The sequence below is a fragment of the Asterias amurensis genome, chromosome 15, assembly GCF_032118995.1.
Source record: "Asterias amurensis chromosome 15, ASM3211899v1".
NCBI classification, from domain to species: domain Eukaryota; kingdom Metazoa; phylum Echinodermata; class Asteroidea; order Forcipulatida; family Asteriidae; genus Asterias; species Asterias amurensis.
In genome coordinates, this window is record NC_092662.1 from 11,766,343 (window position 1) to 11,827,264 (window position 60,922).

General features: G+C 39.2%; 3 protein-coding genes across 4 annotated transcripts; 2 read left to right on the forward strand and 1 right to left on the reverse strand.

The window, feature by feature from the left end:
- Positions 1–12,533: 12,533 nt before the first annotated feature.
- LOC139947892 (uncharacterized) lies at positions 12,534–13,682 on the reverse strand. The gene has a single exon (XM_071945734.1). The coding sequence runs from the start codon at positions 13,680–13,682 to the stop codon at positions 12,534–12,536; it is 1,149 nt and encodes a 382-aa protein (XP_071801835.1).
- Positions 13,683–27,517: 13,835 nt separating this feature from the next.
- LOC139947944 (sulfhydryl oxidase 1-like) lies at positions 27,518–58,376 on the forward strand. 2 transcript variants are annotated; one of them, XM_071945820.1, is made up of 12 exons: positions 27,518–28,143; positions 30,529–30,629; positions 30,959–31,004; positions 33,037–33,139; positions 34,999–35,098; positions 35,654–35,805; positions 36,894–36,964; positions 45,499–45,640; positions 47,802–47,931; positions 52,944–53,078; positions 54,419–54,557; positions 55,229–58,376. In XM_071945820.1, exons 1-12 carry the CDS (start codon positions 27,870–27,872, stop codon positions 55,744–55,746), a joined length of 1,911 nt encoding a protein of 636 aa, XP_071801921.1. In that variant the 5' UTR covers positions 27,518–27,869; the 3' UTR covers positions 55,747–58,376. The 2 variants fall into 2 exon arrangements, with proteins under 2 accessions (XP_071801921.1, XP_071801923.1); XM_071945822.1 differs by having other exon boundaries at positions 54,422–54,557.
- LOC139947947 (uncharacterized) lies at positions 42,609–43,788 on the forward strand. Its single transcript, XM_071945826.1, has 3 exons — positions 42,609–42,713; positions 43,043–43,130; positions 43,534–43,788. The coding sequence occupies exons 1-3, from the start codon at positions 42,637–42,639 to the stop codon at positions 43,756–43,758; spliced, it is 390 nt and encodes a 129-aa protein (XP_071801927.1). The 5' UTR covers positions 42,609–42,636; the 3' UTR covers positions 43,759–43,788.
- Positions 58,377–60,922: the final 2,546 nt, after the last annotated feature.

The following is a 60,922-nucleotide window of genomic DNA, read 5'->3' on the forward strand; positions in this document are numbered from 1 at the left end:
CTCTTTATACGAAGCAGTGGCAATGGGCCGAATTCATAAAAAGTAGCAGTTGCTTTTTCTAGGCTTTTGCTTACATCTTTATACATAAAAATAAGCAGTTGCTAGCAAGCAAAAGCCTGAGTTTGAAGAAAAAGTAAAAGCTTGTTTTTGCAAGCAAATTCCACCTTATTAGCAATTGCCTAAATAAGCATACATAACAAAAACCTTTTGCTTAATGTGTTACTCAGCAATTGCTTGCAGTGTTACAGGATCCTTACAGGGTAGCTTGACCTCTTGCTTGTTCGTGATTTTACAATTTACGGCGAAGATTTAAAAGAAGATTTCGTCGGCCTAAGGTGTACAAACCAAGAATTAATTGAGAAGAAATATTCAACCCACCCTATCGTAATTTTTGTTTCGACAAACAAAATGTTCGATCTCTTTTCTTATCAGTGCCTGTTGCCACATTCTTACTATGATAAACTATATTATATATTATATTTTTGCTCTATAAAATGCACAGATGTGACGTTGTAAAAACATTATGCATGTAGTGATAAAATAATCATCACACGTTTGAGATTTGTTTTTCTCATTTGTAGTGATATATAAACTTTTAAGTATTAAAATACTTTGACAACTTATTTGGCTGATTTCTTTGCATTTTTGGGTGGGTCAACTACCCCCCCCCCCCCCCCCCCCACACACCCACACACACACCGCCACACACACGAAATTATAAGGGTTGTGTTTGTAGTTGTGTTTTATTTTCGAGGAATACAGATTTTTCTGCATTATGTTGGATGGGACTTTAATATCCAGTAAGATAGAATGAAAAAACCAACAACACTTGATCAATTTATTTCTAGCGAATACAGCCCAGTACTGCTACTTTCACATTGGCAACCTTCTTCAACATTTTGTTTGTCATCCCTATTTTTCCCGGTTTTTGTAGCTGTTGTTGCTTTGGCACCCTGAAGTGCCTTCTATTTTCTTGCTACTCGGTAGTTGATATTTTGTCTTATAGCACAGGATGATTTTGGATGATTTTGACTAAGCTGCACTCTCCCTCTGTTGACAACCTTTTGATCACAACCCTAATACAGCCTTTACAAAACTGTTAAGCTCCTAATTAAAGCCATTGGACACTGTCGGTAAACAGTATTGCCCACACTTCGTGTATCACAACTTATATAATTAAAAAAATAACAAACCTGTGAAAGTTAAGGCTCAATCGGTCATTGGTTTCAATTTCAAAGTGGGAGGAAAAAGATCTTGTTTGTCTTTCCTTTGAAGAAGACAACTTTCGATTTACGCGGAAACTGTAAAGATATGTTTACATCAAAGAAGGTTTATAAATTTAACAATTTATCATGGTCGGTTTGATACACTCGAAACTTTATACATCTGCTCGTAAAAACCTGCACTGATGAACAATTACTTTCATTTCACCTTTTGATTTTCTCAATCTTTCTGTAAACAAATATTTCTGTACAATTGCTTGCCAATACATCTCTGTGATAAACCATGCATAGTTACTCTAAGCATGGAGGAAGGAATAGAAGGAGCTCGAACGAAGGGACTTCAAAAGTCGAACCTGCGGTACCGCGGTCGTTTAACAACACCTCGTAATCACCGACATACCTTATACAGACAATGGGCGACCTGGCGTATGTGAGTTTGCGCGTGCGCACTTGGTTCTTCACTCAACCATGGTGTCGTATGTCGTATGGATATAATACAGAAAAACAACTTTTTTGAGACCTGATAAAATTTGTGTACACTTGTGCTCACCAATCGAAAAACACAATTGAATACCAACCACCCTCGTGTGCTAATACCCACATTTTGAACCACCGCTAGTGACCGGAAATTCACAAAGAATGAAAAAATATGCCATGATGTTTCAGTGAAACACCACGACGGTAAATGAAAACGTGTATATTCACAATTCTGGTCTCCAATGATTCAACTTTACACGAAGGCAACGGTGCAGAGTGGCGGTACCGCACGTTCTGTACAAGGAGATCTAATCCTGCTCGTTAATCGGCCGTCCAGCTGGAGGTGTCCTATCTTTTTCCACTGGTCAGACAGGGGCATTGTCAGGGCCGGGTATTCTTTTGTTACTCTGCGGTTTTGCGGGTCGTTCGAGCTCCTTCTATTCCTTCCTCCATGCTCTAAGGTAAAAGAAAAGCAAACTGTCAGTTTTGTAAGCAGCTGAGCTAGGTGGCAAGGGGCACCCGCTCGGGTCGCGGCTTGAATAAGAAAAATAAAAGGGTAGCGACGAGTTAGGAAAACGTTTCCGCCAGGCATGATGTTGTAGGGCAAAATGTCATGGCTCTGCTTATGGTAGGCAAAGCATTTGGCGCTTGCGGAAGCAGCGCACGTACGTCAAGCGTATTCATGCCATGATATATATCAATTCGGTCAGCCTTTTCTGAAAAGTCTCAACCAAAATAATGTCCCAGTAAATTGAAACGAAGAGCATATCTGTCGTTATGTATAAAAACAATCGGTGCAACTCAATTTTTAAAAAGAGAAATTTGTACGTAAAAAATGGCTTCCAAAACGGAGAAAACAAGTCAGGATACAGCGATTTCCACCGTTAATCCAAATCTCACATTACGAAAAAACCACCAAAACTCACCACTAGACAACATGGTTTTCCTGCACGCTGAATGGCTAAAGATGACATCATCGATTGATATCGGCATTGTAATTTCGCGTGTATGGTACCCTGACCAGCGAGGAAGCGTTCGCCATAACAACCAAAGGGCCTGTCTAGCATGAGCTGATAATGGGCAGTGCATATTGTTTTTTTCTGTGAACTTGTTTTTGCTTAACTTTGAAACAGAAAAGGGGCAAGAAGTGTGTAATTTATTTGGAAATGGCAACTTCAGTGGTTCGAAAAGATTGCAATCTTGGGTTGAGTTACTATCCCATGAAGTGAAGGACGCTGTAGTTGGTTTTTATTTATTTTGAAGTCTAGAAAAAATAGTATGTGACTAGAAAAAAATGCTTAGCGGAACTGGAACAGGGGTTGCAAACAAAGATAAGTGTGTAACAGTAAATCAGAGAAACTTTTCAAAACACAGCCAACAATTCTAAGTCTGACTTAGAATTGTTGCTATGTCTGTGTTTTCCATGGCTTATCTGATATTTTACTGAGTTTATTTGATCAAAACAATCTTTGATTTCAGCATGTCTAGCATGAGATGATGACTCCTGGGTGCATATTGCATTTTTTCTTTTTATGTGAACTTGTTTTTGCTTGAATTCGAAACAAAAAAAGGGAACAAATAATGTGTATTATATAATCTATCAAATATCTATCTAGTGCTTCAAATTTTCTATTAGTTTTACTAAAAGATGTATTTATATTTGTTTATTTTAACGTATCTAAGTGTTTATTATAGTGATTATTTTAAATTTATACTCTATTCGAGGATTGGATAAGCAGGCTTTTGAGTCATAGTGTAGTAGTACGCTTTTGTTTATCCTGGCCGTCTTAGAATGGATTGTTGTCCCTTCCTCTTCCTTACTCCACATCCCGTACCTGTCCTGTACCCTTTTGTCTAATCCCGCTCCTCTAGTAACCCTGTATTTAAGTTACCTTTTTTGAAGTCTTATTATCCTTTGTTCTACTTGTATGTATCTGTTTTTGACACTGGCCGAATAAATAATAATAATAATAATATTAACAGAAATTTGTACGTGAAAAATTACGCTCCCAAAACGGAGAAAACAAGTCACAAAAACACGGCAAATTTTCCTGTTACGAACGTCGGCAACAGTCCCCAATTAGTATGTATGGGTAGATTATTTCATATTCTACCTGGAAATGTTTAAACCGAGACCGGATCGTTCGTAGTCCAGTCAGGATACAGCAACTTCCACCGGTGGTCAAAAAAAAAACACATTACGAAAAAAAGCAACTAGACAAGATGGTTTTCCTGCACGGTGATTGGCTGACGATGACATCATCAAATGAATTGAGGTTCTACAGCATCCGTGGGAAACCACCTACCATGTACCGTGTAGATGGTGGCCGAGATGGAGTGGTGAGTGTTTACAATGTTCTTTCCTCTTTCTGTTGATGTATTTTGGTTAACGTTGAAGCTCCGTTTTTAGCCTTTTAATTGTGGAAAACTGAATGATTTTAGAGGAACCGATTTCGCTTCATACACTTTTATATGTGTTAGTTCAGTTCTATTTACATTTGAAACTTTTATAAAAAGTTTTATTATAACAATTTTTCATTATTAAAAAACGTGTTTCATATATTTACTTATATTTACGATTTCATTTCATATACTTGTATATATATATGTGTATAATATATATATTGCCTGCAGGTTTTTAAATTTTTATTCTAAGCAATAAAGGGTATGCCTATGTTTGTTTTTAGCACTGTGCTTTTACAATGCACATTTTATGGGAATGTTCTTTGTTATGATATGTACTATAACGTAACGCATAAACGGTGCAAAAAACCCAAACCAAAGCAGTTCATGTGCTCAGTTAAATCACGGTTAAATGTAAATCGTAAGCCAGGAGACCGTGAATATTTTTTTCGCCAACAATCGATTATTTTGCACCAAGCAGGGCCTAGCAAAGGCTGGCAAACAATCTGAACCTGTTGAAACAGCCGCGGAGGACGACAAAGCATGGCTTAAATTAAAATGAGGAATTATCGGAGTGGGCTTTGGAGATCTCGACGACAAAGAAGAAGTTGCCTAAACACAGGACAAACAGATCGTCCACGTGTCAACAGATAAAAAACAATACGAATTTGAAGGAAACATTAATGAAACAATTTTCTTAGACAACCCAGCCCTCTGGTTTCTGACATTTTTAAATATAAATGATGAAAGAAGGGGAATATTAAAATAAGCAATATCTTAAAGCATGGAGGTAGGATTAGTAGAAACAAAGCTTAGCACTCAGCTGCCCCAATGTAATTTGCTTGTTTTTGTTACGGATATGTAGACACACAGGCGCATACTAGAGCAGCCAAGATACATTGACTTAAAATGTCTTTAGAGTCTTTTGAGATGACCCTTGGGTATTGAACTTCCATTCCAGTCCACAATGTTTTTTTTGTTCATCAAGACACTGGACACTATTGGTAATTGTCAAAGACCAATTTATGCAGAAAATAACAAACCTGTGAAAAGTTGCGCTCAATTGGTCGTCGAAGTTGCGAGATAGCAATAAAGAAACAAAACACACGAAGTCGTGTGCTTTCAGATGCTTGATTTCGAGACCTCAAATTCTAAATCTGAGTTCGCGAAATCAATTCGTGAAAAATTACTTCTCGAAAATTACGTTACTTCAGAGGGAGCCGTTTCTCACAATGTTTTATACTATCAACAGCTCCCCATTACTCGTTACCAAGTAACGTTTAATTATTTTGAGTAATTACCAATAGTGTCCACTGCCTGTATCGTTGTTTTCTCTCTAATTTAACTCTCTTAAAGCCAGTGGACACTATTGGTAAATGTCAAAGACCAGTCTTCTCACTTGCTGTATCTCAACATATGCATAAAATAACAAACCTGTGAAAATTTGAGCTTGATCGGTCGTCGGAGTTGCGAGATAACTATGAAAGAAAAAACACCCTTGTCACACGAAGTTGTGTGCTTTCAGATGCTTGATTTCGAGACCTCAAATTCTAAACTTGAGGTCTCGAAACCAAATTCGTGAAAAAATACTTCTTTCTTGAAAACTACTCCACTTCAGAGGGAGTTGTTTCTCACTATGTTTTATACTATCAACCTCTCCCCATTACTCATTACCAAGTAAGGTTTTATGCTAATAATTATTTTTGAGTAACTACCAATAGTGTCCACTGCCTTTAAATTTAATTTTGACTTGCTTAAGACATCTTTGCTTTCTTCAATCTTGTCTTTTGTATATTGAAGTTTTTAAATGTGTACATGACATGAACAAAATGTTTTTCGGGCCTCTGGCCGAGAATATTTTTGTTGTATTGTGAATAAACCATCTAAAAATAAATCAAATCTATGCCAATGTTTTTTGTCAACGTGAATCGCCCCCTTCAGATAGTTGAATCTGGAGTGCCGATGAAGGCCAGCCAAATACCGCACCACCATTGCCGAAAACAAGTCATACGTTTTGCTAAAATCCCAGTTCCGATTTGAACATAATTTTGTTTTCTACAGTGGTGGTACCGTGATGTGGTAGGTAGTTGGTAGCCATGTCCACGTCCATACAAAATAAATAATGTTTCGCAATAAGTGCGGCCTCAAGAGTAAAACTGCAAAGTTTGTTTACTTTCACAGCAAATTTCCCTCGATGTGCACCTTTACCTCCGTCACCCATCCAATTTGATTGTATAGTGCATCAATGGACTTAAATGCGCCCAGAGTAACGGTATTTAATAATATCTGGCTACGACACTGCTGAGAAAAGTTCAATGTTTGGAGACCAGTCGGCAGGTTTGAATTCATATGGATCTTTGTTGTTTTAACAATTGTTGTTTAACGAATTAAAATTCGTTAGTATTTTTCTCACAGTATCAACGCAACCTCTCTATAAACAGCTTCAGCTGGTCATTATCAACCGTTTAACACCCCCACGCAACCTCTCTATAAACAGCTTCAGCTGGTCATTATCAACCGTTTAACACCCCCACGTGACGCGCTCCACCAATAGGAGTAGATGAACTGTCTGGGGTATTTATGAATGTATATTTTTTGTATGATAAGTTTTTAATTTTGTATCAAATTTTGTATTTATTTTTCTGCCCTATTTTTTATTAGCCGTAATTCAATACCACAATGATCATATTAATCAATATTCATAAATACCCAAAACGGTTTATCTACTCCTATTGGTGGAGAGCGCGTCACGTGGGGTGTTTAAACGGTTGATAATAGACTGCGCAAGACTCGCGATAAATTGAACTTCCTGGACCATTATGGTCCCAACCTTATGGAGTTTTACGTTGGGGAGAATTTGTTTCGTCAACTATTTTAGTTTAACGACAACGTACATTATGTCCATAAACATTACTATAAATAATAATGTTGATGAAAATGTAATACTAACTAACAAATAAAAGTAAAAAATAAATTAAACAAAATAGCGGAGAAAAACAGATATTTAAACTTGACCTCAGGTCAAGTTACTTGAAACAAATTAAGAATTTGTGCCCATATCCGATCACGAAACTTAAGCAGAAGCTTGTTTTTGGCGCGGGGTGGAAATCCTTTTCCTTTGTATCGATTTTGATGTAACAGGTGTGTGCGTATAATGTCAATTGTCCATAATTTATGGTCCTTTTGCTCGGTGCCTGTGCTTATAAGCAATTGCTAGTTTTTATGAATTCGGCCCATTATGAGTGATGGCTAAAGCTCTTTATACGAAGCAGTGGCAATGGGCCGAATTCATAAAAAGTAGCAGTTGCTTTTTCTAGGCTTTTGCTTACATCTTTATACATAAAAATAAGCAGTTGCTAGCAAGCAAAAGCCTGAGTTTGAAGAAAAAGTAAAAGCTTGTTTTTGCAAGCAAATTCCACCTTATTAGCAATTGCCTAAATAAGCATACATAACAAAAACCTTTTGCTTAATGTGTTACTCAGCAATTGCTTGCAGTGTTACAGGATCCTTACAGGGTAGCTTGACCTCTTGCTTGTTCGTGATTTTACAATTTACGGCGAAGATTTAAAAGAAGATTTCGTCGGCCTAAGGTGTACAAACCAAGAATTAATTGAGAAGAAATATTCAACCCACCCTATCGTAATTTTTGTTTCGACAAACAAAATGTTCGATCTCTTTTCTTATCAGTGCCTGTTGCCACATTCTTACTATGATAAACTATATTATATATTATATTTTTGCTCTATAAAATGCACAGATGTGACGTTGTAAAAACATTATGCATGTAGTGATAAAATAATCATCACACGTTTGAGATTTGTTTTTCTCATTTGTAGTGATATATAAACTTTTAAGTATTAAAATACTTTGACAACTTATTTGGCTGATTTCTTTGCATTTTTGGGTGGGTCAACTACCCCCCCCCCCCCCCCCACACACCCACACACACACCGCCACACACACGAAATTATAAGGGTTGTGTTTGTAGTTGTGTTTTATTTTCGAGGAATACAGATTTTTCTGCATTATGTTGGATGGGACTTTAATATCCAGTAAGATAGAATGAAAAAACCAACAACACTTGATCAATTTATTTCTAGCGAATACAGCCCAGTACTGCTACTTTCACATTGGCAACCTTCTTCAACATTTTGTTTGTCATCCCTATTTTTCCCGGTTTTTGTAGCTGTTGTTGCTTTGGCACCCTGAAGTGCCTTCTATTTTCTTGCTACTCGGTAGTTGATATTTTGTCTTATAGCACAGGATGATTTTGGATGATTTTGACTAAGCTGCACTCTCCCTCTGTTGACAACCTTTTGATCACAACCCTAATACAGCCTTTACAAAACTGTTAAGCTCCTAATTAAAGCCATTGGACACTGTCGGTAAACAGTATTGCCCACACTTCGTGTATCACAACTTATATAATTAAAAAAATAACAAACCTGTGAAAGTTAAGGCTCAATCGGTCATTGGTTTCAATTTCAAAGTGGGAGGAAAAAGATCTTGTTTGTCTTTCCTTTGAAGAAGACAACTTTCGATTTACGCGGAAACTGTAAAGATATGTTTACATCAAAGAAGGTTTATAAATTTAACAATTTATCATGGTCGGTTTGATACACTCGAAACTTTATACATCTGCTCGTAAAAACCTGCACTGATGAACAATTACTTTCATTTCACCTTTTGATTTTCTCAATCTTTCTGTAAACAAATATTTCTGTACAATTGCTTGCCAATACATCTCTGTGATAAACCATGCATAGTTACTCTAAGCATGGAGGAAGGAATAGAAGGAGCTCGAACGAAGGGACTTCAAAAGTCGAACCTGCGGTACCGCGGTCGTTTAACAACACCTCGTAATCACCGACATACCTTATACAGACAATGGGCGACCTGGCGTATGTGAGTTTGCGCGTGCGCACTTGGTTCTTCACTCAACCATGGTGTCGTATGTCGTATGGATATAATTTCTCAATTAAACGAAATGTAATAGAATGAAATTGAAGTTTAATTTTGATTCTACCGAGTAACCACTAGCACTGAAGGACTTACGTGAGATTGCACCTGCCACCGGTATTTCGTCGTCACACTTGAGAGAGTTCTTTGTTAAAAGGAAACCTCTCCCTATATGTGTGAGCCCCAAGGTTCACACCCCAGAGCATTTTTGTAGACAATACAAATGAGCTTTTTGCAGTTCATTGGGAGGGAGTGTCAAATATTAATATTTGTAATGACAATAGTCACCCTAAAGAGGGAGGGAGCGTAAGTCCTTCAGTGCTAGTGGTTACTCGGTAGAATCAAAATTAAACTTCAATTTCATTCTATTACATTTCGTTTAATTGAGAAATTCTACCTCATAACCACCTAGCACTTCGGCCTTACGTGAGATGTTTGGAGCCATCACAAAAAGGTCAAAGAACAAAAGGTAACAACGTAACGTACCGTCTCAATGACATATCATTTATTCAGTGAAACATTACAAGCTGATCGTCCGTTTCAAATAAAACATTACTTATTCTGTGAAAAAGCAGAATGACTGAGTATACTCTCAGCAAAACAATTATACTCCCCTGTATCCACTACAGGTTTATCATAAAACTTAGCAAACGTCGATGATCTCGACCATCCTGCAGCTTTCATGATTGTTGCAAGTGGTACACCTTTCCTTGAAGCTGCACTACATGCAGCTGCCCGTGTACTGTGGGCGGTAAATTTGTCCGTCCTTATACCTGCATCTGAAAGTCCTAGCTTTATCCATCTGCCTATCGTTTCTGATCCCACTGCTTTGTGGGGTGGTACATAACTTAGAAAAAGTTTCTTTTCTCCACCTCTGACAGATTTAGTTTTCTCAAGATAAACTTTTAAAACACTCATAGCACAAAGTAAATGATCATGAGGGTAAGCAATTAAATCAACTTCTGCATGAGGTTTACCAACTCTACTTGTTTTGGTAAGTGCCTCGATAGTAAATTTAACAGAATTTGCCCTAACTTGGGCTGAATTAATGTTCATAAAAGATAGTGTCTGACAACGTTGCCCCGATGTAAGGGCAGTAAGAACTACCAGTTTCATAGTAAGCGTTTTCAACGAGAGTCCCTCATTAGGACCGAGAGTTCTTAAATAGTCCAGCACCACAGTCACATCCCATGTATGTGAGTATCGAGCCTTTGGTGGTCTCAGATTGAACACCCCTTTCATCAGTCTCTTAACCAATGGATGAGAGCCCACTGTGACGCCCTCAAGCGTCGGGATCACTGCCGACAAGGCACTTCTGGTAATGTTTAGATGCTGTATTGGCTGCCTGACAAAAATTGTTTTGTCAAAAAATCCAACACTTTCACCAAAGTTGGTCGAATCGGATGAGTTTCCGTCCGAGTGCAGAACTGAATCCATCTGTCGAATGCCGACTTGTAGCACTTCTTTGTGCCAGACCGCCATGATGCGATGATAATTTGGGAAGCTGGTCCCGATACACCTTGCTGTCGGAGCGCCTCCCTGATAAGGAACATGCCATCAACCTCAGACGATCCCGTAGCGGATGGAGTCTATTTGAGAAGGGAAGCGAAAGCAAATCTTGTTGAAAAGGCAAGATAATGGGGTTTCTGACAAGTAGTTTAAGCATTGTCGGGAACCATGATTGCGTATGCCATAAAGGCGCGATCAGTATACCGATCGCCTCGTCATGCTCAATCTTAGTGAGTACTTTGTTTATTATGCTAAATGGCGGAAATGCATAAAAACAGTCATACGTTGACCAGTCTAAAGTGAATGCGTCTGTGTGAACAGAGGCTGGGTCAGCTCGCCATGAAACATACGGTAACAATTGGCGGTTCAACCTCGATGCGAAAAGATCCACATCAGGCTTAGGGAAAACTGTTATGATCTTTGAAAAAATTGTGGGGTTAAGTTTCCACTCGAGATCATCCCGAAATTGTCGGGATGCCGTGTCTGCCAGAATATTTTGCACACCAGGGAGGTGTGAACTGGACAGCCAAATTTTCCGTGCCATGCACCATAGCCAAATCTCCCTAGCTAATGAATGTAGCAGTTCGGATCCCGAGCCACCAAAGTGTTTTAGGAAAGCAACCACCGTGATGTTGTCAGATTTAAGGTGGATTGAAACACCGTTTTCTTCTGAGAAGAATGATTGCAAAGCTAATGAGCAAGCCTTTAACTCAAGCCAATTGATATGATGAGTGGCTTCACATTTTGACCATCTGCCGCCTGTTGTGCGACCGTTGAAATGTGCACCCCAGCCCAAGCTGGAAGCATCAGTTTCTATTACGTAATTAGGCTCATGTCTATGCATGGGAGCAAAAGTTATTGGCAGTTCATTTATCCACCAATTTAAATCACAAATACCTTCTTTGGTAATGCTCATTTTTGCTTCAAAATTGCCATTATGTTCTGATAATGCCAGGTTCTTTTGGTTTTCTATTGTTCTTCTAAACAATGGCCCATACGGTACCGCCAGTTCACATGAAACCAACAGACCGATTATCCTGGCAACGTCTCGAATTGTCGGAGACTGTTGGCGTAAAAGTTTACGGATTGAGTAAATAATGTTCTGTACCTTTGCAGGTGGGACAGAGATAGTCATTTGATCTGAGTCTAAATGAAATCCCCAAAAATCTATCTGTTTGGTTGGGGTAAGAATTGACTTATTGTAATTTATTGTAAACCCTACCCCATTGGTGAGAATGGTTCGGGCTCGAACATTGCAACAGCATTCCTGAAATGTTCTTCCAATAAGAAGGGAATCGTCAATATAGTCACACGATTCATGGCCCCTTAACCTCAGTGAGGCAACCAGTGGTTTCATTACTTTCGTAAACACACGTGGGGCACTAGCTAAACCAAATGGTAGACAGGTAAACTCGTATATCGCATTGCGCCAAGTGAAACGCAAAAACTTCCTTTGCTCAGTGGCTATAGGCACTGCAAAGTAAGCATCCTTAAGATCTATAGAGGCCATATAGCAATGTGGCCGTATCAGTTGAATTGCCGTGCGGATAGTTTCCATTTTAAAATGAAAATACTCCACAAATTTGTTAAGCCCCTTCAGATTTATTATAGGGCGAGACGAACCATCCTTTTTTGGCCGAATGAAAATATTCGAAATAAATTCACCTTCGACGTGGTTCGTTTTTACTATTGCTCTTTTATCGAGCAATTTGGCAATTTCAGAGGTTATAATTTCAGCCTCGTGTGGTTCACACTGCAAATCCCTTGGAATGCGTGTTTGGTATGGCCTTTTAGTGAATTCAATATGATAGTGCTGAACAGCGTCGAGCACCCATTGATCAGACGTAATCTCGCGCCATTGGGCTATATGATAATATTATGCGAGTTTACCTGCCATAAATAATTTCGCAACTTGATTTTGAGTATTATCACATTTGTGCTCACTCACCGTTTTACAAGGTTTTACTTGGTTGCGGTTTGTTGCCGTGTTTCTGCTGGCTTTCTCTGTTGCCAGCGTTTTGGGCGAAAGGAGTTTCCCCGACGCGTTTGCCTGCCACGATGGGAAAAAGTCTTGGCATTTCCCCTTTGCCTGCCGCGATCCGATTTCGGACCGGCAGAAAAATTACCATGTTGACCAAATTTTTGGCCAAGCTTATTAGTTTCCTGAATATCTTTGCACTTTTGAGACAAATTGTCCCCAAACAGGAGCCCGGTTACGGGCGCCTGCGCAGAGCAAAGAGTAGAAAACTGTTGGTTTAAGTCGGGCTTTATGAGTTCTCTTCGCCGGAAGTTCAACTCGGTGGTTGCATGGCCAATTATGGCCAATGCATCCAGTAGGTTTGTTACCAAAACCTTGTGATCCAGGCTTTTATTGGTGCTCATTAGAGCCTCAATGCAGGTTACAATAGGCACCATGCCTTTCAGTGCCGCCTGCTCAACCTTTTGTAACTTGATGTCCATTGATCTTGTCTTTGATTGCAAAGAATTCCAGATTTCTGGATTAACTCTGGTACAATCAAGTTCTGGAATGTTACATGGTCGCTTGAAACTATTAAGTTTTTCTGCAACCTTCCCTTCTGATGATTTGTGTCGGAGTAACTTGCTGATAACACCGGCCAACTTCTCGTCAACTTTGACACCTGTATCCTCTTCGGAGTAGAATTGCTCTACCACGCTGAGTACCCCGGCTGATGAATTATCACCAGCGTTGGGTTTTAGGAGGTTGTTGATGAGCTGGTCAGTCGCAAGAGAGTCATCACTCGATGTGCATGCCCCTTGGTCTTCCGCTGGCGTAACATGGTCGACCTTCTGTCGTTTCGCAGAGCTTGAACTCCCCAGCGAGGCCAACACTGTAGACTGTAGGATCTGCATTGCGTCTGCCATGGTTGTCATCTGCTCTTGTAGAGACCCAAACTCTTGCCGAGTGACCCCGGCGTTTGATGACTTGTTGGTCATTTTCTTTGGCTTCGGCTTTGCCTTTCCACCCGATGGATTACCACCGGAGGCAGAGATCGAAGTAGACGGGCCAGCAGTTGACACCGTGCCGCTTAACTCGAAGTCCGAAGGGTCGTCGAGTAGGCCTAGAATATCTGAAGATAGTTGTGTAGACATCGTCGAATTATACCGGTCACAAAAATGCACTGAGGTGTGAACCTTGGGGCTCACTTATATAGGGAGAGGTTTCCTTTTAACAAAGAACTCTCTCAAGTGTGACGACGAAATACCGGTGGCAGGTGCAATCTCACGTAAGTCCTTCAGTGCTAGGTGGTTATGAGGTAGAATACAGAAAAACAATTTTTTTGAGACCTGATAAAATTTGTGTACACTTGTGCTCACCAAATCGAAAAACACAATTGAATACCAACCACCCTCGTGTGCTAATACCCACATTTTGAACCACCGCTAGTGACCGGAAAGTCACAAAGAATGAAAAAATATGCCATGATGTTTCAGTGAAACACCACGAACGGTAAATGAAAACGTGTATATTCACAATTCTGGTCTCCAATGATTCAACTTTACACGAAGGCAACGGTAATTGTTTATTATAGTGATTATTTTAAATTTATACTCTATTCGAGGATTGGATAAGCAGGCTTTTGAGTCATAGTGTAGTAGTACGCTTTTGTTTATCCTGGCCGTCTTAGAATGGATTGTTGTCCCTTCCTCTTCCTTACTCCACATCCCGTACCTGTCCTGTACCCTTTTGTCTAATCCCGCTCCTCTAGTAACCCTGTATTTAAGTTACCTTTTTTGAAGTCTTATTATCCTTTGTTCTACTTGTATGTATCTGTTTTTGACACTGGCCGAATAAATAATAATAATAATATTAACAGAAATTTGTACGTGAAAAATTACGCTCCCAAAACGGAGAAAACAAGTCACAAAAACACGGCAAATTTTCCTGTTACGAACGTCGGCAACAGTCCCCAATTAGTATGTATGGGTAGATTATTTCATATTCTACCTGGAAATGTTTAAACCGAGACCGGATCGTTCGTAGTCCAGTCAGGATACAGCAACTTCCACCGGTGGTCAAAAAAAAAAAAACACATTACGAAAAAAAGCAACTAGACAAGATGGTTTTCCTGCACGGTGATTGGCTGACGATGACATCATCAATTGAATTGAGGTTCTACAGCATCCGTGGGAAACCACCTACCATGTACCGTGTAGATGGTGGCCGAGATGGAGTGGTGAGTGTTTACAATGTTCTTTCCTCTTTCTGTTGATGTATTTTGGTTAACGTTGAAGCTCCGTTTTTAGCCTTTTAATTGTGGAAAACTGAATGATTTTAGAGGAACCGATTTCGCTTCATATACTTTTATATGTGTTAGTTCAGTTCTATTTACATTTGAAACTTTTATAAAAAGTTTTATTATAACAATTTTTCATTATTAAAAAACGTGTTTCATATATTTACTTATATTTACGATTTCATTTCATATACTTGTATATATATATGTGTATAATATATATATTGCCTGCAGGTTTTTAAATTTTTATTCTAAGCAATAAAGGGTATGCCTATGTTTGTTTTTAGCACTGTGCTTTTACAATGCACATTTTATGGGAATGTTCTTTGTTATGATATGTACTATCAACTAGGCCACTATATATTTTTAATAACAAAAACGGGTCAGGACAAGTAACAAGTATGTTGTTTTATTACTGTTATTAAAATAAAACAAGCAGTAAAAATGTAACGATTCCGGGGTGGGGTATGGTTCTTATTAATTTAACCAAGCCGCCACTCTGGAATCTGAAGCCACAGGGGAAGGATGAAACATATGGCGGGATTGTCCTTAAACTCTACTGATGAGGCACATTGAAATAAATCAACTGTTTCAAACAGAGGGTTGACATTAACCGCAAGAAACTACACTGTGTGTATCTATACTATTAAAAGCGTAACCCGCGCCATCTTGGATTGAAAATTAGAAGGGCCAGTGGCATGGCATCCTTGTGGAATCCAACACGGTTGTGTCGTTACAGACGTCGGGTTGCAAGTCTACAAAACCCTGAACCTAACTCCCTCTTACGAGTTGTCTGATTGGCTGGAGTCACGAGCGATATTTCCTTACATGTGTGGTTGTCTGGTTTTGATATGGGCCACCTGTTGGTCGAAGGGGGAAGCCGTAGGCTGAACACAGAGTCACCTCTGTGGTTGTCTGGTTTTGATATGGGCCACCTGTTGGTCTAAGGGGGGAAGCTGTGTAGGCTGCACACAGAGCCACCTCTTTAGGTTTGAAGTGGGTGGCAACCTCGGACTCCCATTAACATTCCAGAGTGACTCATTGATGTTTCGCAGAGGGGTAAATGGCATTGTGTGAATACCATTTTGTACAGGGAGGTTTAATTTCGCGTGTTAAATAAAAAACATTAGGCTTTAATACATGCATCTGTTACATATGTGTTTTTTACAATTAAGTCACTCATGTAGGCCTACCCAACTTTCCAGCATTTTTTAAACGCATCAAACAGCAACCCAATGCTGTGAAACTTTATTTGTTCCATTTAACTCTGCACCATTAGTGGTACAGTCCATGTCATCCCCACACACAGAACGTATACACGCAAAAGTTGAAACATTTTCAAAAAGAAAGTAAATACATTACTGATTCTTTTCATATACATTGTATAGGTTTTGCCAGTTAAACCTACAAAAGAGTATATTAAATCACCGTTTAATAATAGTATGCTTTCATAGTTACGAACTTTGTGAAACATCAACGGCTGTTTTGAAGCTGTAAACGAACATTCCATTCAAAGTTCTGAAGCAACAAAATTGTTAGAACGCAGTTTGGTCAGGACTCGGGATGTAGATTTTGCCAAATCCGTTTTGTATTAAGCAATCGGCCGTCGGGTTTTGTTATCGAAAGAGCCCTCATGTGCAGCTGAATCGGGTACTTTTTACGAATTTCTCCATACAAAATTAACCAAACTGGCCTACAAACCCTTAAAACAACAAGGCAAATGTTTTCTGAAAGTGAATTAAGTGAGAGGATGTAGGGGCAGCTGGCATACAAACCCTCAAAATAACTAGGCAAATGTTTTCTGAAAGTGAATTAAGTGAGAGAATGTAGGAGTAGTTATTAAAGACCAATACAATTACCGTTTCTATTATTTTAGTTTGTATAGGGTTCCACAGATAATTATGACAACATATAACATTGGATGTTTTATCAGGGGACTTCGTCACGCGGGGCGCGCGCCCCGGCGGATGTTGACCAGAAAGTTTACATGAAAATTAATGATATGAGAATAAACTAAAAATTAATGAGGCCGACGCTCTAATACTCCCAAAAGCGGTGGTAAAAACAGTAGATTATCTGTTGCACAGCATGTTCCGAAAACTCGCTTTATTTGGTGCTCAGACAACTTTGTATGCGTCGTTGGACGTACGCTCAATAAATCACGATGAATGGGGCCTTAGATTCTAAAATCGTGTACACGTCATTGGAAACAAAGCAAAAATCATTCAACAGTCATAGCAACCAATCATTAAATATATTTATTTTCAATACAATTTTGCAGAAATTGACTTTGTCGTTAAAGTCCATACCAACTGGCGCGTTTTTTTTAATCTGCTGTTTACCAGAACTTCTTCCTTTCCAGTCAGATAAACTCCGCGGCTATTAGTGGCTGTGATTATCAGTTTGTTTTAAAAAAGGGTACCACTTTCATACAAGCCTTTTTAGTCGGATTTCTCCTTTGCTATTAGCAGCGGTGATAATTGTTGAGGGGGGAGACAAGACTTAGACCACTCAAATCCGTGGCTATCGGTGACTATGGAATTGCTGCTAAGGGAACCAAATACCACTGCTGATTCCACATTCAGCGTGTTATCATTGTCCGATTGGCCCATCTCCATATAAATTAACCAAACTGGACGTACAGACCCTCAAAATAACAAGGCAAACGTTTCACAAAGTTCGTAACTATAATGAAAGCAGTTTGGGCGGGACTCAGGATGTACATTTTGCCAAGTGTAACTGAATTACACCAAATGTGTTCAACACAATAACATAAGTGTGTCATTGGAGCCGTGTACGTGCTATATTTTTAGTCGACTAAGCATTATTACCCTTACAGTCATCTTAGCTGGGAAATACTCAGTGCAGTGGATAAAATTGACACAATGACAAAAGCCGATTGAATTAAAACTATGCGTAAAAGAGGCGAAACATAATCCACATTACGAATAATGCGTTGGCCCGCTCGATCAACACTAAAATATTACGAAATACCCTACATAGCATGCCAAGTACCATCATTGCCAAGTATACCCATCCCCAATATTAAAGCTCAGTTCCAGAAACAAACACCAATTCCTTGAGTTGGAGAACGCAAGAGAAGGTGAGGAGGGGAGGAGACGCGTCGCGACGCTTCACAACTAAGTTGTGCACGCTCAACACTTAATTTTTATCAAAATACAACATTAATGACAAATTTCCATACCGATGATAAATACAATTTCTAATCCAATCCTACGAAATGATTATTACCTGTAAGAATACCTCCCTTGCCCCCACATTACCTTTTACAACATTTTTGTATACTAGAATCCTCCTCATCTAGCAGAAGCGCGGCATCCCGCTAGTTTTATTCAATCATAGACCTTATCGCAAATACCGGGGCGCGCGCGTAAAGCTTGGAATTAGGTGCATTGTGGTCTAGCTGGTAGCAAAGTTTGATGCATATCTATCCCACAATGCACCTCATTCAACAGTCTGCGCTTGCGCATTGGTATTTGCGCTTGCGCATTGGTATTTGCGATAAGGTCTATGTTCAATCACACAATTTACATAGCGCCCTCTCTTGATTTAAACGGTATTAACTTAAGGTATTCCGCAATCAATCAGTCTGCTGGTGGTTCATTCGCACGCAGATGGTAGCGTGGCTGCTCGTGTTGTAGTAATTATCTAATGAGATTCGCCAATAAAGTGAGTAGCATCATTTGCGTGTGTGTGTTCTTGAATGGTCTTGAGTTCTTGAGGTCTTGAATGGTCTTGAGTTCTTGAGGTCTTGAGTGGCGATCTCTAGTATGGAAGCGACTGAGCCCCGACCATAGAAATAGGCCCCGACCGAGCTCTGGTTTTCGTCTCCTTTTAAAGAAGTACGCGCTGCACTAAGCCAGAGAACCGATTGGTTAAATATAAGCGTTAAGAAAACAAATGTTAACACCTTTGGTAGCGTGCGCGCTAGCAGTTTGTAAGCGTGCGCGTAATGCGCACGCGAACGCACAGTCCAATACGCACAACCAGATGTGTGAACACCGCGCGTACATACGCGGGTTCTGGCATGGGGGCCGCCATTGCCTATCTCCCGTGTACATTTTCTGTGCGTTGCCGTCAGCACGTGACTTTTTGCCGTCAGCACGTGACATTTAGCGCGTCAAAGGCCTATCTCCCGTGTTCATTTTCGCGCGTAACATTTCGAACGTGAAATTTTTACCTCGTCCATGGCGAACCAAAACTTGTTCTACACAAGCAATGGCGCGTATGCACGCGCGGCCGATCTAGTTATTTAATTATATATCTATGGTGAACACTTATTTAGCTAAGTAAAAATCCGGAATGGTAAATTAGCAAGACATTATTAATAAAAGAGATATAATTAAATTGTCTCAACAACTCTATTATTAAACCTAAAACGCAAGGCAGTTTCGCCACAATAATATTACACAGAATAACCTGAAATCACAGTTTGTTTTGATAAAATAAACTCAGTAAAATATCAGATAAACCAGTGACTTAAAATTGTTGCTTTGTCTGTGTTTTGTAAAGTTTCCCCGATTTACTAATATATACACTTTTCTTTGTTTGCAAACCATGTTATAGTTTCGCTAAGCATTTATTTTATTTATGATTAAAAAAATTTTAGGGATGGGGGGGGGGGGTCAAATCTATTATTTTCTATACTGTGAATCAAAAACTACAGTGCAGCGGTCTTTCACTCACATAGACAAATTTTGGCAAATTTTAATTCGCCCCAGATTACAATCCTTTTGAACCACTGAAATTGCCATTTTCAAAACAATTACTCATTATTTTTTCCTTTTTTTTGTTTCGAATTCAAGCAAAAACAAGTTCACATAAAAAGAAAAAATGCAATATGCACCAGGAGTCATCTCATGCTAGACATGCTAAAATCAAAGATTGTTTTGATTTAATAAACTCAGTAAAATATCAGATAAGCCATGGAAAACACAGACATAGCAACAATTCTAAGTCAGACTTAGAATTGTTGGCTGTGTTTTGAAAAGTTTCTCTGATTTACTGTTACACACTTATCTTTGTTTGCAACCCCTGTTTCAGTTCCGCTTAGCATTATTTTTTCAGACTTAATTCTAGGCAAATTTAATTCAACCCAAGACTGCAATCTTTTCGAACCACTGAAATTGCCATTTCCAAATAAATTACACACTTCTTGCCCCTTTTCTGTTTCAAAGTTAAGCAAAAACAAGTTCACAGAAAAAAACAATATGCACTGCCCACGTTCATCATCAGCTCATGCTAGACAGGCCCTTTGGTTGTTATGGCGAACGCTTCATCACTGGTCAGGGTACCATACACGCGAAATTACAATGCCGATATCAATCGATGATGTCTTCGTTCGCCAATCAGCGTGCAGGAAAACCATGTTGTTTAGTGGTGAGTTTTTTTTTTTTTTTTTTTTTTTTTCGTAATGTGAGATTTGGATTAACGGTGGAAATCGCTGTATCCTGACTGAACTAGGAACGATCCGGTCTCGGTTTAAACAGTTCCAGGTAGAATATGAAATCATCTATCTATACATACTAATTGGGGAATGTTGCCGACGTTCACAACAGAAACATTTGCCGTGTTTCTGTGACTTGTTTTCTCCGTTTTGGAAGCCATTTTTCACGTACAAATTTCTCTTTTTAAAAATTGAGTTGCACCGGTTGTTTTTATACATAACGACAGATATGCTCTTCGTTTCAATTTACTGGTACATTATTTTGGTTGAGACTTTTCAGAAAAGGCTGAAAATTCCAGAAGCCCTTTTGACTATATAAAATTCAAACCGAGGTCACGAAAAAACGCTGCATATCCCTGCAGATAAATAACAATGGGGATTAGTGTTCTGCAGGTAGACTGAGTGGGTTCAAACTCTCCAATCCAGTCTGAGCTATAAAAAGTACAGGAGCCTCTACAGTCATCATTACCAGCCGACCGTTGAAGTGTCATCGTCTGTCGAGTATTGCAATTACGGAATGGTCTAAACATAGAGCAACCTGCTTATTCATTCCTGGATCTGACCCTCCACTGCATGGACATTACTATGTCACCGGTATGAATAATACCCCCCTCTAAAAATAGATTGTAGACTTACGTCATTGGTTAAAAATATTCATATATGCAAATCACCCCAAAATCAAATCAGCTTTCACACCGTTGGCGGCGCACTATACTTCGCCGTCATTCATATTCTTGTAGAAGACGCGTAAACAGCTTTCCTTTCCTTCGTCTTCTACTTTACAGGTAAAGATTTTCTATTTTCATATATTATGCTTATAACTTTATTTTCATTTATTTATACAACATGTGACTAGAGCAAATGTATAATAGAGTTACCTTGTACATATTACTGTGATTTATCGTTAGTTTGTAGATAATTATTGTTTGCGAGATGTTTTCCTGTATATTGAGATATGCAGGAAAAGCAACCAAATTCAGTTTAATCTCGTACCCTCGTTGTAAATAATGTTTAAGTAAATATACAACACAGGCGTGATTATTTTAACGTCTGTCCATTTTGTTTATTCGGACTTACGATGTCTCTATCGTCGACTGAGTCACATAATTCAAGATGGCGGTCGCCGGCAAGCTTTTGGCGGGAACCGTGCGCCATCTTGTTTTATTTGTTTTCTGCCTTAAGCAATACCTTTACCTTTTAATTTAATTGATTTGTTTATTAAATCTAAATATATCCTAAATATGCATTAGCCTTTATTAATTAAAAAGTCATTCATATTCTTGTAGAAGACGCGTAAACAGCTTTCCTTTCCTTCGTCTTCTACTTTACAGAATAAACATCGTGATAATAAGAACAACAACACAGCCGTGTCCGCTATCCTTTATTTGGCCTATTAAATACCGTGGGCTACAACTATATATATCTATGGATATATCTCTTGACCCAGGTCCCATCCAACAACCTGAGCGACTATTAGAAAAACCTCAGAACTCATATTATTTTACATCAATGGGTTTACTCAACACCAGAAGTATTGGCCGAGCCAACTTTCAGTGACAAGAACTATATCCAAGTCATTGGACATAATGAACAGATCAAAAACGGAAAGTTTGTTAACAAAACTTCCCTCAATCAACGATCAAATTGTGCCTCAAAACTTTAACATCTTTCGTCGTGACAGAAACCGTAATGGCGGTGGAGTCTTTATAGCCGCCACACCTTCTCTTTCACCCAAAACTGTTGCAATATTCCAACATAAATCGTTGGAAATCATCTGGATTGAAATATCTACCAGCGGGGGAAAACTTTTATTCGGATGTAGTCTTGGTTCCAAGACCATTGGTGTTGCGCGGTCACACACAACCAACGTTCCGATCTTCGACGGCAAAAACTGTACACGCCGTAAATCAGAGAAACAGAGCGCCCGCTAGCGTTCGTTCATTACAAGCGTGTACAGTTTTTGCCGTGATAATCGGAACGTTGGTTGTGTGTGACCGCCATAGAGTTATATATAAGAACCTTATATATCTATACTATTAAAAGCGTAACCTGCGCCATCTTGGATTGAAAATTAGAAGGTCCAGTGGTATGGCATCCTTGTGGAATCCAACACGGTTGTTTGTGTGGAATTCAATACGTTTGTGTGGTTTCAGACGTCGGGTTGCAAGTCTGCAAAACCCGGATCCAAACTCGCACTTACAAGTCATGTGATTGGAGGAAGTTTGGGCGGCGACCGTGCGTCAACCACTGGTCGATGTTGTTACCAGACTTCCTAGAAATCTTTCTGACAGGCGACTCATTGGACAGTGTTTCGCAGATGGTGCTCCGGATTGGTTCATTCATTGCCCCTTGAACGCCCACCCGCCATTCGATCCGCCCTTTTTGGTCAGGTTACTTTCGTGTTGTATTAAGCATGGTTCTCCGGATTGGTTCATTCATTGCCGCGCAGGGTCGAAAGGGTCGAAGAGGCTGGGTGCCAGGACAAATCCGAAACCAATCTCGCGAATTTGACCGAATTTGCATTGAATGGATTAAGTACCGTAGATTGATGTTGCAGGTGACCATGTGTCAACCACTGGTCGACGTTGTTATCAGACTTCCTAGAAATCCTTCTGCGGGTGACTGTTTTGTTGAAAAGATTAAAGGAACACGTTGCCTTGGATCGGTCGAGTTGGTCTTTGAAAAACGTTTGTAACCGTTTTTTATAAAATGCATATGGGTAGAAAGATGTTGTAAAAGTAGAATACAATGATCCACACAAACATGCCTCGAAATTGCGTGGTTTTCCTTTTACCTCGTCGACTAACACGTCGGCCATTTATGGGGGTCAAAATTTTGACTCCCATAAATGGCCGACCATGTTAGTTCGCACAGTAGAAGGAAAACCACGCAATTTCGAGGCAAACTTGTGTGGATCATTGTATGCTACTTTTAAAACATCTTTCCAACCATATGCATTATATAAAAAACGGTTACAGGGCTTTTGTTTTGACCAACTCGTCCGATCCAAGGCAACGTGTTCCTTTAAATGGAGAATATTTATAAAAAAGCATTCACTTCCAAACGGCATGAGAATTATCATGATGAACAAGGATGAGATCAAACGGAAGCTTTATAATTTGGAAACATTGGGTAGGGCCGGCTATAGGTTGGAAGGTGTCTAAGGGAACTTTACAATTAATAACATTTTGGGGGTGGGGGGGGGGGGCCTTACACAAAGAGCCATTCTGGTCAGTGTATTGTGAGTGGTGTGTTGTCTGGTTTGAGACAGGCCACCTGTTGCTTGGTGAAGAAGGTCGCCGTGGGACCACTTTAGGTTGACAGTGGGTAGCGACCTTGGACCTTTTGCCAGTAAACTCAAATGGGAACATGAATACCGTTTTAGAATACGGTCTGTTCATGGAGGTATAATGTTGCAGTTTCAGAGTTTAACCATGGCGGTAGAATTGTGCAACCATTCCTTACTCTATGGTGAAACTTATACACACACGTCAAAGGCTGTTTTGAAGCTGTAAAAAAAAGAACTTTGCTTTGCATTTGGTCAAAGTTGTTAAGCAAAACGACATTAAGTTTCCTTTTGAATAAGTCCATTCACAAAATTGGTTAGAGCAGTGTGTCGGTCAGGTCTCAGAATGTACATTTTGCCAAATCCATTATGAAGATTAATTTAGCCATCGGCCCGTCGGGTTGGTTACTGATGGAGATAATATTAACAAAAGAGACCTCGTGCGGCTGAATGGGGTACATTTTTAGGAGTTTGTCTATTGACCCAAACTGGACGTAACAAACCCTAAACATGACTTGACATGCTTTCTGAAAGTGAAATGAGTTAGAGAAAATTAAGGAGTGGGGACGAGTTTATCGTTTTTATTTAGTTTGTACGATATAGGGTTCCAGAGATATGGGATGTATGGAGGTTTGTTCCTAGAGCAGCGTGAACATGAACGCGGTCAGAAATTGTGTCGTTTGTCGTTCAAATTTCGCGAGATGCAATAAGCCCAAAGTGACAATAAAACAAAACCAGACCTGCCAAGTCTCACGCATTAGGCGTGAGACTCACGCATTTGGGCTCTGTCTCACGCTCACACGCACATCAACCATTATTGGGGCAAGATCGGAAGAAAAAAAATTAACGACATTTTTTGTACAAAATTTGTACAAACAGAGCGCAAATTTGCAGATTGCGCACGCTTTTGCTCATCCAGTAGGTTCAGCTCAAATTCGGCAGAGCGCAAAACGCTTATTGCGCACAAGTTTGTTCCGATTCTTTTAGCAAATTCGTTGAAATGCGCTCCACTAGCGAAGACACAACAGGCAGAAGAAGTGAGCGATTGATTTTGGACATCATTTTTAGTCTATTTTTTTCAAGTTTGGAAGGATATAATCTGACACAATCGAACCTCCACATTAACCATCAACATCTCCTGTGTACCTCAAGTGAGTTTTAATTATTCTGAGGAGGCTTTTGATGCATTTTGAAACACTTTTTGTCCACAATTAAATTTCACATTGTTTTATTTATTTAAAAAAAAAAAAAAAAAAAAAAAAGGTTGGGCGGCGATTTAAAAAGGCCTTCTTAAACTGGCTTTTTTTTCCGGGGGGATGGGGGTTGAGCTTTGAAAAATCTCACACATAGCTAGCCTCTGGACTTGGCATCTCTGCCTGCAAAACACTTTTTTGACGTTCACGTTAAGTGCTCCCGTTATACATGCAGCCTATTGACCAGAAAGTTTACAAGACCAATTCAGATGAGAATAAACTAAAAAGAGGTCTACGCTCTTACCACCCCCGCGCCCCCCCCCCCGAAAAAAAGTAGATAAATTAGATTTGTGGCACACAGCATGTTCCAAAAACTCGCTTTACTTATAGTGCTGTAGCAACGCTATGTATCGTGGGACGTAAAAATGTCATTTTTTAAGATGTTTTTTAAAAAGGAAATGCAAGCATTATGAATGTATATTGAGTGTGTGGAGAAAGTTTTGGTAGTGTAGTACAAAAGAAACTTTAGTTATTGCTGGCTAACGGTCAGTTTCACCTATCAACGCTGATTTGAAAAACGTGTAACGTTAGGGAGGCCCAACATATTAGACCCCTATAAGGATCACGGGGGAGCCTTATAGTTTCTAGATGCATAAGGTACGTTGTCTAACCCAAAACGATCAGGTGGGTACAGCCACTGCAAGTAGTGGTGGACGTGCGAAATAGCTTCATTTTGGGGTAGAATTATGACCCCATGCATAAATATTGAGAGATGCGTATAACACCCTCACCCACATTTCGAAATATTTGTGTAAAGGATTTTTATATCCTAGCGGGGTGCCGCGCGAAGCGCGGCATCCCGCTAGTATAGAGTTAGTATAGAGTTATATATAAGAACCTTATATATAACTCTATGGTGACCGCGCAACACCAATGGTCTTGGAACCAAGACTAACCAGGCATGGTGAGATCCGGAAATCAGAGAAACAGCGCGCCCGCTAGCGTTCGTTCATTACAAGCGTGTACAGTTTTTGCCGTGATAATCGGAACGTTGGTTGTGTGTGACCGCGCAACACGGTCTTGGAACCAAGACTAATTTGGATGCTGCTCCAGACCACCTAGCGCATCTGCTCAATGGCATGACCTTTTTCAGGAGAGTCTCAGCTCTGTTTTGGTTATTAGCCAAAATTACCTGGCTATCTGCGGTGAATTTAACATTTCTTTTACTTCTGATGAACCTCTTCTGGGACAGTCAAAAGTCTTACAGGACAGCTCGACAGCATTGGACATGGATCAGCTCATTAAAGGAACACATTGCCTTGGATCGGTCGAGTTAGTCTTTGAAATGCGTTTGTAACCGTTTGTAATAAAATGCATATCATACAATGATCCACACAAATTTGCCTCGAAATTGCGTGGTTTTCCTGTTACTTTGCGAACTAACACGGTCGGCCATTTATGGGAGTCAACAAATTTACTCCCATAAATGGCCGGCCGACCGTGTTAGTCGACGAGGTAAAAGGAAAACCACGCAATTTCGAGTGATACTTGTTATGTGTGGATCATTGTATTCTACTTACAACATCTTTCTACCCATATGCATTTTATAACAAATGGTTACAAACGCTTTTCAAAGACCAACTCGATCGATCCAAGGCAACGTGTTCCTTTAACCTCGACCACCCTAAAAAGTTCTGGTCTTTTGTTAAAGACAGTAGACACTATTGGTAATTGTCAAAGACCAGTCTTCACAGTTGGTGTATCTCAACATAATTATACATAACATAACAAACCTGTGAAAATTTGAGCTCAATCGGTCGTCGAAGTTGCGAGATAATAGAGAAAGAAAAAACACCCCAGTCACACGAAGTTGTGTGCTTTCAGATGCTTGATTTCGAGACCTCAAATTCAAAATCTGAGGTCTCGAAATCAAATTCGTGGAAAATAACTTCTTTTTCAAAAACTACGTCACTTCAGAGGGAGCTGTTTCTCACAACGTTTTATACTATCAACCTCTCCCTATTACTCGTAATCAAGAAATGTTTTATGATAATGATTATTTTGAGTAGTTACCAATAGTGTCCACTGCCTTTAATAGCAAGCGGTCCTCTCATGTAGCTCACAGTTTTCGCATTGATAATGCCGATGTTTCTAATCCTCAGGTGATCTGTCATAAATTTAACAATCTTTTAACAATCTTTTAACAATCTCATTTCAGTACTCCTGATACACCCACTTATTTTTACTGACATCTTCCTGATATTAAGGCTGTGGGGATCGCGTTGGCTACTCACCCCTCAGAGGAATATCCAACTCCCCCTCTGAAGTTCACAAATTGCTTAATTTTCTCAATCATTCTAAATCTGCTGGCCCTGATGGCATTAATTCATGCTAGAAATTGCCGACCCTGTCATATCTGTCCCCCAGCTGCCTCGGCTCTACAACCAATGCGAAAGGCACAATGACTCGGATTTGGCTCGGTTTTACTATAACTTACATTTTTGTAATTAGTTCTCTATAATTGTTTGCTTTAAAAGCATTAATAGTTAATAAAATTTTATATTATCAATTAACAAATTGTGATTTATGGTTAATATTTTAGAAATCGTTCGAATAAAACAGATCTTCACCTTCAGAATTGAGCAAAATGAAAATGTTGTCACATCCCTGTACTGTATGTGTTCTGGAACACGGCTGGTTATTTCTAGCTTCAGTTTCGGTAGCTTCTTCGTGTGGTGCGGAAGCGCACGTATAGTGTACGCGGTAGAAGGACTCTAGTAAAGTGTTCACATGCCAGACGTGCAACTTCATGACTTGCCGTAATCGTTGGGAATGTTCCCATATGGTTCTTTAAAACCGCGACATTGTACCACACAAGATATTAATTATCACAACTAATGTTTACCACTACGACAACACATGTTTTCAACTAAATAAAACATGAAGAATCAACAGGCAGAGCGGAGCTACAGCATGACAGTGACAGTGTATACCACACAGCGTACCATACAACAGTAGCACCAGACTGAGTAGCGCTGAGTAGTAGCACGTATTGTATCTTTGTAGCACACACTACTGCATACACTACTGAGCAATATGGAAGTTTTGCCATTAATGAGATTGAATTCGAAATACGTGTTTAGTGTGTTTCTTATTTGGACTGCATACGTATTTTGTAATTGTGCCAATGTACCTGCTCTTCAGTCCTTGTATAATATTTCTGACCAAGTAACGGTTCTAGAAAACAAGACTTTGAAAAGTACAGTTTATAATTCGGAGCAAGCTTGGTTTGTTCAATTTTATTCTAGTTGGTGTGGACACTGTGTGCACTTTGCACCAGTATGGAAGGCTTTTGCTGTTGATATCTCTGGTAAGTTTGGCCGATATATTCTTTGTAATGTTATCTACTCTAGCCCAAGAAAGTGGCTCTCTTTTTAACATCGGTCTCATCACAGTCGACTGTGATGAGACCGATATGTTAAGAGAGAGCCATATTTTTGATTAACAGTTCAACAAGGTGGGCTACATGTGCAATGGTGAGGAACACCAATTCTAGAAGTAGAACTGTACGATGATAGTAGATAGTACAGTTAATTCTACCTCCATGGTATGACTAGCTAAAGGTTCGATCATCAAGATTCATCTTCAGGTTCAGTAGGATTTGAAACGTCGCATGGTGGAAATTAGTTGCGATAACGTAACCCTCCTCCCGACGGCCGGAGAGGAGGGTTACGTTATCGCAAATAGGTGGAAATCTGATACAGAAAGGTAAAGCGGTCACAAATTGTATGGTAATCTCTGAATGAGTGGTTCTGAAAATTGGTTTCAACTTGACGTTGCGATCAGTGTGCTCTGAGCATCTTTGTTTCGTCCCAACTAGATAATCAACCCATCATCCCAACTATAGTTAGGACTGGTCCATCGTCCCAACTATAGTTGGTGGTCCCAACTTGAGCGTTGAAAGTGGGGCGTCCCCATACCATCTCCATAGATCCCAACAAGATCAATTTAACCGTGATCGTTAATGCATGGATTGCAACAAGCGGGACAGGGCAGGGGGTCCCAATTGTAGTAATGACTATAGTAGGGTTTATTTTATAATATTTATTATTTTATCTGCTGGTAGGGGTGGTCTCAACTATTATGGGACAGCCATACTACAGTTTGGGACAGTCATTACTCAAAGTTACATGTAGTTGGACCCCCAGTCCCAGTCTGTTCTAATAACTGTACCAATGACCAGATGACTGTACCAACTATAGTGGGGACAGGCCAAGCCCATTTAATAATATTTTAGCTGTTATAGGGATGGTCTCATCTATAGTTGGGACAGTACTAGTCATACTATAGTTGGGACAGTACTAGTCATACTATAGTTGGGACAGTACTAGTCATACTATAGTTGGGACAGTACTAGTCATACTATAGTTGGGACAGTACTAGTCATACTATAGTTGGGACAGTACTAGTCATACTATAGTTGGGACAGTACTAGTCATACTATAGTTGGAACAAGTTACTCTAGTTGTGACAGTCTGAACTGTATAAAAGTATTGTTGTTCGTTGTCTTAGCCCCTACCCACAGGATATATATTTTTGTTTGATGCACCCAAGTTAATTTTTATTTACAGTTGGGCTCGAACGCGAAACACTGTAATTTTCTACTAGATAACAATAAGTTGTCCCACTCAACCCAACCCTTCTACTACATGTACGTATTACTACATGTACATGTATGCGGCTGCGTTTAGGCCACAAAACATAGCTGTTTCACACTGTTTAATCTGTGCACACACAACCACTAGCACACATCAGCAAAACCCAACCCAGTACCACTGCAGCATGCTGGTACCCTGTTTTACTGTCCCAACTACAGTTGGGACGCCCCAACTTTAACACTCAAGTTGGGAGTTGGGACCAGTCCCATTATCAAGTTGGGGCGGAACATCTACAAGACTCATCATGGACTAGTAGTAAACATACAGTTCCCATCCATCATCCAACCAGCACCCTTTTCTGGGAAGATGTGACCATACCATACCAGGCACATCCATAGACCAATACAAATACTTGGCCTTCTACCAAGAACTTAAATGAAAGAGAGTACAAATTTTTAAGATATAATTGGCATTTTAAATAAGGGAATCAATGTGTGGTGAAGAGGTTTTCAACTAGTGGTTTAAACCCAACGAGGCCTGGTTCTTGATAATTTTACCGAGACGAAGTTGAGGTAAATTATCAAGAACCAGGCCTCGGCGGGCTGTAAACCGGTTGTAAACCGATTCAACACACTTAGATTCCCATTCAATACCTTTTCGGTCAAAAAACATCAACACTTTTTGGTCAAAAAGTAAAATAAATGCACAAATTTTAATTGTTCAATGATTCCTTTCAACACAACACCCCTCCAACTTTGAAATGGTAGGGCCCTCGGCCCGATCAGGTAAACAACTCCTTCTCCTTGTAAGGGAATGCTGTGCGCGTCGCGCGTATCGCGTGATGTGGAACAACTGTCCCGGCTGTTGCTCTCGACCAATAGGAATGAAGAAACTGTCTTATAAGCACAGATGCAACCTCGCGTGTCACGCCCATGTTTCAACACTTTTTACTGGTCATAAACAAAGGTTTAAAGACACCCACATGACGCGCTCTCCACCAATAGAAATAGCAAAACTGTCTTGGGTATTTGTGAATAAGAATTTAATTACTACTTTTGCGATGGATTTAACTTAATTGGTTATTTGATTTTGTCCAGGTTGGCAAAGTATTGCAAGATTAGGAGCTGTTAATTGTGTCGATCAAAAGAACTCTAAAATATGCAGTCAAAACATCGATGTGGGTTTTCCAACATTGAGGGTAAGTTAATTATACCCAAAACCACCTACATTTTGTGAGCAAACATTGGCAAAAGGTGTTTTTAAACATATGGTGGTTGCCGATAATATTTCCACTTCCCGTCAGTATTTACAATGTTTTAAAATCTTTACCAGGCCTCTTCATTAATTTTTGTTAAACTTTTCAGAACTGAACTTGTGTTCTATTGAGGATACATTATACCCTTGTCCCAATGAAAGCCAAGTTGCATGCCATGCCTGAAGACCTTGTGGTTGAAGGTTTCTTTTTCTGTAAGGTTGTATTGTTGCCATTCATTTAATTTGTTTTCTTTCTTTTTTGTTGATATTAAGCTTTTCAGGGCTTTGCAGAAAAATGGCACAGGTGATGTAAGCAAAGGTATGTAATCGATTAAAGATTTAAAGGGACATGTTGCCTTGGATTGGGCAAGTTGGTCTACTGTTTATTATGAAACGCATAGGTTAGAAAGATGTTTTTTAGAATATAATGATCCACACAAATAGGCCTTGAAATGGCCCAGTTTTCCTTATCATGTCGTGAACTTACATGTCACTCCAAAAAATTTATTTATTTTTTATTTTTATTGTTTTAACCCACTTATCTCACTTATTAAAAATGTATATGGCCGATTCTCTGGCTGCAAGACTACTTTGATTTAAGTGTTCATCTTTTGTATTTTAAAACCTGAATATCTAGGCTAGATCCCTATGTTCACACAAAAGTGAAAGATCAACTGGTTTAGCTGAGAAAACTCTGCGAACATCGGTAACACGCGTTACGCTGAATGGAAAGCCAAAAAAAAAAACCGAACTTCATTTCAACTTTGTCCTAAAACTAACCAGTCTACAACAAACTTGTTTCTATTGTCATCAAGTACTATGCTTAGGTTTATTATACCAAAATAATAACAATAATCCAAGTGTAACTTTTTTAGTAAATTGCAAAACAGTTGGTAACATGCGTTACGGTAACACGCGTTACAATTTTTCCAAGCTACATGTTTATATGTTATTTCAATTGTTGAGTTACAAATTCTCAAAAGATATCGACCAATATCAGTTGCACATCATATTTAAAGAGCAAAAAATTAAATATACCTTTTTCTTAACGTTTTGCTCTACATATCACAAAATTTAAGGTAACACGCGTTATGGTAACACATGTTACAATTTGTCTTGCTACATTATTGATGTTATTTCAATTGTTGAGTTACAATTTCTCAAATTTATCAACCAATATCAGTTGCACATCATATTTGAAGAGCAAAACAGTAGCTATAGACCTTTTTATTCATTTATTTTTTTAGTTGTTCTACATATCCCAAAATTTGTAGTGCATGCGATTGTTTACTATCACGGGTTCTCCAGTTTCCTAATAATATGATTCCTAAAATAAAATGTTTTGTCATCTTTAGGACTTGCCAACTTTCAATTCCTTCAAGCAGGGGCATCCCTAAAACACTGAAGTCATTTTCTTCACTTACTTGCATTACTTCACCACGGAAATAATCCCAGGCATTAACCACAAAAAACAACTCCCCAAGCTAAGAATCGTTAATTTGACCCCCCCCCCCCATTCCATCGACATGTCCTTTGCCATGGGATGTTGAAAGTAATTCCACCTCATTCACATTATGCTTGCCTACCAGACCATGGAACGTGGCAGGAATATTTTTGTTTTTAAACTTTGTGCTGTGCCCATCTGACCATTGTATATAGTGTATTGGGCTTGGTAACTAGCGTTACATCGGTAACACGCGTTACAGTTTTCGTAGGCTCATTGTGAAGTGGTGGTTAAGAATTTATCTAAATTTTTACTGTTTTTACATTTTAAGCCCTTATTAGTAGGAGGAAAATTAAAATTTGCAGCATTTGAAACCAGGTTGTTTAGTAATTATATTTAAAAGGGTGTGTTTTGGTAACACGCGTTGCGCTCTCTGAGAGTACCTCAAACCAAGTGTTGACACAAGTGTACATTGAGTTGTATTGAAATTTTACATATTTTTTCTGAAAGAATACTGCCCATACTTGCCCTCATTTATACTTTTTTAAAGACAATTGATACTTGACTATAAAAATAGGTCAAATTGATAAAACCATAAAAAACATTACTTTTTTCCCCACCAAAGTGCACTATTGGAAAAGTATTTTTTTTCACAGTTAACAATATCCGAACAGAATAAACAAAATTTCCCTGACACTTGGACATGTTTGGAATGATATAAAGATAAAAATTCAATTCTGGGAGCAATTTCATTTTTTAAAGAAAATTCCACCTTCTCATGGAATCGCCCATTATTTCACTAATTTTGATAGCAAAGATATGATTTAAAAATCAAAGACACTAAATCAAAGAAGATCTGCAATTACGATTACTTTAATTTATTGGTTGTTTTTGTTTTGTTATAAAGGCCAAAGAGATGTCATACATTTGAGGCATGCATTGATCGATCACATCGCCAAACACAGCGGAGATTACAAACCATCACACTGGCCCAGACTGGAACCAGTTGGGTAAAAGATTTTAATTTTAATCTACATTATTTACTTATAGTTATGGATAGGGGTATGCTTTAAAATGTTTAAAGGCACTGGACAATATTGGTAACTACTAAAAATTATTGTTAGCATAAAAAAACTGACTTGGTAACGAGCAATGGAAAGCTTTTGATAGTATTCAACATTGTGAGAAACGGCTCCCTCAGACATAACATAGTTTTTCAGAAAGAAGTAATTTCTCACTAAAATATTTGAATTGAATTCAAGACCTCAGCTGAGGTCGCAAAATCAAGCATCTGAAAGCACACAACTTGTGGGACAATGGTGCTTTTCTTCCATTATTCTCTCACAAGATTGGCGACCAACTCAGTTCAAATTTGCACAGGTTTGTTATTTTATGCATATGTTGAGATACACCAAGGGAGAAGACTGGTCTTTGACAATTACCAAAGGTGTCCTGTGTCTTTGACAATTTTACCAAAGGTGTCCAGGGTTTTTAAAACAATTGCCATTATGTGTACAGTGTACATTTTGACTCATGGATATGTACAGTTAATGTTGTAGAATGTGTTTGCATGTAAAAGAACCAGTTTCATACCTGAAAAATACAAGATTGGGCTCTGCTTTAAATGGAAACAAACTGCAGCGTGTACCAGAACATAATATTATTGTCCACTAATAACTGCCCAATTTTTAGAACTCTAGGGCCGTAATGTTTTAACATATTTTGTGTATTTTTATGCCACGTCGACGAAACAAGCTAAATGGTGTTTGCCCTGCCCTTCTGTGTGTGTTGGTGTCAGTAGGTTTACACATTCAAACCGAGGAACATATGACAAATGAGGACAATAGGGTCCACGGTTCAGGAAAGGTCCACAGTTGGAAAACGTGTACAAAACCAATGGGAGCTCTTGCAAGAAAGTACGAATATAGGGTCATCACCCAATGGGTTAAACCCTACCCTCTTCAAATTTGCTCAAATTTTTTTTATGGGGTAATAATGGCTCAACCAGCTCAAATTTCAAATTTCAACTACATCCAATAAACGGTTTTCGCACTACGACATGCTCTTTCTTGTTGATTTCGGTCAAAATGCGCCTGACCTCTGACATTCAAATGACCATAAATCGGTAATCTTTGGGTCAAATTGGTTGAAATTGGTGTCTTTGGAAAGGAAATTGTGTAAGCTTTCCAAATATGCCATTACTTTTTTGGTAGGAAAATGTTTCTAGGATCCTCCAGAAGCCTATTGTTTTTGGATCCACTAGGTAGCTCAGGTAGCAATAACTCAAAAGGGACTTTGCATATCGACTCCAAACTTGGTTTTGTGGACTGGTCTAAGGATCCCCCAGAAGCCTATTGTTTTTGGATCCACTTGGTACACGTAGCTCAGGTAGCAATAGCTCAAAAGGGACTTGGTGTATCAACTCCAAACTTGATTTGTGGACTGGTCTTAGGATCCCCCAGAAGCCTATTGTTTTTGGATCCACTAGGTAGCTCAGGTAGCAATAACTCAAAAGGGACTTTGCATATCGACTCCAAACTTGGTTTTGTGGACTGGTCTAAGGATCCCCCAGAAGCCTATTGTTTTTGGATCCACTAGGTAGCTCAGGTAGCAATAACTCAGGTAGCAATAACTCAAAAGGGACTTTGCATATCAACTCCAAACTTGGTTTGTGGACTGGTTGTAGAGTCCCCAAGAAGCCTATTGTTTTGGGAAATGTAAAGGTCATTATTGCTAAAACAAAAGAAATGTCCAAGCAATAATTTATGAATGAGATTAACCTCAGCGGGGCATCTGTGTTTGTCAACACACCATTCTTGTATGTATTTAATTTGGACTTGAACAGCCCTCATGTTTTGTTATCTGGCAGGATCAAGTGGTTACTTGAAGATTTTACAAGAAGTACAAAGCCTGGCGTCAAGTTTAGAGCAACAGTTTTTGAGGATGCCGAATCATATGCTGGGAGAGAGGTGAGACCACAACAGTTTGGATATTAATTTTGGTGTTTACCCGTACACCGATGTGTGTTAGCACTGTATACTCAGTACTTTCCAGAGTCCTGTGAACAAATATCACAGGCATATTACTTGGGTGGGATTTGAACCCATGACCCTTCAATTCTAGAGCAGTGTCTTATTACCAACTAGATTGCCGAGATTGCCCGGTGGCGAGAGGCAGTTTGAATCCTATGTTTTGGCAGCAGGTTCCGCAACGATAAATAGAAATTTAATTTGCACCGTTTAGATACTTGGGTTATTTATATACTGTAAAACCATGATGTAAATAGACTATGCAAAGAGGTAAGACTGAAAGGAGTGAAGATCTGAAGATGTTGCTAAAGTAAGAAGGGTAGAGTAACATTATGATTGACGTTCATGTTCAAAGAAGGCTGGATAAGGATGAGGCTTAGCTTGTGATAATCAAGAAACTTCACAGCTTGGAGGTTTGTATCGTTGTATTGACTTGAAGAGACTCATTCTATGTATATAAAATTATATGTTTTGATTTCTTGTACATTTATATAGCTTATCTTGGACACGATGGCTAGGACAGATGTTGTGGTCGTGAGAGTGCTACAACCAGCCTTGAACAATTCTGTGGCTAATTGGAAAGTTACAAGACTGCCTTCATTGTTTGTTTATAAACAAAATGAAGAACCAAAGGAGTTATTATTCAAGTAAGTAAATATAACAAGTACAGAAATTGGCTTGCTGATGTTGATATTACAGGTGCATGGTTTGCTAAAATTTTCCTAAATGGACTTTTCCTATTTGTTGGTCATCTTTTGAAAAAGTAAAACTTGTTCGGTCATTGTTTTGTGTCGGAACATACAATTTTCATTTTAGCTTCCAGTCTCGACCAAAAGAGGGGGGGGGGGGGTCAAATTATGTCAGTTCAGGGCAACTGAATGAAGTAGGTCCCTTTTTGTATACGTTCAAATTGTCAAAATAGCTTTTAGAGCTTTAAATTCATAAATCAACAACTAATGAGGTGTAACACAGACAACGCTGTCATCTTCTGGTGATGCTCTTACTAGTTACTAAGGTAGGAATCATCATTTAAATTTTCAACTTTCGACAAGGTCGCACTCCATTTGGCGATTTTTAAGTTTGCAAAGACCATTCATACTGTGATTAAAATAACAACATATATTTGCATGGTTCAGGATCTCAAATTTCATGCTTGGAAAATGTCTACTTTAATTGCGGTTTTCTCCAAACATGAAAGTTTGGCTGTTGTGGCTAAGTTACCTCTTTGTGAAAAGATTCTTGATATGTGAAGTTTGAAGGTTGTGTGAGCTTGCAAAATGTGTTTTTCTAATCCAATAATCACAAGGGAAAAAAATAAAAAAAGTATTAAGAAAAACACTAACAAACTAAACCAAAAGACTTTCCAGGCGGATCGTCTGAACACATTACGAGAATAAATGCTTAGTTTGACATGTGGGAGAAAATTTGCAAATGGCTCAAACCCTTTTAATCCCATAGTGACTAAAAAGTTGAAACCCCCAATGTTGATGCAAAGAGGGTGGGATTCAAACTGGGGTCTACAGCATGGACAAGAAAACCTCTAAGCCAAACTGATCCCCCCCATTATAACTTGGATTTTGAACATGCAACATGAAAATTGTTTTGACTAGAGTAGAGTAAATTTGCTTAAGTCAAATTGTTTTGGACGGGCATAACATTTATTAGTGTATATAAACATGATAAATGTCTTTTTGTATTTTCAAACAATTGTTGGTGTATTATGTTTTCCTTTCAGATCAGATACAAGAGAGTCGATTCATAGTTCACTTGAGGCTTATTTAAATCAGTCTGAACTGAAGATAAAAGGTAAGTTGGTCACGCATACAATAAGGGAATAAAGGGTTAGCGATGAGTTCTTTCGTTGCCGTGTGATAAAGGCTTCGCCTTCAGCTCGGGCCTTTATCACACGGCAACGACCCTGCAAGGTTTTAAACGGTCAGGAAAGAATGAGTCACTACTCTTTTATTCCCATTCATAAATGCCTTTTTGGTTAAAAGGTTTAATCAAGTAAGAAACTCTGTAAAACTTATCCGTTTCCAACGTGCTTGAGCTCTGTATGTACGACGTCTGTGTGTTGAATTGTTATGAAGGAGACGCCTATTTTCGACAGTTTCTTGATTCTTTCGTGTGCGTGCGTGTATAGTCTTGGTGCAGCAGGTTCTCGTTTTCCTTTCACACACAGCATGGCCATCTCACTGACAGCGTCCGCATCGCCCATACCAAGACTAGCGCGGAGTATCCGCTCACGACCGGCTATAATCACTGGTCATTATCAAATATTTAAACACCCACACGTGACGCGCCCTCCACCAATAGGAATAGCGAAACTGTCTGAGGTATATGGGTCATTATTTTTTTATGGAGGCCAGTTGTGTTTTTGTTATATGGTCTAAAAAATAATGGTTTACCATCTTAGTTGAATTATATGTAGGATTTTCATCTTGATATTTCTATTGCCCAGTTATCAAGGTATACTATCATGAAATTTAATCTAAAAAAAAAAAAAGAAAAAATTACTTTGAGGCCAAAATTCTTGATCGTGTCCCCCTATTTTTTCTTATTTGTGTGTGACATGCAAAGTATAAATGTTTTGAAGTAGTTAAAATTGCCTTGGTTTGTTTGAGTTTGGTTTAAAATATATTATAAAAGAAACATCAAGAGTCACTATCAAAACATAATTGTTTGTGTTTTTTGCTGCATCGCCATAATTATTTTTTTTGTAAAAAAAAAAAATTATCACAACGTAAATAATCGTGTCCCGAGATTTACGCATGAAATTGGGGGGTTTCCCATGCTGTAACATTTATTTGGCAGATGGCTGTTGGTTTAACTGGCGTTCTTTTCATTGCATTTTTAACTTTGAAAACCGAAAGGAAGTTATATGAAAGCCCTGTGACAACTTGTCTTGAAAATCTAGATCTCCAGTTTCAGTTGTAAATTTGGTGTCCCAAATTTTATTTACGAATGAAACATTCTGGAGTCGCCGAGAACACCTCGCGGCACCTAGCGGATCGAGCATTGAGATGAAAAGGTCCCGGATGCACCCGTCTACAAAACAGGATAAAACTTTTCTTGTCGCGCCGTTTTCCTCCCAAAGTTTTAGCTACATTATTTATGGTGTCCCTATATTTACGCATGCTTTGAAGTTTACGCTGTGATCCGCATTTGACAAAGAATCGAAGGTAAGAATAGCAGTCTTTATACTTATTTTATTAATAATTTGTAGATCTTAATTAAATTGTTCAGTTCTGAAAAAAAATAATGAGTCGGGACGTTGATGCGGCTCAAGAACTTCTGTTGTTCAAGACCAAACAACATTTGGGACGCGGGAATTGTTGTGTACCAAGTTTACGAAGAAATGAATATGTGACTCTTATGACTTTTATCACAATAATTATCCACAATTAGTTAAACAAATAATTTCTACATGTCAATATTTATTTCAGGCATGAACTTTTGTCGATGTAAACGACTGGTTATGAGTTTAACTGGTTTATTTTCCACGATAATTCTCACAACGTAAAATGAAAACCCCGGGACACGAATTCTATCGTTGCGAATTGTTAGTACCCCCGAGTCCGCAATCAGCTTCATCCTCGTACACGGCGAAATTGATCACTGCTTTTTGGCACGGTAATGAAGTTTGAGGGTGAATACATTTTTGGGTTCGAGTTAAGTTGGGGCGAAAAAGCCACTACATATTGAAGTACGTGTGATATTTGCATGTAAATGGGGGCGAAGCGGGCGTTGATTCGCATCAGTTGATTTCGCGCGGTTGGGCTTTCATATTTACGTTGTGCGATGAAAATACAAATATCTTATACATTGTATAGTAGAAATTGCAAGATTTTGAGTTCCATTATAATAATACCAATAATAAAATAATCTCTACCCTTAAAATTGAATTCAAAACATCCTTCTAAATGTCTCTGACCTATCTCTACGTGAAAATCAGTTTTTTTTAATTTGTTTATTTATTTTTTTAAAGTTTTTTTAAAAATAATACTTAGGCCTTGATAATTGGTTTCAATTCAACCATGGATGGTATGTTTATTTTCATAAACCAACAATAAATATTGGACTAGTCGTGAAAAGGGAAGCTGGTGGGAACAAGAATTTTTTTTTTAAACAGAATTGTATGGATTCTACATTACTTTCACAAAAATATAATCTGTCATACATTTCCTGTTTTTACATTTTTTATAGGCCTATATTGGTGTGTTCATACTCGCCACCCATGGATATATCATTAATTTTCATACATTTACAGTAAATAACAGTAAATATGGAGCCAGCCGTGAAAAACTAAGCTGGCGGGACTAAACAAAAACAAATTTAAAAAAATCTGTGAAAGGGATATATTCTGTTTTAAATTACATTTGTTTTTTAAATAAGGCCTACTTATTGGAAGTTTACTGACTCATTCATGGATATATATTATTTTATTTATTTATACATTAAATTTTCATTAATTATTATAGCAATAAATATTGAGACAGTAGTTGTGAAAAAGTAAGACCATGGTGGGCACATGAAAAACAATTAAAAACAATTATTGGGTTTTTCTAAAACTGTAATAAAAATTACATCTGTCATACATTTCCTGTCAATTACAGGAAAGCCATTGCCATGCCAGTGCCATTCAAAATAAAGCTTCGTGGCTTCATAAGGGACCAACACGGATCAAAAAAGTCAAGCATCCAGTCCGTGGCATCGTCTGTATCAAAGACACAAAATTGGAGAAACAAACAAAAAGTGAAAAATCCGGAGGTGTACAAAAAGAACCAAGAAGATGCAAAAAATTATAGTAGGCTATACAGGCTAGAGATGGCTACAGCTGAAGACAAGTTGAAACAAAGGAACCTGTCTAATCTTGAGAAAGAAGAAGCTGAGAAATGGATGGAGCGAAAACGAAGATACAATGAAAGCTGCAGAAAGAGGATGAACAAATTGAATGAAAGGAAAAGGCAAGCTCAGAAGAAAGCAACCAAAAATGGCAAAAAAATCAAACCAGTGACAAGAAAAGAGCATGAGAAAAAGAAGGAAAAAGAAAGAGCCAAAAAGCAAAAACAGCGAGCTAAGATGACACACGAGCAACAGATGCAACATAATGCTAAGAGACGACACAAATACCATCAACACAAGGCAGATGAAAAAGAGGTAGCTTTGCAAGTAAAGAAGAACAAATTGGAAGAGAAGGAAAGGAAGTTAAATGAAATGGCAGACCTTCTAAATGCAAAAGAAAGACAACTAGACCAGACAGCAAAAGCTTTGACTGAACAAAAAGAGCAGCTTGATGGAGATGGGGGTGATTTGAGATCAAGCAGTGCCAGAAGAAAGAGCTTACAACGTGCCAAAGTAGCCATGCCGAAGAGGAGGTCACATTTTGTTAGCACAACGGTTCAACTAATTAGTAAGGCGTCACCAAGGAAGGCGGCATTACTGAAAAATGCAGGTGTGATGCTGACGAAGTCAAGAGGATTTCATCAGCAGCGGAGCTTAGCTGATGGCGTCATGGAAGTAGTGGCCACTAGCCTGAAAGCTCCAAGACACGCTGCAAGAAGAAAAAGTCTGGCAACGTCTCTATCACAACTGAAAAAGTGGAATCTGCAGCGTGCTGCCAGTAGAGGGTTCAACGTGAGCCGGAAACTCCTGCAAAATGCAAAGAAGCAACAGGCTGGCCGGAAAAAAACATCTTCTGCAACAGTGAGTTTGATCCACAAATTCTACGAAGAAAACTCCTGCAAACTTCCAGACAAAAAGTTTGTCAGCAAGAAATCTGGAAAACCACGCCACATAATGGAAAATACTATCCAGAACTTACACAAAAAATACAATGAGCTCAACCAAGACCACCAAGTATCTGCCGCAGTATTTTACAAGCAGCGTCCCACTCATGTAAAGACGAAGTCTGAAGCCAAGTACATTGGGTGCCTTTGCGAATATTGCGAGAATATTCAACTAAAAATCGACAGCATGAATGGGCAGCACCCTGGAACGTATAAAGATGTATACCACCTATCTACTAGCACCATGTGCCCCAAACCAGAAGATTTGGAATTCCACGACCCATCATGCATAAGACGTGAGTGTAACAGATGTGGCATTAACCTGATAGACACCAAGGTAGCCCCACTGCTTTCTCAGCCAAGCAGCCAAGTTAAATGGAAGCGCTGGGAAATAACCACTTCAACCTGTCACAGCAAACAAGGTACAAAAGTCGTCAAAAAGAGAGCACTTGTGGAGAAATCTGGCACCCCTGATGAGTTTATTAAGGAATTGAAGGAGGAGGCCCATCCATTCTCAGAGCATCTCTTCAATAAAGACTGGCAACATAAACAACAATGCCAGCTGCAGAAGAACTTACAAGATGATGAAGTTCTGGCAGTGCTGGACTTCGCAGAAAACTACAAATGTGGGTACCAGCGAGAGGTCCAGAGTGCATACTACGCCCACGACTCAACCACTGTACACCCTATCATCACTTACTATCACTGTAAGCAGTGCTCCAAATTAGTCACAGAGTCATGCATAATGGTTAGTGATGACCTCAACCACGACTACCATCTTGTAAATGCATTCCATGGCGTAGTCGCTAATCATCTCTTGACAAGAAGAAATCAGCAGATCTCAACATTTTACAGATTTTCTGACGGGTGTAGTTGCCAGTACAAATCCAAGGGTCCCATTTCAGACATCAGCTACTCGAAAGAGGACTTCGGCTTCAATCTCCAGCACAACTATTCTGGCACACGGCATGGGAAAGGAGCCAGTGATGGGGAAAGTGCGGTGGTGAAAAACCATGCCTCTCTAGCGGTCAAATCGGGAGCCGCCATTATTCCTGATCCCAAGTCCCTCTATACTTACCTTGATCTGAACCTCACCAAAGAAGCCAATGACGATAACTGCTGCATACCATTTAGTAGAACAATTTTCTATGTACCGTGCAAAAATGTCTGCAGAGACAGGCAGAACAGGTCCATCAAGACAGTTCCAGGCACAAGGAAGCTACACTGTGTCAAAAATGTCAAAGGAGGAACAGTTTCAACAAGAAATCTGTCATGTTTTTGCAGTTCATGTCTGCATGGCAAATACAGCTCTTGTGAGAATTCAATCTACGTTCAACCATGGAAAGAAGTGCATCTTCAAGATAAGCTAGGTAAATAGTTCTACATAGAAAATTAACTGTGCAGCTACTTTGTTTCAAACCAAACACAGTTTTCACCTGTCACACATATTTTAAGCTTCTTTTCATTATATTCTTCAAAAAAGAGAGAATAAACACCAAGACACCATTTTTGTAAACAATACAATAAAAAGAGCAAACAAATCTGTACAAAACTTATCCTAATTCTACTATGACCACTTCTTTTGTGCTCATTCCAGCCTTGACCGACAGCGACGACCCTGATGATCTGAACAGTAACCGTGCCCCCGACGACCCTGATGATCTGATCAGTAACAGTGCCCCCCATGACATGCATGGTGACCCTGCTAGCACCCAAACCCCAGAAGACTCTGAACACAACATATCAAACCAGGACGATCTTGACAAGTGAGTGCCAAATTATTATTGAGCAATTATTTTGCCAGTTATTAAAATTATATTGTGCAGACATAATATTCTAACAGCAAAACTTCAATTAAAAAGCATGTTTATCAGTAAGCCCTACTGTTTTCCCTGAGGGCCAAATATCGACCACGTATCATGCCGGCTTTAGAAAACTGAGTTAAACAAAAAATTGCAAAAGTTACAGTCTAAAACCTTATTTCTAAAACACAATCATAAATACCAAAAGGTGGATCCAGGTTGGTACTGTGGAACTTTTTTATTTGGTGTACTAATATGTTCAAGCGCTGAATACAACATTTTTGATTCCTCAGGATACAGGCCAACTCTTATGTGGCAGCAAAGTTTGCAGGGCCTTCTACTAGTAGCAGGACGACCAAGACATACATCTACATGGCCATGGTAAGCAGAATCTCTGAAAAAAAGAAAGGAAATTAAAAGAATACAAGAAATGTAGTTAAAAAGTCTTTATAGCAGGTTGTTTGATGTGGGAAACATTTAACATAAAGGTGCAAATATAGGAATTCATTGGAATGTTGTTATAATATTTTTCAGAGAAAATATAATTCCCTGTTGCAAACAGCGAAACCAAACAAATGGACTGATGGTATAAGTGCAATAAAATAGTTACCTGATAATGGCCTGACATTTTGACTCTAGCAGAGCATTCGAGAAAGACTCTGGTAGGGTGGAAATGTCAGGCCATTAACTATTATTTGCAAAATTTCTATGAGAAATAATTGCAATAAATGTTTATTTGTCCCTGCTTTTAAAATATATGTTATTGTGTACTTAACTTGTTCAGGTTACTGACAGACAAGATGACAGCCTGTGGTTGAGGTTTATGCGAAGAACTGATGGTGCTCGCTATGAGTTTACTTCTGAGCCTTTGCATACTTACCCTGTTGAAGACGTCATCAAAATCATGACTACCCCCATCATGGTTAATTTTGGTAGAGCATATCACTACCAATTCAGCAACACTGAGCTTGAGGATCTCACATCAAATAAACAATTCTTGCTGAAATAGTTGTTCAGCTATTAACAAGTTCTATGACAGAGAGAAGCTTATGTCATGAATGTTAAATTTACTGAAGTTCATCTTCAGAATGTATTCCAAAAGAAAAAAATCCATGAAATTCTGAACTTTGTGTGTATATAATTTTATTTGTAAGGTAACTAAAAATGACAGGTTTTAACCATGGGAATGCATGGCAGTGAGGTTTAAATGTCCTTACAAACTTTTGATGAATGCCCTTATAAGCGAGTCTAACAAAAATTGCAAAAAAGTGTTAAATTCCTCAGTGTTGGTGTCCCATTTACACATGGAACCTCATACACAACCATACCCATTCCATGGGCATTCTCAATAATAGAATTGGTAGATTGCTGCTTTGTTACTTCAAAATTGTTTACATTATGCTTCTCGAAGGTATACATTAAAAGAAGACATGGTTTTAGTGTACATAATACAAAAAATGTACGAATACATTGAAATTTAAATTTACAGTACTGCAATACTGTGTTGGAGTACCCGTGTTTACAACTGTTTGGGCACTGGTTTCCATGTATGAAGTTCAATTGAGTCATTACCAAATGCTGGTTGTGTTAGACAGTTCTGATGAATTGACAGGATTGTGTTGATTTACTCATTGTTACCCTGTGGGCATTTATCTTGGTTATTGTTCCCTGTGTAAAAGGACACTAAACTTTTGGTGTCCCCTTTACGCGTGGAACCTCATTCCAAGATTGTTTTTGTGGGAGTTTTATAGTTGGTGTTTGTTTGATGAATTAAAGACAGTTTCAGTACTTCTTGTACTCCCAATTTAAAATAAGCTTTCCAAAAGTTGTGTCTTTATTTTGGAGTTTATAGATTATAATGCCAAGTTAGCTAAAAATCCCATTTAAAACTAAAAATAACGAAAACGTCAACCCAAATTTTGGGATTAAGTTAAAATATGTCTCAATAAAAATGTATTTTATGTTGATTGCAGTCATGATGTACTAACAAATGTGTGTTTACCTCACAGGAATGTTTTTCCTTCTGAGAGTTCTTGCTGTTACAAAATTCAACTTTGGTGTCCCTTTTACACGTGGAATTTACTAGACGCGTCCCATTTGGAATGCTTCCTACTGACAGTCGGTCATGTCAACACAACAATATTTTTTTTTTTTTTAAGTTTAACATTTTTCACCAATATCAAATTAATTTTTCTCTCAAATGACGATGTTTAAAATTTTGTACCAATGTCACAAGCTGGCCTCCTTATTTAAAGAACAACCCATATATGAATACAAAATAAAGACCCCTATTACTGTTGTATAATTCCGCAAAAAGCAACCCAAGGTCTCTTATCATTGATTCGATACTAATTTTCAAGATTTAATATACTGTTAAAACCTTGTAATTTGACACCTGATGACATCCTGACGTAAATTGGATCGTCTCTGGTTATTGCCTAATCAAAGCTTCACAACCAGTCATTGTCAATATTTAATACATGTAGCTTATGTCTTATGTTGCTGAGGATACACATAACTACATGTACATGTACCTGTGTAAGTGCACTTTAAGGGTGAGCACTGGAACCATCTAAAAAAAGAAACAGGACAATTAAAAAAGTACAAAAATACCAGAATACCTGCCACCCCCTCCCCCCCCCCCTCCCCCCGAACAATAACAATAGATGCTTGGCTGTAGCTCCAAACACCTACATGTAATTATAAGACTAGAAAACTCTATAAAGTGTCCTGGTATTCTTGCAAGCAGATCAAAGCAGAGCTTCATCAAACTTGGCTGCCATAGATGAGAGAAATCATAGAGGAAATGATGAAGACAGAGTGACCGCCTTACAGAGGATCAATGGTATAATGCAGGACAGGGAAACACTCCCAACAAAAACAAGGATGAGGTACGGTTATGATTATCTGGACTTGTATTTATAGTGTTAATTCAGTGGAAGAAATCACATTTAAGTGTAGCAATGACTGTATACCTGAACTAAGACTTTTGAATAAAAAGTAGTAAATATCGACAAGTACTAGCAAAAAGTAAAAGCATCAACTTTCAAGTAGAAGCATTCAGTAAATGCATCTTCCAAAGTTTGTATCTATAAACTTATTCTTTTACAGCAAAGTATCCACTTAATGCTTTGGAGTAAATACTTCTGATATCAAGCTGTCTGTCATGGCTTCTAGTTAAAATAAGACATACATGTATCATGTGACGCACTCTAAACCAATCAAAAGGCAGAATCTTTGCACGGGGCGTTATAATAGTATACACATACTGCCTGGCAATGAGATGCACATCTATTCCCCTGAGGGACTTTGAGTGACCCTGCTTCGGGAAATAGGTCCCTCTTCTGGTCGCTCATCAGAGTCCCTCGGGGGAAATAGACGTTCATGTACAGGTGTACATGCACACTATTTACCTCATTGATATTGTGTATAAATATTGCATTGTTACATGTAGATTACTATTACTAGACCAGTATACACATATTGACAGGCAATGAGGATAATAGTGTATGTCTATTCCCATGAGGGACCAGAAGAGAGACCTATTTCCCGAGGCCGTATGTGTAATAAGAAAAGACATTTGAAATTCCTAGTTGCCATTCACACTTCACCTCAAGAGAGGGCACTGAAACCAGTCAAAAGTTAAAAGACTAATGCTCGCTCGGGCACTAGTTCCTGCAAAACATGGCGCGCATTTACTAGACTATAGTTAACCCCTACGTGACCGTGTTTCAGCCAACCAGAATACAGAACAAGCACGAGGTGTTAAAATAGTCTTTATCTTCCAGTACGCACTGATCCACCAATCAGATGCTTGAACTGGAGGGTGGTATAAAAAAGCTATAACCTACTCCCAGTTTTTTTATTGCACAGTGCGTATTGTGAGTGTCAATGCGTCTCGCTCCGTATACGGACAGTGCAAAAATTACCTTCTAAACTTTGTGCGCGTGCATGCTTTTCGTCGCCAAATAACGTTCTGAAATTTTAAACTTCGCGCGTTGCACATGAGACTGGAAGATGAATTTATTAAAACACACGCGCTCGTGGAATATGAAAAAATAACGCGCATCTGCTTCCCATACTCAACTCGGCCTTCGGCCTCGTTGGATATGGATATGGGACGCAGAAGCGTTATATTTTGTCATAGTCCACTCGTGCTTGTTTGATAACTTATGTCGTTTTTGTCCTTGTGCCCTTTTGTGCCTTTGTTATTTTTATTGTCTGGATCGCCTTTAGATAGTGATTATTTTATCTTTTTGGTTATCCGCAGGCTTGTTCTCTGTGTAGTCTTATTTTTTATTGCCTATTCTTTGTATGTACTGTTTGCCTGAAAATAAATAAATAAAAAAATAAAATAAAATAAACTTATTACAATGCTTGTTTGATAACTTATTACAATGCTTGTTTGATAACTTATTACATCGCTTGTTTGATAACTTATTACAATGCTTGTTTGATAACTTATTACAATGCTTGTTTGATAACTTATTACAATGCTTGTTTGATAACTTATTACAATGCTTGTTTGATAACTTATTACATCGCTTGTTTGATAACTTATTACATCGCTTGTTTGATAACTTATTACAATGCTTGTTTGATAACTTATTACAATGCTTGTTTGATAACTTATTACAATGCTTGTTTGATAACTTATTACAATGCTTGTTTGATAACTTATTACAATGCTTGTTTGATAACTTATTACAATGCTTGTTTGATAACTTATTACAATGCTTGTTTGATAACTTATTACAATGCTTGTTTGATAACTTATTACAATGCTTGTTTGATAACTTATTACAATGCTTGTTTGATAACTTATTACAATGCTTGTTTGATAACTTATTACAATGCTTGTTTGATAACTTATTACAATGCTTGTTTGATAACTTATGACAATGCTTGTTTGATAACTTATGACAATGCATTGTTTCATTCAAAATAATATTACTCGGCTGGATAGTGACTCCACACTCTATCCAAGGATATTAAAATCAAACAAGTAACTCAATGTTTTTCAATTTGTATAATTTGTTTGGAACTGGATAGGTCAGTTGTCTCTATGCAAGATTTAGAATCAACATTGGTGTATTCACTGAAGCATGAGGTCGGTCTGCAGAGGGTTATTAGTGCACAGGCATTGGAGGCACTCAAGGCATTCATTCTAGTTTTAAACAAAGTAAGTATTTTTTCACTTTCTGGGGAATCCAGCTATGTTTGTTAACTTTAAGTTCATTTCGAACACATAGAAAAATGTATGAATTGATTAAGGGGTCTGTTTGTTACAGCATCATTGGCATTTGATAAGGACAGCTCGTTCTATAATAATAACCATATTTATAACACGCCTTTTCCTAAAGGATACAAAGTATTTTTACTGCAAGGTGAGTGGGACGAAGATTTTGAATTATAAGACCTAACCCATGTAATCTTTAGCACCATGTATTGGTTTACAAGGTGCTACGGCGGTCGATCAGCAGCCATAGCCAGGAACACCGGGGCGAACCCCTTCTCTTTTGCGATAAGTGCATGCACTAGGTTCTTGTACATGCATTACACAACATTGGACCAATGGATTTACGCCCCATCCTGCGTCCCATCTTGCGTATGGACTTTGTTGACTTAGCCAAGTCAACAAAATGTCTTTGAATCCTGATAAATGCAAGAACATGCGACTGAGTAGAAGGGTTGGTGCTGTGCATCGACACCCATCCATGTATGATGTTGATCCTTTCAATTTTATTAAGATTTACATGCCATTCTGACACTCTTAAATTTCATCATACTTATGCTAGAACTGATGCTTTTAAATTTACTGTTTTTAACAGATTTCCGGTCTACTTTGACAATTTACCCTCCCATGTTAGGCACAAACTTTTGACTAGCCTTCCTGGTTTGTTAGAGGAATCAAAAATAATTTTAAAGAAATCAGCTGGCAGGTCCACATTTCATTTTTTTAATGTGGTATTGGTATTTTTTGCTTGTCTTTTATTTCTGAGTTGCCTGGCCTGGCTGGATAGTGGGTGATATGTACCCCTCCTATGGCGGTTGTGTTTTGTCTTGTTAATATTTGTTTTTGTCTTGAACCTAAAGGTCAGCCACTTTGAAAGTGACTTTCTGTCGCTATTGGCTTTCCCTGCCAGGGTTCTTGTCTTTTGTTTTGGTGGTGTTTCCTACACAATCCTTGTATCTGCCGGCGGCCAGGCCAGGTTTCTCAGTAACTTGCTAGTGTTTTTCCATATTTGTATTCTTATTATACATGTAACCATTGTATTGCTTGTTCTTGTAAATCTTTGATGTGCAATGTTTTAATAAACGTGTTTTTTCATGTTTGCTGGCAAATAAAATGAAATGAAATGAAATGAAAGCATCACGACTGGGGCTTGAACCCACACTCTGTTGATCAGAAACACAAGAGTTTGAATTCGCTGCTCTTAGTAACCACTTGACCATGGTACTTCCAGTTCTACAATGTTCTACCTCTTTGATACATGTAGTATTGCAGATGGTCAGGTAATGAGGTGATATGTTGAATCTCATACTCTCAACATAACTTGTAAAAATTGGGAAAAGAGTTTGTGGATTATTGTCTGATTTCATCTTTTCTGGAATTCCATGGCGAGTGAACTGTGTTTTTAGTGCATTTAATAGGGTTGTGCTGCTAAGGTCTGGTCATGTTTTGACTTTGATTAACTTTGAGTAGTAATCAATTAAGACCATGTACTGCTCTCCCTCGTAGTTAAAGAGATCACAGCTTAGCTAGGTCCATGGCAGATCAGGAATTGGGTTGCCTCGTAGTTAAAGAGATCACGGCCTAGCTAGGTCCATGGCAGATCAGGAATTGGGTTGCCTCGTAGGTAAAGAGATCACAGTCTAGCTAGGTCCATGGCAGATCAGGAATTGGGTTGCCTTGTAGGTAAAGAGATCACAGTCTAGCTAGGTCCATGGCACATCAGGAATTGGGTTGCCTTGTAGGTAAAGAGATCACAGCCTAGCTTGGTCCATGGTAGATCATGAATTGGGTTGCCTCGTAGGTAAAGAGATCACGGCCTAGCTAGGTCCATGGCAGATCATGAATTGGGTTGCCTCGTAGTTAAAGAGATCACGGCCTAGCTAGGTCCATGGCAGATCATGAATTGGGTTGCCTCGTAGTTAAAGAGATCACTGCCTAGCTAGGTCCATGGCAGATCATGAATCGGGTTGCTTCGTAGGTAAAGAGATCACGGCCTAGCTAGGTCCATGGCAGATCAGGAATTGGGTTGCCTCGTAGTTAAAGAGATCACGGCCTACCTAGGTCCATGGCAGATCATGAATTGGGTTGCCTCGTAGTTAAAGAGATCACGGCCTAGCTAGGTCCATGGCAGATCAGGAATTGGGCTGCCTTGTAGGTAAAGAGATCACAGCCTAGCTTGGTCCATGGCAGATCAGGAATTGGGTTGCCTCGTAGTTAAAGAGATCACGACCTAGCTAGGTCCATGGCAGATCAGGAATTGGGTTGCCTCGTAGGTAAAGAGATCACAGCCTAGGTGGGTCCATGGTAGATCAGGAATTGGGTTGCCTTGTAGTTAAAGAGATCACAGTCTAGCTAGGTCCATGGCACATCAGGAATTGGGTTGCCTTGTAGGTAAAGAGATCACAGCCTAGCTTGGTCCATGGCAGATCATGAATTGGGTTGCCTCGTAGTTAAAGAGATCACGGCCTAGCTAGGTCCATGGCAGATCATGAATTGGGTTGCCTCGTAGTTAAAGAGATCACAGCCTAGCTAGGTCCATGGTAGATCAGGAATCGGGTTGCCTCGTAGTTAAAGAGATCACAGCCTAGCTACATTTGTAGGTCCATGGCAGATCAGGAATTGGGTTGCCTCGTAGTTAAAGAGATCACAGCCTAGCTAGGTCCATGGTAGATCAGGAATTGGGTTGCCTCGTAGTTAAAGAGATCACAGCCTACATGTAGCTACATTTGTAGGTCCATGGCAGATCAGGAATTGGGCTGCCTTGTACTTCCCCTGGGCTGGCAGTTCTGACTAGTATTACACATTTGATGAGCTTTCTAATTTTGTAACACATGTCAGGCAATCAGAAAGCTTTAGTGTGATGAATAAATCTGGGCCATTATACTTGTTCATGTTCGATGGAATGCTGATTCACATACCTTTGTAGACTCTTCCATTGGTCACTGACATGCACATCTCTTGAGGACCAATATTCACGAATGGAGCGTGTTGCGTCTCGCTTGAAGTCGGACCCTCTTTTGAGAATGATTCCGTGTACATACATGTATGTAGCTCATTAAGTTTGTCAGCTGTGTGGGTCTGGATTTGCCTTTAGCGTGTTTGCGACACAGCGATGAAGTCAGTGGTCATGTTAATTGCTATTGGCTCTACATCTGGCTTAGTGTCTGGTAAGTTGGTACAGCTTGGCCAGGTTTGTAGGTAACATTAACAGATTAAGGTTTAATATTTGTAGTCGCAGTAGCATAGCTTGCAACCTCATTGGTGCAGAGAGGACTTGCTTGGTGTAGATAACCTGTACGAGCTTATAGTCGCTTTCCACTGTCACTGGTATCCCAAAGACGTTGTTACCTGCCATTAAGTGGTTTTGTTCCCCCAATCTTAGTGTCTTTCCTCTTTCTTTCCCCTCTTGTACTCCTTTGGCCCAACTTCGCCCGCTTTCAAGTATTTCTGCACAACTTTGAACAAGTTCTCCTCAGTCCTCCTAATATGACAATGGAAACTCCTGCGCTGGATGTTGACACTGTCTGCCACTCTCAGCAACCCCCTACCGCCCTCTGACCTGCTCACATTCGCCTGCGGATGAAGCATACCATTTGTGGTCATCAGTTTTCTTGTTCTCCTGTCCATGACATCTAGATCTTCCTTAGTCCACTCGACTATACCCGTTCTGTACCTCATCCTCACCTTTGATTCCACATGAAGGACATGGTCCGATTCTAGTACATCAAGATACCGGTAACTCTCCTCTTCACCCAAAGCCCTCATCTGTGCACCATCTGGCAGAGCCATGCCATCGGAATGTACCCTCTTTCCCCTCTTCATTGTCATTGAAGCGCATTTCTCAAGGCAAAATTGCATCCCGATGTCATCGCTTAAAATCCTCACGGTCTGCACCAGCAAGTCGATCTCTACCTCATTCTTTGCAAACAACTTCAAATCGTCCATCAAGCAGATGGTTTATCTTACATCCCTCCTTCTTCATTTCATAACCGGCACTCACCTTCCTCCTAATCTTTGACAGGGGCATTTGTGCAAGAACAAACAGCAGCGGAGACAGAGAATCACCTTGGAAAATACCTCTTCTTACACATATCTTGCCCAGACTATCATTGTTGGAGTGGACTTTCGCACTGTGCTGTTTCATGGTTCTGCCTAGAACCAAAGTACTGAGTATACAGTGCTAACACACATTGGTGTATGGGTAAAAACCAAAAAATTAATATTCTTTATCCCCGATGCAAATTAAACATCTATTATATCGTTGCAGTACCCGCTGCCAAAACATAGGATTCGAACTGCCTCTAGCTACCAGGCAATCTCGGTAGTCTAGTTGGTAAGACACTGCTCTAGAATTGCAAGGGTCGTGGGTTCGAATCCCACCCAAGTAAAAATGCCTACGTGATATTTGTTCACAGGACGCGGGAGAGTTAGTACTGAGTATACAGTGCTAACACACATCGGTGTATGGGTAAAAACCAAAAATTAATATTCTGGTGTTTATGTTCAGCAGAGTGTGGGTTCGAATCCCCAGTCGTGAAACTTATGTCCTTAAGCAAGACACCTAACCATTGCTTCGTCCTTAGGATGGGACATACATGTATTAAAGCTGTTTATCCCATGTGTTGTGTAACACATGTAAAAGAACCCAATGCACTTATTGAAAAGAGAAGGGGTTTGCCCTGGTGTTCCTGGCTGTGGCTGCTGTATGCGCCGTAGTACGTTGTAAACCCTTATAAGGTGCTACATAAGTGAGTCTCAGAACTCATCACTGCAATCCTATCTTTCTGAAAGTTTGTATATACTCAGCGCCTTGAGTCCTTGTTGGTAGATATGTGCGCTATAAGACTTTGATACTATTATTATTATTATTTTTATTAAATGATTCTATGTCTTGCAATACTTGACTGATTTATCCTAATTTTAAACCTGTAACTTTTTCCTCTTTTGTTTGTGCTCAGTACTTTCCTGGTAGATTGCAAGTCATGAATGTACTCAGTAATTTGCAGAGAATGCTTGAGCCAAAGTCACAGCTATCAAATGATGATTGGTTTAAGATCCTACAACGAGTCAAGGGAAATCTTGCTGCTAATCAGGTACATAGGTCCCACTATAATCCCAATTTGAACTTGTTTTCCACTCCCAACTAGAAGTTGGGGCAAAAACTATTAAAATGCCATAATTTCAGCTTTGCAGTCAATATGCAATGGATTTTGGACATGGTTTCATAGCTTGAAATGGCTTACACTTTCTTCATGGCGTTTTATATTTAGTTATGATGTCATCAAAGATGACAGTACCTTACTGTGGCCAGTTTTAAATCGTATTGGTTTCACACCTATATTCATAAATACCTCGGACAGTTTCGCTATTCCTATTGGTGGAGAGCGCGTCACGTGGGTGTGTATAAACCTTTGTTTATGACCGGTAAAAACTGTGTATATTCATGGGCGTGACACGCGACCTTGCACCTGTTCTTATGAGACAGTTTCTTCATTCCTATTGGTCAAGAGCAACAGCTGAAACAGTTGTGCCACATCACGCGATACGCGTGAAGCGCGACGCGAACAGCATTCCCTTATAAGGAGTTGTTGTTAGGGCGGCGGAGGGCTTTACCATTTCAAAGCTGGAGGGGTGTTGTGTTGAAAGAAATCATTACACAAATATAATTTTTGCATTTATTTTACTTTTTGACCAAATAGTGATGATCTTTTTGACCGAAAAGGTATTTATGAATGGAATCAAAGTGTGTTGAATCGGTTTTCAACTAGTGGTTTAAACCCGCCGAGGCCTGGTTCTTTATAATTTGTAAATTATCAAGAACCAGGCCTCGTTGGGATTCAACCACTAGTGGAATGAAAACCTCTTCATTACACATTGATTCCCTTAGTAATTTTGTGGAACAAAATTTCATCATTCATACTTTACTGTTGGATAATATCATTTTGTGTGAAATTTGAACAAAATACAATTTATGTAACCAGGTTTATGGTGAATAAAAATGCTGTTTTTTGTGTGATCGAAAAAGCACATGTTAATGTGTCCCGAAGAACTATTGTTGTACTTTCATTATTTTATGGAATTTGGTATGATTCTTGTATTAGAAGGAAAGAGTAACAATGACATTACTCACACCACCCTCTGTTTTTAATTGGAGTTTTCGTTACAACTTGGGTTGCAAGCCAAAAACAAAAGCTGATTTGGTAGAAACTGTTTGTGTTGTACTATTTTGAAAATTTGTCATCTTCGGTCCTGAATACATGTACCTATAATTTGTTTAATGTGTGTCTAGTTTGGATTGGTTTTCCAAAGTCCACAGACTGATTTAAATAAAAGTTTGTATTGCCTCATAATTCTGTACGATATTTAAATGTATTTTTATCCACAATGCAAATTTAACATCTACTATAACAATATGTCTACTTTTTCTTGACAGCAGTTTGCTGTTTTTCTTGAGAATGATGTGAGATGGCTTAGTTGCCAAGGCAGCACACATGTTTACCGTGGTTATCCCTGTGGTCTATGGACTCTTTTCCACACCCTAACTGTAAGCCAAGCAGCATTGAATTCAAATGGTAGGTGAAATTGCCACTGCTGGTTTTTAAAGTTTTTAATTTTTTGATTTGCAAGTTTGCCCCATGAACAAGGCTTATATTAAAGGGCTACTCAAAGAAAACTAATAAAGATGAAAATTAAAGGTCAAAATAACTCAGGGGGTTGGGGGTGGGTGTGGAGCTGAAAGTGATTTTTCTCGTAAAACAGTCTTAGAGATATTGGGTGCGTTCATTTAGCTTCCCTGGGTCGACCCCGGTGTGCCACGTTCGAATAGCTTTGATGGGGCTCACCCAGGTCAGCCCCCAGTGCCCTGCTTGTGGTCACTTGGGGGTGACCTGAGGTGCATGCCGTCACCATGGAGGGCGAGTGTGATAGTTCGATTAGCTCTTGTCAGAGGCTCACCCGAGTGAGCACCGTGGGGTCGACCCAGGGAAGCTTATCGAACGCACCCATAGTTTGTGGAATGAAGCTGATGGAATGGTTCTTTGTTCTAAATCTTAGCAAAACGACCATTTTGTTTGAGAAATATTTTATTCTCTTATGTTTATGCATTTTAAAGTAACTTAAGTTACCAGAAGTAAGTCAGGAACACTCTATGTAGCTCTCAGATCTATTGCCATTAGTGTTTTTTATTTTATTTATTTGAAGTGAAAATGTACATTGCGGTTTATCTGTGTTGTTTTGATTACAGATGTGGATGCTGATGCCAAGGAAGTACTGAATGCAATGAAAGGATACATGAAGTACTTCTTTGGATGTCGAGAGTGTAGTGAGAACTTTGCTGAAGAAAGTATTAGTCTGGATTCCAGTGTTGTTTCGTTAGATGACTCAATATTGTGGCTGTGGGAGACTCATAACCGTGTGAATAAACGTTTGGCTGGAGCTCTATCTGAAGACCCTGAATATCCTAAAGTACAGTTTCCATCTGAGACTGAATGCAAGCTATGTCACGATCCATTCAATCCTGGTCATTGGAAGACGTCTGCTGTCTTACATTACCTCAAGGAGTTATATAGTGTTAAGAACATAGATATGAAAGTAGATAAGTTAAATCGGAGAGTTACATTTGGTTACTTCACAATTGGCATAAATGCCACAGATATTAGTATGTGTTTGCTGCTTTACAGCTTATGTTCTGTATTACTTTTTGTAATTTGTATATATATCAATCATAGGAGAAAGAGGAAACATGTCAAGTACATTATTTGACATGACTCTAAGACTGCGTCACAGTACTCCAGCTTCGTCTCATTTTAAAGCATTATATCATTTATGCAAAGATAAAGTTTGAACAATGACCAAGAAGTAGCCTGAACCATTCAATTCCAAGCAATATGAAAAGGCACATGCAATACTAATTGGTTATTACAGGTCACATCAAGTGAAATTTATTGTATTTTTCTTGCTTATTATATGGTTTTACTTTTGTTTATTATAGTATTAATTTATTACCTTTACATGACCTTGTGGTGGTCTTTTGTGGCGTACATGTAGCATTAAATGACAATGCGCATAGAAATGACGCAGTAGCACTGGTTATTGACCATTTAGCTTGGCATGTTTTACTGTTGCCATTTTGAATCAGATGGGAATCTGTGCAGACTGATACCATCTTTAGTAGTGTTGCAACAACACGGCTCACATACCGAATGTCCAGAGATTTGTACAAAGAAACAAAGTGCATGTAGTTCTGTCACACTCGTCAATCGTTGTGTACTGATCGACAACAGGTTTATATGTCTACGGCACATATTTGCCCACTTTTGGGGTGCAGGTTTCACCCCAAATTTGAGTTTGTATGGGTGTTTTTTTGTTGTTTTGTTATTTTGTCATTGGTGGCGTTGGGTGCGGGATATAAACCTTTACATTTGAAACAAACTTGCATTTATAGGGTTAAAGGAACACGTTGCCTTGGATCGGGCGAGTTGGTCTTTGAAAAGCGTTTGAAGTTGTTATGAAATGCATATGGTTAGATAGATAATTTAGATAAGTAGAATTTAATGTTCCACATGAATTCAATATTCCTCGAAATTTGCATGATTAAATCATTGATTTAACGTCGCGAAAAAACACGGTCAGCCATTTTTTGGGGGGTCAAAACTTTGACTCCATAAAATGGCCGACCGTGTTAGTTCGCCACGTAAAAGGAAATCTGCAATTTTGAGTGATACTTTTGTGGATCATTATATTCTACTTCTAAAGGCAGTGGACACTATTGGTAATTACTCAAAATAATTATTAGCATAAAACCTTTCTTGGTGACAAGTAATGGGGAGAGGTTGATGGTATAAAACATTGTGAGAAACGGCTCCCTCTGAAGTCCCATAGTTTTTGAGAAAGAAGTAATTTTCCACGAATTTGATTTCGAGACCTCAGATTTAGAACTTGAGGTCTCGAAATCAACCATCTAAACGCACACAACTTCGTGTGAGAAGGGTGTTTTTTTCTTTCATTATTATCTCGCAACTTCGATGACCGATTGAGCTCAAATTTTCACAGGTTAGTTATTTTATGCATATGTTGAGATACACCAACTGTGAAGGCTAGTCTTTGACAGTTACCAATAGTGTCCAGTGTCTTTAAAATATCTATCTTCCCATATGCATTTCATAACAAACAGAATCAAACGCTTTTCAAAGACCAACTCATCCGATCCAAGGCAACGTGTTCCTTTAAAAGTGCATGTTTTATACCTACTGGGAAAGAATTAGAATTGATAAACCCTTTGGTAAGTTTATTAATCTGCTCAAAGCCAGTGCGATGCTTATGCAGAAAGGCTTTATATTGTTCCTTTTTGTCTGCCACTTCATTGTTTTGGAATGACAGTTTTCTGATCCCTTTCTATTTAAAGACACTGGACACTATTGGTAATTTTCAAAGCCCAGTAGTCTTACTTGATGTATCTCAACATATGCAGAAAAATGGAGGCCTACATGTACCATCACATTAATAGATGTATTGTATCACTGTATACAGCACTGTGATTAACCCATCTAGTAGCCCTGGCGGCCTAACACTTTCGTTTTGTACTACAGTGACGTCCTGGAAATCAGGGTACATTTCTGGGGCGGAAAATTGTCACAGCTTCATAACTCAAATCTTACCTGCAAGAAAGCACACATTTCAACAGATTCACATTCCATGGCAGCATATGTTTTTCTGCGGTGGGTTTTGATCGTCGTATATTCTTCACATTTCCGTCATTTTCATGAAATAATGCAGCTCCCAACGTTAAGGAATTCCCATTTTTGTTCGTACTCTCACAGTCTGCCGTGTGTACGCAAGACGCACGACGCGCAAATTTTGAATTGTGTTGTTAACGCTGTGCAGTCAAGATGCGGTGACCAAGAATTCATGCGTCTAAGCTTGCATCATGCGTCTTGCACGCGAATGTGTACACGTACGCACGACAACAGACAACACTGTGAGAAAACGATCGAAACGGGAATTTTTTAACGTTGGAAGCTGCATTATTTCACGAAAATGACGGATTTGTGAGGAAAATATGAGGACCAAAACCCACCGCAGAAAAATGTATGCCGCAATGGAATGTGAATCTGTTGAAATTAGTGGCTTGTTGCAGGTAAGATTTAAGTTATGAAGCTGTGAAATTTTTCCGCCCCGGAAACGGGCCTCAATAGTTAGGACTCTGTTCCTGTGTACAGAGAAAGAGTCCTATATAGGGCTAACCCATCTAGCAACATTACAGATAACATTAACTTACACGGATGTTCAATTGATTAAGAAAGAGTTAGTTTTGATTTATGAATAAATTTGTGTTTATCTTTAAAAGGAAACCCACCTAGTTGGAATAAATGAATGTGCTCAGAAATACACGAGTTAATTGCCTTGCAAGTATTATTGGTAAGCATTAGCTGATAGGTCATAATGGGTCCTGTTGGTGCCCATACATCAGCGGCTTAGAGCAAACTTTGCATTTTGGATTGATTGGATTGACCAAAAACTAGTCTTCCCAGAGGCAGTAATGTATGCCTAATATTACTCGCCTGCATATTTGCTAAAATGTTTGAAGATTGGATACTTGATGATATACATGTACAATGGTTTAAAGATAATCAATTTGGGTCACTAATAATAATAAGCAATCCCTCGATGTCGAGGAAGATGTTCTCCACAGAATAAACTAAGTTATTAGGGCTGAGGTAGCTGGTGCCTAAGATGACTCCGTCGATGACTCAAAAGTCCGATCCGTGAGCCACATACTCTCAGGCAGATGTCACAGGTTGTAGTTAAAGGGAGGGTTGGACCATGGAGTTGTCTCTCGCGTGCTGCTGACGCTTAGCTGTTGCCTGAGCTAGTCGATTCATTTCAAAACTAGTCGTGCCTCTGTGCAACAGTTGCCTCCATTATGCTCGATCTGCTGTCAGGAAGCAGTATTTATACTACACTTTTGTAGCAATGCTTTTAGGGTATCTTTGAAGCGCTTCCTTTGCCCTCCGCGAGTCCGTTGTCCTTTGCTAAGCTGAGAGTAGAGTACTTTTTTAGGAAGGCGCTCGACTGACATCCTGACGCACGGGCCAGACCATCTCAGCTGGTGTTTGATGATCATAGCTTCAATGCTGGTGGTTTTTGCCTCAGTGCGGACACTTGCATCCGTGCGGCGGTCTTCCCATTTGATGTTAAGTATCCTTCTGAGGCAGCGTTGATGGTAGCGTTCCAATGTCAGCAGGTTCCTGCAATATGTAACCGTACAATAGCGAGGGGATTACAACAGCACTATATACAAGAAGTTTGGTGTGAGTTCGTAGATCATGATCATTGAAAACACGATGCAGCAGCCTTCCGAAGGAAGAACTCTCACATTTCATTCTGTGATGAATCTCGTTATCGATGTTGGCTTTCTGGGAAAAGTGTCTGTCGAGATAGGCAAAGTGCTCCAGGTTTTCAAGTTCTTGTCCACCAATTAGGATTTTAGGAGCAGGTGAGAGTTGACCGGGAGCAGGTTGATTAAGGGCCTTAGTTTTGTTTATGTTGAGAGACAGCCCCAGACGTTCGTATGCATCAACAAAGAGGTTTAGAGTGGATTGTAAGCCAGCCTCAGAGTGTGCAACTATTGCAGAGTGTGCAACTATTGCACAATCATCTGCATACTCAAGCAGATTTACTGCAGTCACATTGGTCTTGGTTTTGGCACGCAAACGAGCAAGATTGAAGAGTTTTCCATCCATGCGATACTCGATGTTTACCCCGGGCTGAAGGCGGTCCCCAACGAGAAACAGTATGGCAGCTAAATACAGGGAGAATAGGGTGGGAGCAATGACGCAGCCCTGCTTGACTCCAGTTTTGATTACGAAAGGGGCCGACTCGGAGCCATTACACAGGATGGTGGCCGTCATGTCTTCATGCAGAAGCTTGACGATGTTAATGAACTTGTGGACATCCGAAACGTCATAGTAGGCACCACAGGGCCTCTCGATTGACAGAGTCGAAATCCTTTGTGCGGTCAACAACTTTTCATTCGCATCACTTTTCCTGCAGTAGACGTGCCACAAAAACCATGTCAGTGGTACCCCCTGGTTGGTCTGAAGCCACACTGTGATTCGGGTAGAACTTTTTCAGCAAGTGGGAGAATTCGATTCAGGAGAATATGAGCAAGTATTTTCCCAGCAATGGAGAGAAGAGATATTCCACGATAGTTACATGTACCATCAATTTGGGTCACTAAAGGGTCTTTCACTACAGTGTTTAGTAAAACTCTTGATGATATTCACAAAACCACTGATATATCCAAGCAATCTGCATACTGATAACAGCAAAGCTTTTGAGAAATTAATCAGTTACATGTACACATGTAGGTGCCATGGATCGTTAGTTTTCTGTCTTCTCATTCACAGGTACATGTAGTGAATGATAGAGTCAAGGTACATGTACCAAACAATACTTTCCAGCTGGGACAGAAAAAAAGTAAATGCTGGGGCCCAACAAGCCGAATTGCTTTTCTGGTTAACCAATCCTCCAGAGATTACTTGTTATGCCGAGTTGATGACATGACCCTTACCCCCATTTCAGACAGTGGCGCCAGAGTCCTGCCAGAGTCCTGCCAGAGTCTTGCCAGAGTCCTGCCAGAGTCCTGCCAGACCAAATAGATCAGGAGCAACTCTACATGTAGGTCTTCCTAAGACAAGTGAACTTATCATAACACTTAAAGACAATGGACACTATTGGTAATTCTCAAAGACCAGTCTTCTCACTTGGCGTATCTCAACATATGCATAAAATAACGAACCTGTGAATATTTGAGCTCAATCGTTCATTGAAGTTGTGAGATAATAATTAATGAAAGAAAAAAACACCCTTGTCACATGAAGTTGTGTGCTTTCAGATGCTTGATTTTGAGACCTCAAATTCTGTATCTGAGGTCTTG

What these genes read in the sequence shown, in the direction of transcription:
- LOC139947892 (XM_071945734.1), bottom strand. Translation starts at nt 13,682, where the DNA reads ATGTCTACACAACTATCTTCAGATATTCTAGGCCTACTCGACGACCCT.
- LOC139947944 (XM_071945820.1), top strand. Translation starts at nt 27,870, where the DNA reads ATGGAAGTTTTGCCATTAATGAGATTGAATTCGAAATACGTGTTTAGT. An exon ending in TGGGTTTTCCAACATTGAGG is followed by an intron (nt 30,630 to 30,958) that starts GTAAGTTAATTA and finishes GTTGATATTAAG; the next exon opens with CTTTTCAGGGCTTTGCAGAA. An exon ending in AGCAGCATTGAATTCAAATG is followed by an intron (nt 54,558 to 55,228) that starts GTAGGTGAAATT and finishes TTTTGATTACAG; the next exon opens with ATGTGGATGCTGATGCCAAG.
- LOC139947947 (XM_071945826.1), top strand. Translation starts at nt 42,637, where the DNA reads ATGCATGGTGACCCTGCTAGCACCCAAACCCCAGAAGACTCTGAACAC. An exon ending in AACCAGGACGATCTTGACAA is followed by an intron (nt 42,714 to 43,042) that starts GTGAGTGCCAAA and finishes TTGATTCCTCAG; the next exon opens with GATACAGGCCAACTCTTATG. An exon ending in CATACATCTACATGGCCATG is followed by an intron (nt 43,131 to 43,533) that starts GTAAGCAGAATC and finishes TAACTTGTTCAG; the next exon opens with GTTACTGACAGACAAGATGA.